Genomic DNA, 66,030 nt, shown 5'->3' on the forward strand with positions numbered 1-66,030 from the left:
TCCTTTGTGATGGATCAGGTTTGAGTTCAGCCAGGATACAAGACCCTGTTTCAACAGAGTAGGGATCCTGTCCTAGTAGCAACAAACCCTTCCTCCTCAGCAACACATAAAACAGGCATGGTGGTTCACATCTCTAATCCCAACACTGGGGAAATGGAAGCAGGATGATCAGGAGTTCAAGGTCGTCGTCTTTAGCTACCTGGGGGCTAGCCTGGGCTATATTAAGATCTTATATCAAAACAATGATCCTATCCCCCGAAGGAGTGGATAGGAAAGTCAGGGTGTGGCCCAGGCTGCCCTGTGAGGGTGCAGGTGTGGGTTTAAGGACTCTCAGGACCTTGAGCATTCCAGGGCTGTGGGAGGACTCCCTAGGGAAGAGGCCACAGCCCGGACCTGTAAGACCAGCAAGGCTTCAAGAGTGGGAAAAGGACATTCCTTAGAGAAGGTGACTGCTATAACGTGGCCTGTGGAAGATAAGCAGGCCAGCCTGTTTGCTCAGAGAAAGGAAGGCCAGAAAGGAAGAGGCAGGGGAATTAGCCCTTGTTGTTCCTGTCATCTGTTGTCCCTCCCAGAGTCCCCCAGCCCCACCCCACCCCACCCCCACCCCCAGTCCTGGGCATACACTGGGCCCTAGATACAGGGTTTCCCCTCTAACAAATGAAGAGATTGTCATCATGGTAATCTCATCAAAACTGAGGCAGGAGAATTGCATTGAGTTTGATGTTAGTCTGGGCTTTATACTGTATCTAAAAAAAAAAAAGCAAATAAAGGTCTCAAAGCCCATGGTCCTCCAGGATAGAGGAAGTTCTCATTTTTACAGTGAGAACTCCTGAATCACTTTCTGAGACAGGGCTTCCTGTAGACCAGGCTAGCCTTGAACCTACAGCTTAGTGTGTGTGGGGGTGGGGGGTGGGGGGTGACCTTCATTTGGGGATGAGTGTGGGACACGGGGCCTCTGGCGTGCCAGGCACACTCTCCACCAACAGCTCCACCACTTCATCTTATTAGAACATCAAGGTCTCCTGTGAACCCTTAGCCGCCCCTCCAGCCCAGTCCCATCCACAGATAGAGAACAGCCCAAACCTTTCCTGTATGCAGGTGCCATTTATTGTAGAAAATAATAATAATTACAGCTGTGAACAGACCTTAAATTACAAAACAAGAAACCACAGAGAAGGCAGGGGAGTCCAGGAGACTCCCTGGTACAATGCCATCACCCCCCCCCCCCCCCCCCGTACCTTCCTTCCGCAGACTGGCCGGTGTCCTTGAAATGGGCAAAGGGAGGGAACTCAGAGGGGCCAACTCAAGAGGCCCAGGGTCCTTCTGAAGAGGGAGGGGGCGCACAGTGATCAGAACATTAGCAAGACAGTGCGGAAAAGGGGTGGGGACACACTGGGCTGCTTCTAGGTCCCCAGCCCTCCCCAAACCAGTTTAATCCACCTCCACCCTTCTTCCCTCAAACCCGTCCATCCACTCTACAGAAATTCATTAGTAGGGTAGGTGGGTGGGTCAAGCACAGTCATTGCTAATCAACGGAAGGGTTCCATGGCAGAGCCCACCGGCTCTCAATGGCCCCTCAGTCAGTCACTCAGCACACCATGACTTGGGGTAGGACCAGCTGTGCTCGGAAACACGGGGCGTAATGGCAAGAGTAGCGCTGGAGTAACGTGTAGGCTGAGTGAGGGGGATAGAGAAAGGACAGTGGACGTTTGCTAACATGAGGACATCCACTCCAGAGTCCAAAGTCACAGCTGAGCTACCCCGGCCAGCAGGACCCAGCTTGCGCCTCTACTGCCCTTCCCAGCTGCTTCTGCCTTCAGCCCCATATCCACCAGCAATTTGGATGTAAGCAGCAAGATATTTTTACATCCATTCTTGCCGGCCGTAAGGAGCCATGTGGAGCAGCCCAAGAGCTACGGGCTAGTAACTTTGCACAGTCCGGGTTTGCCTGTCCCCAGCAAGCAGTTAGTGGCCCATAGCAGGGCAGGTCCTGGAGAATGTGAGGGGCCACAGGCTGTTATGAGCTCAATCCGAAAAAAAGATAACAAAGGCAATGTGGACAGAGTGGCCCACCTTACACATAGTTGCTGGCGGGGACAGAGCGGGCGGCGGAGTACTTGGCCGAGTAGGGCTTGTCGTTGCTACGAGGTGGGCAACTGCAGCAGAGGAGGCCTCCTCCCAGGAGCAGCAGCCCGGAGGCCGCCCAGCCGACGTAAAGCGAGGCCCCCATTTCCCTCTTCTGCCCGGAAGCCACCATAGGGTTGTAGAAGTCGCGGATGACGTTGTGAGCGGTCCAGGACACGGGCACCATAATCAGCATGCTTGCCACGATGAACACGGCTCCGGCGGTGATCATGATCTTGGCCTTGACGGTCTCGTCCTCCATGCAGTTGGTGCACTTGCCCCCTACCACTGAGAGAAGCATCCCCAGAGCACCCACGATGATGCTGATGACCATAAGGGCTCGGGCGGCCTGCAGGTCCTGCGGCAGGGCGAGCATCGAGTCGTACATCTTGCACTGCATCTGACCTGTGCTCTGCACCACGCAGTTCATCCAGAGGCCCTCCCAGCTGGTCTGTGCCGTGACGATGTTGCTGCCGATGAAGGCGGTCACCCGCCACATGGGGAGCGCACAACTCAGGATGATCCCCAGCCAGCCCAGGACTGCCAAGGAGATTCCCAGGACCTGTAGTCCCATAGACGCCATCGCTCAGCCTCTGCAGGGGTCAAAGTCGGTGACCACAAAAAGTACCTCTCTCTCTCTCTCTCTGGAGTCAGAGGGCTGAGAAAGTTTTTTTCGGTGAGCCTCAGGGACACAAAGCCAGCTGAGTCCGATGCACCAGCTACCAAGCGCGAACACTGCAGCTCTTTCCTGCCTGCACCTGCAACAAGAAAGGGCGGCCACAGGTGCTGCAGTTAAAGCTCCTAGAGGAGGGGCGGAGGCAGAGGGAGGGGTTTCAGTCCCGGAGGCCTCCCTCGGGACCAGTTTCTCTGGATTCCTGAGCTTGGGCCAACAAAGGCGTTCAGAGGCCCCTGTCCTGGGCCCCTGAGTCACCCGCCAGTATCACAAGAAACTATCATCTCCCCCAGCCCCCAGGCTCACGCTGAGGTCAGCTGGGACACAGACACTGAGTCACCAGCCTAGAGCACCTGGATGCTCACCGGGTGGGGACAACTTAGACTGAGAAGCAAGCCTCCCCAGGGTTCAGAGCCTATAGGGAAGGTCCCCAAGACTCATTCCGGGCTCCCGTGGGAAGGTCCCCAAGACTCATTCCAGGCTCCCGTGAGACAAGAGAATGAAGACCCTTTACTGGAGAATCTGAACCTAGTGTCTAGGGGTGTCCAAGAGAACCCCTGTCTTAATTAGTGTTGCTTTTACCAAATCAACTTTATCACCACCATCATGGCTATTATTGTCATTAATGGGACAACATCTGTACTTTGCCTCAACAGCAACTTTCCTACTGTTGGCCAGAGGAAGTTGGTGTGGGGAAATGAGGACCTGGGGTGGGGACAGCGGGAGCCAGATCACCTGCTGTCCTAATGTGATTTCCCCACCCAGCCATAGTGCCTCAGGGTGTAGAGGCGAGGCACTTTGGTCCAGAACAAGAAACAGGGAAAGGCAGAAAGGCTGGTGGGATGGTTCAGTGGGTAGAGCTGCTTGCTTCCAAGCCCCAAGGACCTGGGACCTCTGTGACAGGAGACACACATGTCCTCTGATGCACAAATGTCATCAATAAATAAACACAATTTAAAATTGGGGGTGGTGGGGTCGTGACAGAATCCTGTCCTCTCTTCCTTCCTAGGGCTGAGCCTTGCTTGGTGAGAACTGGATGGAGACAAATTCAAAACCCAGCCAGGCCCCAGAGACAGGATGTTTATTCTTCTGAGACACAGGAGCCGTTCCCATAAAGCCAGCCTGGGCACAAAGTCCTTGGTGACATCGAAGAGAAAGGGGGCCCTCCACCAGAGGTCTGTCTGCAGGGAGATGAAGAGAGATGGTGTGCTTCCAGCCACAATTCCAGAGGACTTCTAGGAGTCAATGTATTTTGAGATTATGCTAGGGACACCAGTACGAAGAGACACAAACCCTCTCAGGGTGATTGGGCAATGCAGTGGGCACTGGGTCAAAGAGGACATCTCCTGCAGGGAGGGGACAGCAAGGAGACCCGGGTCAGAGAGATGTTTCACAAGACAAGGAATCTAGTTTGACCAGACACTGGCCTTGGGGGGGTGGGGGAGGGGTAGCCGAGGGAAAGACAGTCTCCTGTGCTCCCTCACCCCCTGCCCCGCTCCCACCCCACCTGGTACAAAGGACAGAGATGAACATGTCCATCCAAGAGAGAGCAGGCTGAGAAGGGACCACATGTATCCCAAAGGCACCTGGGAAAATACAGATAAGGAGAACCACAGGTGCACAGGAGGGGCAGAGGGGAACTAGGAGAAGGGGGTCATTGATGTAGTTCCTGTAATCATAGCCCCATCTGGGATCACCCCTGACTGTCCTTGGCTAGTCTGCCTTTCTTTCTCTCTCTCTTTCTCTCTCTCTCTCTCTTTCTTCCTTCCTTCCTTTTTCTTTCTTTCTTTCTTTCTTTCTTTCTTTCTTTCTTTCTTTGCTTCTTTCTCTCTCTCTCTCTCTCTCTCTCTCTCTCTCTCTCTCTCTCTCTCTCTCTTTCTTTCTTTCTTTCGAGACAGGGTTTCCTATACTGACTCAGACTCCCGAGGTAGCTAAGGATGACCTTGAACATCCAAACCTCCACTTCCCAAATGCTAGGATTACAAGCCACATATGGTGCTAGGCATGGAACCCAGAGCTTTGTGGATGCAGGGCCAGCACGCTACCCAACCGAACCTCATTTCCAACTCCAACCTTAAGTTTCTGTTCCCGGCCCTGCTTCCACTTCCCAGGTGCTCGATTCCTGGTGTGCACAGCGCCAAGTCCAGCTTAGTCTCTGGCTTAGTGGTTGTTGCTCTTGGTTTGGGTTTGTTTGTTTGTTTTGTGGTTTTTGAGACAGGGTTTCTCTGTGTAGCCCTGGCTATCCTGAAACTCACTCTGTAGACCAGGCTGACCTTAAACTCAAAGATCTGCCTGCCTCTGCCTCCCGGATTAAAGGCAAGCACCACCACTATCCCCGGCTTTGTTTTGTTTCTTAAAACAGCATCTTCGTGTATCTAAGCTAGCCTGGAACTCTATGTAACACCGACTGGCCTCAAACCCATGGCAATGCTCCTGCTTCAGTCTCCAATCTGCTAGGGTTACAAGTGTGTACTCCACTCTCTCGTGTTTCTCTTTGTACCACTTTTGGGTGAACACCACAAAGACCACAGCTGCCATAGATCTCTGAACTCCGGTCACTGCCCAGAACCCTATGTGCTGCCCTGGGCTTCCTGCCTGCCAGTCTGTCCAATTCCAACCCCAACAGATGCACAGTCTCTTTAAAATAGTCCTCCCCACCACCACTAATGTAGCCCAAGCTGTCCTCAGACTCTCACATGTTTCTTCTTCATCCTCCTGGGTGCTGGGATTGCAGGTGTGTACATTACTGTATACAACTGGTGCATAATCCCTGACTCTATGGAGCACAATCTGATCTTCCACCATCCCACGTGGTCTGTGAGCACTCAGTACTTGGAGTTTGTTGGAGACTGAATCTGGGCCAATACTGCGCTCCGGGTTAGAAGAACCAATGGAGCAGGGATCCCCTCTCATGTTAAGGCCGTGGAGACACACTTCCATGCCTCCTTCTGAGCTGGAGGCTCAGGAAGCCTAAGGCAATGTCTTATCAAGTTAAATGCTCAAGCTAGGCGTGGAGGCAAACTCCTATAAACTCAGCATTCCCAAGGAGAGGCGGGAGGGCTATCATAAATTCAAGGCCAGCCTGGGCTACTTGTCTAAACAATATTCCAAAAAAATAAAGTTCTCTTGATATGAGGGGTAATTCTAGTCCTGGGTAAGCTGAAGCAAGTTGAGACAGGCTGTTGGGCATAACGCCATCACCATCACCAAGGCGACACATCTCCAGAGTCTCTGTATATTGCCGACACATGCTTCATACCTCCTATAAGGCCTGCACTCAGCCGGGCGGTGGTGGTGCATACCTTTAATCCCAGCACTTGGGAGGCAGAGGCAGGCAGATTTCTGAGTTCGAGGCCAGCCTGGTCTACAAAGTGAGTTCCAGGACAGCCAGGGCTACACTGAGAAACCCTGTCTCAAAAAACCAACCAACCAACAAACAAACAAACAAAAACAAAAAAACAAACAAAAAAAAGGCCTGCCCTCAAGGTTTGGCCACCACAAAGCCCTTTCACCAGACTACAAGTCTGAGACAGCTTGGGCTCATAGCAGGACTCCATATTAATCAATGAATCAATAAATAATAAAAATAAAAATTTTAAAACTTGCCGGGTGTGGTGGCACACGCCTTAATCCCAGCACTAGGGAGGCAGAGGCAGGCGGATTTCTGAGTTCGAGGCCAGCCTGGTCTACAAAGTGAGTTCCAGGACAGCCAGGACTATACAGAGAAACCCTGTCTCGGAAAAACAAAAACAAAAAAACAAAAAAAACTTAAGGGCTAGGGATATACTTCAGTTGGTATCATGCTTACACATCATACATGATCCCTAGGTTCCATCCATGGCCCCACATAGACTAAACATGTGGGGCACAATTGTAACCCCAGAACCCAAAGGTGGAAGCAACAAGATCAGACATTCCAGGACAGTGTGGGGACCACATAAGATAGATGTCTTCAAAATCAACAAGACTGGGCATGATGGCGCATGCCTTTAATCCTAGAACTCAGGAGGAAGAGGTAGAAACAAGAAAAGAAAAGGGGGAAAGGAAAAAGAGAGGAAGAGAGACAGAAACGAGAGGAGAAGAGAAAGAGAAGAAAAGATGGGTGTGTAATCCATCTGTAATCCCAGCACTCAGGAGACAGAGGCGGGAGAGTCATGGAAGGCAGAGAGCAGGTGGGAAGGTCTCCATTAGGGAGTCCTGCACAAGCCAGAGGCAAGACCCTACCTCAAAAACAAACATACAAAAGCAAGTTCAGTGTTCAGGACTTGCACTTAGTAGGTGTGTGGAGGACGTGTGATTCAGGGTGCACTGGGCATCTCCTGTTCTCTAGCCACCTTCCTGCTCCTCCCCCAGGCGGGAACAGCTCAGCAACATAAACAGGGACAGTTTCAGCCTGGACCACGCCTTCCCTGGACTTTCCATACAAGGTTCTGAAGACTCTCAGAAGGCTGCCGACTCAATCCTAACAGATAAGCAGCAGCGCAAACCAGAAGCGCTTTCCTGCCCAAGAATGACCTCATGCCAGACGCCCAGTCACTCCACAAGACCCCAGGGGCACTGGCATTAAAGAGCGAACTGAGGCCCAAGGGGAAGCCAGCGCTTGCCTTGGCCGGGTAGGGTAGCCTTAGGCAGGTTTTCCTTCCCCATTGCCCCTGCCCGAGTTACCTTACAGGAAGCATGTGGCCAGACCCCACCCCCACCCCTACCATCTTGCCCTCCACTTCAGACTTTCGCCAAATGGCACTAAGGGAGCAGGGGTGGAGGAGGGGAAGCACACAAGCCCTAAAACTTTCCACCTGTATCCTAAGTGACTAAGAGGTTCAGCCATCCACACAGGAACAGGAAATAGGAAGGGCTGTGGTGGGGGTGGGGGAACAGGTGTTCGCGGGTCCCACAGGCAGAGGTGGTCAGCCAGGGAAGGGGAGGCTGTGGAGCCAGCCAGAGGTTAGACAAACAAAGCAGAATCCTGGGACAACATCCAGATCTCGACAGACAGGCGGTAGCTGGGCGAGACTGGAGGACATTTGATGGATCGCCGAGTCAGGTAGTGATGTTCCGCACACCCCGCCTGCCCCCGTACCCCGCCTGCCGTAGAGCAAAGCACCTGCTGGCCCAGGAAACCTTCCTGCAGCCTCCATGGCTCCCTGAACAGTAAAGTGGAGAAAACAAAAAATTCACCTCCACCCGCCCCACTCCGTGTGCCTGCCCTGATGCAGATGGCATGCAAGCCTTCCTCATGTGTCTGCAATTTGTGGGATGTGGGATGCAGATTGGTGTGTGTGTGTGTGTGTGTGTGTGTGTGTGTGTGTGTGCATGTTATGCTGTATGTATGTTATGTGTGTGCAGTGTGTGTGTGTATATGTGTGTGGTGTGGTGAATGTGTGATGTGTATGTGGTGTGTATGTGTGTGGTGTGTTTAGTGTGTGTATGTGTGTGGTGTGTATAGTGTGTATGGGTGTTGTGTGCATAGTGTGTATGTGGTGGGTGGGTGGGTTTGGTATGTATATGTGTGTGGTATGTGTGGTGTGTAGGTATGGTGAGAGAGAGAGAAAGAGAGAGAGAGAGAGGCTGACGGACTCTTGCTGACCCTCGAGCTCACCATTTGGCCAGGTTGGCTAAACAACAAGCCCCGAATCCTCTGCCTCCACCTTCCCAGTGCTGGAACTACAGGTCCCCCTAACTCAGCGCCTCTTGTTTGTGCAGCAAGCACTTTACCCCCTGAGCCAGCTCCTCAACCCAAGAGCTACCCTTGGTTCTGAGCCTAGGTACCGGCAGCCCTAACAAGGGGGAGGGGAACGTATCCTCAAAACCCCAAGGAAAGGGACAACAGTGACTAGCAGAGAAAGGAGATGTCCTTAGTGTAGCCACCCTGTGAAGAGTAACAGAGAGATCTGCTGACACCCCTGAAAGTTCACCCTTGGGGTCCAGATAAGAGGTTTAGCTTTGAATACAGGACAAGAGACAGGCAGAGCTGCAAGGGTCCCATACTGTTCAATACAGGGCCAAGCAGTCAGGCTTGGGCCCACCATCACCCACCCATCATCCTCTCAACTGAAAGTTGTCAACACCTTGTGACAACTTTCCAGGGGAGGCAAACTTCCCCTCTGGCTGGCGCCAGGCTTCAGCCTTTTTCTTCCTTCAACATGAGACTCCTGGTGAATTCCAGTGTCTTAGGAGCCATTGTTCTAGCAGAATGATGGGCAAAGGGTGGGACACAGGTGTGTGTTTAGAATGCTCTCATTCCTGCCAGGGCCCTTTACACGTTCACTGTCTTTTTCATAGCAGAGACTACAATGCCTGTGCAGGTGGATACATAGTATCCAAGCTGGCTTTCCTCAGGGGTAGCACGCTCCTCTAACCCCACCACCACCACCACCACAGCCATCCTGGAGCATATGGTGAACCATCGGCTAGCTCACCAACCTCGCTGTATCTGTTTCTATAGATACAGACGTGAGCCTGACAACCAAGAGGAGGAAGGAGGGAGAAAGTGTTCAAATGATTCCAGCCTCCCCAGCCGTGCATCCCAGTGTGTCACGTCGTAAGCAGGTGGGGGAGGGTGAGAAACAGAGAAAAGAGATTTAACCATCGTCAGGTTCATCTTCAGAGCAGTGACCTGAGCATCAACTTTAGAAAATGGAAGAATGGGGTGCTGGTGGTGAGAGTTATGCATAACTAAACAGTCCAGGTGAAAGTGGGGTCTCCTTGATTTACGACAGTGGTTCCCAACCTTCCACACACTGTGACCCTTTAATACAGTTCCTCATGTTGTGCTGACCTCCAACCATAAAATTTTTTTTGTTGCTACTTCATAACTAATTTATACAGGATATCTGATATGCGGACCCCCCCAAAAGGGTCACACACCCCCAGGTGGAGAATGTGAGTGTGTGTGTGTGTGTGTGTGTGTGTGTGTGTGTGTGTGTGTGTGTGTAGAGGTCACAGTACAGCTTGTAAGAGTCAGTTCTCTCTTTCCACCAAGTAGATCCCAGGAGTTGAACTCAAGGTCTCAAGCTTGACCACAAGAGCCTTTAGCCACTGAGCCCTCTTGTCAGCCCCACAAACTGCTTAGAAGGAGATAATTACTTGGCTCCAGAGTGCTGTTTGGATATAGTGTATGCCTTCTTGAGGGGACTGGATTTGTCCAGAGAGGCTCTGTTGTCCCTAGAGTCTAAGGTGACTGCAGGTTCGGGACAATGACTGCACACCTTCAGGTGCTTTGCAGGAAACCTGGAACAGAATATAGTAAAAGCCTGCAGTAGGATGCTTGTTCCTCTAATCTCTGGGCCTTCTGCCTTGAAGATTGATTAGATAGCTTAGGTATCGATGAACTCTAGAAAGGCATTCCTTACGCCGGGCGTGGTGGTACACACCTTTAATCCCAGCACTTGGGAGGCAGAGGCAGGCAGAGTTCTGAGTTCGAGGCCAGCCTGGTCTACAGAGTGAGTTCCAGGACAGCTAGGGCTACACAGAAAAACAAAAACAAAACAAAAAAAACAAAACAAAACAAGAAAGACAGACATTCCTTGAATGATTAACATGGCTACAAGCAGAGGCAGCAGCTGACCCAAAATCAAGGAGACAGACCCAAAATGAAAGCGGAGACCTAAACTTTCCTCAGCTTTTCATCACCTGCTGGGCCCAGGTGAAGAGAGTCAGGATACGGGGAACAAGGATAAGCATTTTCTTCGGTTTGTTTTTGAGACAGAGTCCCATGTAGCCCAGGTTAGACCCAAACTTGCCATTTAGCTGAGAGTGACCTTGAACTCCTGATCTTCTTGGAATTACAGGTATGCAGCACCAACCTGGCTCCAATTATACACAAATACACATAGTGTTAGGTACACATACCCGTGGCCGTGTGTGGCATACATATGTGTTTGTGTAAATTCATGTTCATGCACATGCATGGCACCTAGAAGCCAGGGGTTGGTGTTGGGTGTCCTCTCAATCACTCCCCACCTTACTATTTTAATTATGTCTATTTATTTTGGAGGGGGTTGGTACACATGTGGCGATCAGAGGAAAACCTACAAGAGTTGGTTCTCTGATCACAGGAGTTAAACTCGGGCTGTCCAGCTAGGCAGCAAGCTCCTTTGCCCATCTAGACAGCCCCTCTCCTTTGTTGTTGTTTTGTTTGTTTGTTTGTTTGTTTGTCTTTTTATTTGTTTTCATTTTTGAGATAGTCTCTCATTGAACCAGAAGCTGACCAGTTTAGCTAGGCTAGCTTCAGGAATGCTCCTGGTTCCAGCCTCAGCATGTCTGCTGGTTAAGAATGGAATTTAGACAGTGGTGGCACACACCGTTAGCCCCAGCACTGTGGAGGCAGAGGTAGGCATCTCTCTGAGTTCAAGGTCAGCCTGTCTGGTTTACAGATCAAGTTCCAGGACAGCTAGAGCTACACAGAGAAACTCCGTCTGGAAAGAAAGAAAAAAGGATCAAGCTCAGATCATGTTTCCTCAGCAGTTTTATTTGTTTGTTTTTGTTTTGAAGATGTATTTATGTGTGTGAGCGTTTTACCTGCACATATGTATGGGCACATACGTGCTTGGTGCCCATGGAGCCCCCCAAAACGTATCCAATCACCTAGAACTGGAGTTACAAATGGTTGTCTATCTGAGTGGCCATGTGGGTTCTGGTATCTGAACTTGGGTTCTCTGTAAGAGCAGCCAGTGCTCTTAACCACTGAGCCACCTCTCCAGCTCCCCCCCCCCTTTTTTTTTTGACAGTAACTAGTCTGTCAAAGGTTTTACAAAACCTTAAACGTATTTCCCGTGTAAGTGTATACCTTGCAGATTCACTGCAGAGTCACCGGCATGGAATGCCCTTGAAGGGCAGTCATGTGGCCGGTTACAGGAAACAGGGCACTCCCTCAGACACAGGCCAGTATGGACTGACCACTTTCCATACTGTGGCCCTGGGCTGGGCTCCAAACTCTCTACTACCAGGAAAGGATGCGGGGCAACAGAAATGGCCTCTCAGCCAATCTCCTCATATGAGAATAAACATTTTCTCTCTGTCTCTATGATCCAAAGCCTTGGAAGCCAGGCCTGGGCAGCCCCTTAAATCCTGCATCTCAGATATGTACATTATGATGCATTAGAGTAGCAAAATTAGTTATGAAGTGGCAGTGAAAATAATTTTACGGCTGAGGGGATCACCACACCATGGGGAACGATATTAAAGGTCCTGAGAGTCAGGAAGATTGAGAGCCACTGCCTTAAATTCTTCTGACCAATAGACTGGGCTGTTTGGACTTGCCAAGCCACTAGAAAGCCAAGGGCCTAGATCTCAGATGTGGGAGGAAGATCTGAGCAGGAAGACCTCAAGTTGCAGGTCAGCTAGGACAGCCTGCACCGAATTTGTCTCAGCCTGTGCCCAAGACAGGTTCTGTCACTGGTCTTCAATTAGCTAATTCAAAGAGCCAAATTAATAGTGGGAAGTAGAAAGGGGAGGGCCTTATTCAATGTCCTAAAATGAGATTCAAGTTTAAATGGATGGCCAGGAATATACACACTTTTTTGGTTTTTGTTTTATTTTTCTGAAACAGGGTTTCTCTGTGTATCCCTGGCTGTCCTGGAACTCACTCTGTAGACCAGGCTGGCCTCGAACTCAGATTTCCACCTGCCTCTACCTCCCAAGTGCTGGGATCAAAGGCGTGTGCCACCACTGCCTGGCAGAACATACGCACTTAAGCAGCCATGGTCAAGGTGTGATCCCATCCACACAGGCTCATCCTTGTCTGGGCGGTTTTCAGTGAAGCTGTTAGAGCCGTGTGAAGTGTCCCTCAGGGAGGCCACTTCCTCCTCTGCCTGGACCTCTCCCTCCTCTCAGGATGGGACTCACTCTCATTTCTTTGGGATTCCCCACTCCAGTACTCTGATAATCAGATTGAGAGATGAGGGTGTCTCTTTGAAACATCTTCACTTCTGCTGAGCCTGTAACAGGAGTAAGGGACCATTGATACAGCTGGGTGGGTAAAACAGGAGTTTAATTCCTAGAATCGACATACAAAGTCAAGCACGGTTTAGTCCCAGAGCTGGGGAAGTAGAGACAGATCACTAGCCACGCAGCCTAGCTGAGAAACCTTGTCTCAAAAAGTCTCACCAGGCCTGGTGCACACCTTTGACCCAGGCATGTGAGAAGCAGAGGCAGGTGGATCTTTGAGTTCAAGGCCAGGGTGGTCTACAGAGTGAGTTCCCTGGGCAGCCTGGGCTACACAGAGAAAACCTTGTCTCGAAACACACACACACACACACACACACACACACACACACACACACACACACGGTTCCTGAGAAATGAAATGATACCAGAGGTTGACTTCTGACCTCTCTACATGTGTATCCACATACTTAGACACACATGTACATGAACACGCACAAGAAGAGTAACACCAGGGCTGGGGATGTAGCTAATGATAGAGTACTTAACACTAGCATGGGAATCCCCAGCCCTGCCTTGTCCTGGCAGCCTGAATGGGTAGGCCATCCACCCTATAAGTCCTGAGGCCAGGTAATGACAGACCTGGCTGCCCTGCCTGGCTAGACTAGCCGGGCGGGCGAGTGCTGAGCCCCACGTGGCCTGGGGTGGAGGTGGCCATGTTTCCTAGGAATAGAAAAGACACTTGACTGCCTCGTGGCTGGAGTCCGAAGGCCCAGGAGGATGGCACAGTACGTGGAGGGAGAGAGAGGGGAGGGCTCAGAGAAAGAGTCACTCAGAGAGAGGAAACAGGAACAGGGATGTAGAGGAGACTTAGTCACTCCGAGGACAGCTGATAAGTTACTTTCCCTGAAATTTGTTAATTTCACAGGAATTCCTTCCCTATTAGGTGCTGGGGGTGTGTCTCAGTGGTAGAGCACCAGCCCAGAATACCTCCCCCAGGGGCTAGAGCAGGGTTAAGCAATTCCTAAGACCCTTGGCTCCTCCCCTGACATTACATGACCTCTGCCATAATCTCTTTACCACCATTTCTGTTGCCAGTGACTATCAGCCCACTTCCTCACAGCACTCAGGTTTTTTAAGTAAGGCCACCTCCTCTCATCCACCCCTCTCCTCCTCCGAAGACCTCATTTCAAGTGGCCTGGTTTCTAAAGGCTGTCTGTCTGCCGGTGGCTTAGAGGGACAGCCCGTCAGCCCTACACAGCCCCATAGAGCCCCACACAGCCCCCACAGGCCCTACACAGACCCACACAGACCCCACACAGACCCACAGTCCCCACACAGCCCCCACACAGACCCACACAGCTCACAGCACCACACAGCTCCGGGACCCTCGAAGTCTCTCTAATCTGATGCCCTAACTCGGTTTACCTATCCCTGCAGCCTCCCCAGGCAAAGCAACCCCAGTGTCAGCAAACTTCCCTAAGAACCTGTATAGGCTGGGCACTGGGCTAGGAACCTTTCTAAAACAGGAATTGGACTTATGTCCCAATTAAACTGCCAGATGGTAATAAAAATGAGAAAAACCAAGGTTCTGGGAGCTGATGTGACATCCCAGGCCTCTCCAGTAATGGCTAGAACAAGCTTCATTCTCTGCTGGGAGATGCTCTCTGGTTTTCTGATTCCCAGTTGTCTTCCACGTGCTGAAGGCTGCTAAGAAGTTGTGCCACTGAGCACACTTTCTTTCTTTCTTTCTTTCTTTCTTTCTTTCTTTCTTTCTTTCTTTCTTTCTTTCTTTCTTTCTTTTTTTCTTCCTTCCTTCCTTCCTTCCTTCCTTCCTTCCTTCCTTCCTTCCTTCCTTCCTTCCTTTCTGTCTGTGTGTATTTTCCCGAGACAGGGTTTCTCTGTGTAACCCTGGCTATCTTGGAACTCACTCTGTAGACCAGGCTGGTCAGACAGCCCACAGCTTCCTGTAACTTTGTTTGCGCACACACAAACTCACATGTATATAATTTAAAAATAAATAAAACTCAGATCTTCTGAAAGAGCAGTACGTTTTCTTAACCACTGAGCAATCTTCCAGCCCCACTTATATTTTGAGACAGAGTTCCACTAAATTACCCAGGCTGGTCTTAAATTTACCCTATACCCTAGGAAAACCTTGACCTTTTGTTTCTCCTGCCTCAGTAGCTGGGTTAACATGCCTCCATTACCAGGCCCAATGTGGGTAGTTTTGAACAGATCCTTGCCCTGGCCATCTGCGATTCGCAGGAGTAACTGGGCCAGGCGTTGGGTTAATGGAAGAGCTGTGGGTAGGTAATAGGGCATCCAAACAAAGAGAGACTGGGCTTCATTGGTGGGAAGGAGACAGTATGTCTGTCTGAGCCAGGACCAGCCAGGACCTCGTGAAATCGACTTCCTAGCCCTAGTCTCCAGTGGGCTGAGTACATTTGGGAAGCTGATAGGGCCAGCTCCCTGCACAGTTCACATATCTGGTGACGTCAGTTTGGAGAGAGAGAAGCTCTCTGTCCCTGTGACACATATGGAGCAGCTGAGAGAAACTGGCAGACTGGCCACGAGACTCCCTGGTAGACAGCCAGTGAGTCAGCTGTGACAAGGACAAAACCCAAGGAGTCCAGGGATCATAAGTCTATATGGCTCCAGCCTGAGTGACTCAGCGGTTTCATCGGTTGTATTATTCCTCCCTGCTAACAGGTGCAGAGGTCCAGCCTCTTACGATCCCTCCCCACCCTGGATAATATACTCTCTCTTGCCACCCACAGATTCTCCCTGGGCTCAGGAAGTCCAGCTGTCAGCTTTGGGCCCTTTAGCTTTGTGTGTTTAAATGGGCCTATGGACTTACTATATGTGTCATTGTCCATGTGTATCTGTGTACATATATGTGCTTCAGTGTGTATGTGTGTCTGTGTGTGTGTGTGTGTTATGTATGTGTGTGTCTATGTGTGTGTGTCTATGTGTGTGTGGTATGTATGTGTGTGTGGTATGTATGTGTGTGTGTTTGTGTGTGTATGTGTTTATGTGTGTGTGTTATGTATGTGTTTGTGTTTGTGTGTGTATGTGTTTGTGTGTGGTATGTATGTGTTTGTGTTTGTGTGTGTATGTGTTTGTGTGTGTGTGTGTATGTGTTTGTGTGTGTGTGTATGTGTGTGTGTGGTATGTATGTGTGTGTGTGTGTGTGTGTGTGTGTGTGTGCGCGCACGGGCACGTGCTAGATGCCACTCTCATCTATCTTCCTCACCTGATCCTAGGGACCACACCCAAGTGTTGAGGCTTAGGGGCAAGCTTCTTTGCCTGTTGAGACATCTTGCTGGCTCCTTGTTTTAATATCATATGGGTGCTGGCTCGACACGTGGGTCCTCATGCTTGAAAAGGAATTCTTCTTACCAGCACACCTTGTTGTTGTTTTAAGATTTATTTATTTTATTTTATATGAGTGCACTGTAGCTGTCTTCAGACACACCAGAAGAGGGCATCGGATCCCATTACAGATGGTTGTGAGCTACCATGTGGTTGTGGGAATAGAACTCAGGACCTCTTGGAGAGCAATCAGTGCTCTTAATCGCTGAGCCATCTCTCCAGCCCTACACCTTATTTTTTGAAGCAGGGTCTCTCCCTTTGACCTGGGACTCCCTGATTCAGCTGAGGGAGCCCCGTGGATCTATTTGTCTTGTCTTCCCTGCACATGTTATAAACAGGAGCCATCAAGTCCAGCAGGGGTTCTGGGGATCCCAACTTGGGCCCTCACATTTGTGCAACAAATACCTTATCAGCTGAGCCATCAGCTGAGCCCTCTCCTTTGCCACCTGCACCTCAGGAAGCTCTGGCTTCCTGCTGGCTCTCAGCTCTGCATCAACCCAGGCCCAAGAAAGGGCACAGCCCACTGTGATCTACTGCATCCCCTGGAGACGGAGTGGAGCAGAGCCAAGAGCAGCCAAGCTTGTGGTTAGTTTTGAACTCTTTAATTATTCAATGTTCTTTTTATACCAGGGCTTAAGCAACAGGGCTGGGATGTTTGGAGGCCTCCTAAGTGTTCCACAGTTCCACCTTCCTGCCTTTCCTCACATCCTCCCTTCATTTGCACACGCCCCTGCTTCTTTGCATACAAGACCCACGGAGATGGCCAGCTGCCTTGGAGCTGTCTCTGCCTCGCTGGATCCCACACCTAGGTGGCACTGGGACTTGGCCTCTGCCTTTCTCTCTGTCTTTTTCCCTCCTCCCCCCTTTTGCCTGCCTGCCTTCCTTTCTGTAGGGCCCTGACCCAGGACTTTCTGCATATTAGGCAGGCGCTCTACCACTGAGCCACACTCCCAACTCCTTGTTGAGGGTTTTTTTTTTTTTTCTGTTGTTTGCTAGGGTCTTTAGCTTTTGCTAGTGTTAAGACAAGGTCTCACTGTGTAGCTCCGGCTGACTAACACCTAGCTGCTGGGATGAAAAGTGTGTGCCCCCATACCTAACGCTGGGTTTTTGTTTAGTTAGAGTCTAGCTCACACTCGCCTAGCCGGGACTGACATCCCAGTAGTTCTCATGCCTCTAACTCCTTCCTGTTACTCCCTCACTGTTAGAGTTACTTCTGGCCCCAGGATATCAGGAAATCCTTCTCCAGGCCCAACAGCCATGGCCAAGCCCTGATCACCATAGAAATCTCCAGAGTGATCCAGGTGGCTTCTTTTGGGGCCTCAAGGTCAGCGGCTTTGCAGCCACAAAAATGAAATCTGGAAGGGCTAGAGAGACAGAGGTTAAAAGCACTTGTTGTTCTTCCTCATTCAGTTCTCAACTCCCACATCACAGCTCACAACCAGGTTGGAACTCCAGCTCCACTGGATCCAAGGCCCTCTTCTGGTCCCCAAGGACACACAGCTTACCCAAAGGCACATAAATGAAGCAAAACCTATCCAGGCTTGGCAGTGGATGCCTTTGATCCCAGGGCTTGGGAAATAGAGGCAGGTGGATCTCTGAGTTTGGGATAAGCCTGGTCTACAGAACAAGTTCTAGGACAGCCAGGGCTACACAGAAAAACTCCGTCTTGGAAAAAACAAAACAAGGACAGGCAAGTATGGCCCTGGACAGGAGCCACAGACTATCAATGGGAAGGTATCATAAATTTCAAGCTACTACCTAATTCACTTATTAGTCAGCTGTCTTCTCCTGCCAGCGCATAAGTGCCAGGAGGGCAGAAGCCTGTGTTTATTTCCTGTGCTTCATAACTGGATCTGATAACACACACATTGCATCCTACCTGCTTTGTAGACTGAGGCACTAGGATCAACAAATCACAGCTACCGGGGACAAGAGAGAGCTTTCGATGCCAACCTGTGCAACTTAGACCTGTCCCAAAATGTAAAGCTGGCCAAGGAATGTGGCACAGGGCTATAGCCCCTGCCTAGAATCCCTCAGGGTGGGGCTGGGGACGTGGCTTAGTGGTAGAGCCCCTGCCTAGAATACCCCAGTGAGGGGCTGGGGGCGTGGCTCAGTGGTAGAGCCCCTGCCTAGAATCCCCCAGGGAGGGGCTGGGGGCGTGGCTCAGTGGTAGAGCTCCTGCCTAGAATCCCCCAGGGAGGAGCTGGGGGCGTGGCTCAGTGGTAGAGCTCCTGCCTAGAATCCCCCAGGGAGGGGCTGGGGGCGTGGCTCAGTGGTAGAGCTCCTGCCTAGAATCCCCCAGGGAGGGGCTGGGGGCATGGCTCAGTGGTAGAGCCCCTGCCTAGAATCCTCTAGTGAGGGGCTGGGCCCGTGGCTCAGTGGTAGAGCCCCTGCCTAGAATCCCCCAGGGAGGGGCTGGGGGCGTGGCTCAGTGGTAGAGCACCTGCCTAGCTTTTGCAAAACTCTGTTTCTCTCCTTAACAATAAAAGGGAGAAGGAGAAAGACACCAGAACACAGTAGAGGCACATAGGAGGACTTTACTGATATCCCGTGTTCTCAGATGGCTACAGCCTCCTCTTGCTTGTTCCCTTCCTAGTGGAAAAATCTCCCCCTCATCGGTCCTGTTGGCACTCTTCCTCCCCAGTGCTGGGATTGTTGGCCTGGCCACCACGCTCCAGCTCATTTGATTTTCTTTTTTCTTTTCTTTTCTTTTTGTTTTTTTTGTTTGTTTTGCAATCCTAGGGATTACATTTAGGAGCTTTAGTACAGAAGGAAAGTGTTCTACTACTGAGCTACACCCGGTATTGTAAGTAGTTTATACTGGAAAGTTGTCATTTATTATTTGAGCTCGCTTAGAAGCTGGCTCTGAGCTGGACACAGTGGTTCATAGCTTTAAACCCAGAACTCTGGGGGCGGTGGCAGGGGGGGGGGCGGTGGTGGCGCACGCCTTTAATCCCAGCACTTGGGAGGCAGAGGCAGGCGGATTTCTGAGTTCAAGGCCAGCCTGTTCTACAAAGTGAGTTCTAGGACAGCCAGGGCTATACAGAGAAACCCTGTCTCGGAAAAACAAAACAAAACAAACAAACAAACAAACAGAACTCTGAAGGCAGAGGCAAATGAATCTCTACGAGTTCGAGGTCGACCTGGTCTAAAAGGTAAGCTCAGGACCTTTTCTCAAGCAGCAGCAACAATTTGAAGCTGCCTCTACCAGCAGGCCAACCTACCACTTTTTTGGAGGAGGGATGAGGGAGTTGGAGACAGGGTTTCTCTGTGTAGACCAGGCTGGCCTCAAACTCAGAAATCTGCGGGTCTCTTCCTCCCAAGTGCTGGGATTAAAGGCGTGTGCTATCGCCACGGGACTAGCCCTCACTTTGGACTAAAACAAGTTTATGTCAAGTGGCCTCCAATGTCTGTGCCTTGCCCCTGTCTATCGCTGCCCCTTTAGGGAGAGGGAACAATAGCTAATCATCCCCCAAAGTTGAAACCCAGTATCTTTAACAATGGCTGGAAAGGAAACATTGTTGCCAATGGTTATCCCAAGGTATGAAAAATGCTACAGTGGGAGAGAGAGAAACCTCAAGCTCGGCCCCAGGGGAACTCCAGCTCACTGCCTCAAGCCTCCCTGTCAGTTTCTGCAGAATGCTGTGACTTCCTGATGACGTCACCCCTTTGGGCTGCTAATTTCTTTTTACTTGGAAGTGTTCTCTCCCCGCCCGCCCCCTCCTGCCTACTCAGGGAAATATTGCACTCTGGCTGGGCCTCTAAGGTATCCGGAACTTCAGTTGACTGCCTCAAAGGGACATCCCTGGATTTCTGATGGATGTTTGTAAGCCTCCAGGTTTAATTCTGTTTCGCTACCACACTCCCCGTTAAACATGCCCAATCCCAATGCTTAGAACATTTTATTTTTAAGATTTACTTTATATATATATATGAGTACACTGTCTCTGTCTTCATACACACCAGAAGAGGGCATTAGATCCCATTACAGATGGTTGTGAGCCACCATGTGGTTGCTGGGATTTGAATTCAGGACCTTCGGAAGAGCAGTCGGTCCTCTTAACCGCTGAGCCATCTCTCCAGCCCTGAATATTTTTTATTTTATATGAGTGAGTGTTTTGCCTGCATGCATGTCTAGGCACCAAGAGTATACAACACCTGCGGAAGATGGTGTTGCTGGGCTAGGGAATTTCTAGTAAAGTAGAAATACAAGGCCCCAAGGAAAGACCTCAGGGGACTGAAGACATGGCTCAGCAGTTAAGACCACACAGTGCTCTTACAGGGGACCTGAATTTGTTCCCAGCACTCATGTCAGACAGCTTACAACCACCTGCAATTTGAGCTTTAGGGAATCCAATGATCTTGTCTCATCTCTGTAGGTCCTGCACCCACCCTCGGACACACAAATGTACATACATTTTAAAAACTGAGCCAGGCGGTGGTGGCACATACCTTTAGTCCCAGCAATCGAGAGGCAGAAGCAGACCAAGCTCTGGGAATTAGAGACCAGCCTGGTCTCCGTAGTGAGATCCAGGATAGCCAGAGCTATGTAATAAGATGGGTCTTATAAATAGATGAATGGATGGATAGATAGATAGATAGATAGATAGATAGATAGATAGAGGGGCCATAGAAATGGTTTAGTGATTAAGAGCACCAGATACTCTTTCAGAAAACTTGGGTTCAAGTGTCAGCACCCACATGGAGGCTCACAATTCTGTTTAACTCCAGTTGCAAGGGATCTAGTGCCCTCTTCTGTCCTCCAAGGGCCCTTGGCACACACCACCTGGTGCAAGACATAAATGCAAGCAAAGAGGCAGAGGGATTTCTCAGTTAGAGGCCAGCCTGGTCTACAAAGTGAGTTCCAGGACAGCCAGGGCTATACAGAGAAACCCTGTCTTGAAAAACCAATAAATACATACATACATACATACATACATACATACATACATACATACATAAATGCAAGCAAAACATCTATACCTATAAAATTGAAAATACAACAAAAGTACATTTAAATGTAGGTTATGTCTTTTAAAAATAGGGATGGAACTGGGCAGTGATCACACATGCCTTTAATCCCCACACTCAGGAGACAGGTGGATATCTGAGTTTAAGGACAGCCTGGTCTACAGAGTGAGTTCTCAGACAGCCAAGGCTACACAGAGAAATGTCTCAAAAAGGGGCAAGGCAGGTATTGGGATATGCCTCAGCAATAGAATGCCTACCTAGCTCTCATGAGACCCTTGCTTTAGTCACCACTACCACCAAACAAATAAAAAATTTTGAGACAGCATCTCACTATTTAGACCTGGATGATCTGGAACTCACTATGTAGACCAAACTGGACTTGAACTCTTAGAGACCCAGAGTCAGGGTGTGTGTGGTGGTGGTGGGATGGCGGGGCTTTAAAGGTGTGTGCCACTACTCCAGGCAAATTTAAAATCTTAAAACAAAGAAACTCCAGTCGGGGCATCACTACCTCCTGTCCCAGGCCACTCTTTTCACATCAGCCTCAACTCTCTGTCCAGCAGCAATCTCTAGCTCCGCGGCTAGATTAGCCCTGAGCCTGCAATAGCTCTTGCTAGCGTCGCCCTCTTCTGTTTGCTAGTGGGAACTGCATCCATAAAGTGTCCAACAAGGTTTGATAGAAAATTTGAAAATCTCAAACAACACTGGAAGGAGAGGCACCGGGCGTTAGAACAGGTTGCTAAGGCACCTACAAATTGACTGCGCATGTAGAGAACTACGGGTGGGTTTCTTTTTACATTTGCAAAATATTAACAGTTGTGGAATACTGGAGATCTGAATCTGTCCTGCCCCGGGTTCGCGCTGACCGGCAGGATAACTAGACGAGGTCCAGTGCACCTTAGGAGCCTGCGGAGAGAGCAGCAAGTGTAGCCGAGTTGTGACATAGTCTGAGAAGGCCACTCTGGGGCAGGAGTATGAGGTCCCAGGAGACTGAATGGCAAGAAGGGCCTGTCCATTCCTGGTGGGGAGCTGTGGACCTAGGCTCAAGAACACCCCTTAGTGGAGGTGAGCGTTCCTGCAGCTTGGCCCACTTGCGCGCGCGCGAGCGCGCGTGCGTGTGTGTGTGTGTGTGTGTGTGTGTGTGTGTGTGTGTGTGTGTGGTGTGCATGCCATGACACGCATGTAGAGGTCAGAAAACAACCTACTGCAGTTTTCTTCTTTCACCTTGTGATTTCTGGGAACTGAACCCGGTCTTAGCTGCAAGCCCCTTCACGTGCGGAGGCACTTCACTGCTCCCCGGCACACAACGACACCACCTCTGCTTGGTCTTGTGGAAATACTGCCACCCTGAGGACCTAGCTTCAAAGAGTCCTCCCAGGCCGGTCCTGATGTAGTCTGTCTGAGGATAAGTGTGCGCCTTAGTGGCGGAAAGGAAAGAGGAACTGTTTGAGCCACTAGGAGGGCTGTAAAATTACGTATCGGCCCAGCAGCTCCACCCCTTAAAAGACGGAGACCCTGCCCACATGCTGGAGATGGATGGAGAGCCCCACCTATAGATTCACTTCAGGACCCGAAGCTCCGCCCACACTCTCACCTTTGCCTCATCTAGACACTAGATGGCCTTGCCAACATTCTCCTAATGGATTTGATAGGCCTGCTTGCAATATTGTCAAAAACATGGCTTACTTACATACAGGGAAACTCCGCCCACAGGGATACTTTGGCATGGATGGCCCCGCCCACATGCTCACCTAGGAAAAGCCACTGAAAGCAAACTGGGCCAGCTAACCTTACTCTGAAACACCAGCACCCATAAAGTTCTTGACTACAGTTCCTGAAGATGTGAAGTCCACGTTCTGACCTCTGCCAGCACACCAGGCACGCACGCTATGCACATCACATATATACAGGCAACACTCACATAAATGAAACCAAATTAATCTTTTAAAAAAGGGAGAAAACCCTGGCCTCACACGAGGCCCATTCACCAAGCCCCCTGCTTCTTCACCCCTTCAAGCCATCTCCCCGAAATTCCCCAGGGAGAATGAAAGCTCCGCAGCGAAAGAGACTGCGATTTCGCTAGGGGAAAAAGGAGCCCAGGGGGACGAAGAAGGGGGTTAGAGTGGGCCAAGGAATTCAGGGATCTAGTCTGGGACCAGGACGTTCCCTTGACTAGGCAACCAGGCAGCCCCCAGGCTGGGTTACACTGGATCTGGCCGAGACCGGAAGAAAGATCTCTTGGGCAGGGCCTGTTTACGACTTAGTGAAACCTAGCCCTGGGGAGAGAGAAGTTTCTCCCGAGGGGGAGGGGGAGGCAGGTGTGACTCACCCCTCCCTCACCTGATCTATGACACCTAAGAGCCTACCTGGGAATTACCCCAGAGTAGCGCACCAACCAGGTTTGACTGAGAGAAAAACCGATTCCACCCTGACCTGGCCGCTCTCACCTCGCACCTTCCCAATGTACCCCCCCACGGGAGAGTCAGGTCACACCCAGAACTATGGACTTTCTGGGTGAGAATACAACACCCTGTCACGCAAGAACAAGGCCCATCTGCTTTAGACTCAGTTTGCACAGGGCACAAGCAGGAGGAAGGCAACATACAGTAGGCACACGCAGTGTAAGCACACAGTGGGGCAGGCAGCATGCAGGAGGTTCAGTATTCAGAAGACACGCGCAAGGGTCAGGGAATGTGCAGGAAGTGCAAGGGTCAGGGAATGTGCAGGAAGTGCAATCGGCGGGAGGTCTAGGTGCTCACTACCCTGCTGTAAAGGACAGACACCAGGAAACTTAACAAAAACCCGGCTTCCACACTAGGCCCACTCACTAACTCACGCCCGTCTGCCCCAACCTGTTTTACTTCTCAAATAGCCCTAAGAGGTCCAGGAAGCTGGAAGGAGAAACCTGAGCCCTAGGGCAGCAGAGAGAGAGGGAACCATCAACTGATTAGAGCCAGGTAGACCCTCTCCAAGAACCCTAAGAGGAAAGCCACGGCCGACCGCAGAAGTCTCCGTGACACCCGTGATAATCCAGAGGGTGAAATATCACACGATGCCCCTGGATCTGCCCTCGGGCTTTGCCCTTTGCTGATGGTTGGGGTCCTTTGAGTTTTGTTGCCGGTTTAGTTTGGTTTGGGTTTTTTCATGGCAGGTGTGTAACCCTGGCCATCCTGGAACTTGCTCTGTAGACCAGGCTGGCCTCAAACTTAGAGACTGGCCTGTCTCTGCTGGGATTAAAAAACTAAGTCACCACTGCCCAGCCGTTTGTTGTTTGTTTGTTTGTTTGTTTGTTTGTTAATGCTGGGGTTTGAACCCTGAACCCAGAGCTTCTCACCTGTTGGCCAAGAGCTCTAACTCTCAGCTCCACTCCAGCAACGTGCACAACTTGTGTGTGTGTGTGTGGTCAGATTCAAAAGTAATAATAAAAAATAAGAATCAGCCAAGCTTAATGGCACACACCTTTGATCCCAGCACTTGGGAGGTGGATCTCTGTGCTCCTAAGCCAGTGTGGTCTACATAGAGTGTTCCAAGACAGCCAGGGCTATGTAGAGAGGCTCTGCTTCAAAAACCAAACCAAACCAAAATGGAATAGTAAAAATGAAGGGGGCTAAGGATGTGTCTGCACACAGGAGACCCTGGCTCTCACTCCCAGCAGTGCTGACTGTGGTGTGGCACACCTGCAATCCCAGCAGCCAACAGATAGGGTCAAGAGGATTAGAACTCCAGATTGCGCCAGGCAGAGGTGGTAGTTGATGTGATTTTTATAAAATTCGGTATGATATGGCGGGAGGGGTGCCTTAGTGGGCCAGTGATGAGGCATTCCCCTGAGGTCAGCCCTAGGATAGGTCTAGTATAAAAGGAAGTTTATTTGGGACCTGGGAAGGGGGTCTGGAAGAGGGAGTAGAGGCAGAGAAAGAAAGGGACAGAGAAGGACAGAAAGAGAGAGGAGAGAGAGAGAAGGGAAGAGGCTGGCCAGGAACATATGGGGGGAGAGAAAAGAAAAAGATAGGGAGGGAGAGGGGAAGAGAAAGAGAGGAACAAGAGAGAGAGAGAGAGAGAGAGAGAGGGAGAGAGAGGGAGAGAGAGAGAGAGAGAGAGAGAGAGAGAGAAAAGGAAGCCCAAACAGTCCTTATAGTCCTTATACACCTGTCTCTTACCTGGCCATTGCTAGGTAACTGTTGGGTGGAGCCTAGAGGAAATGCTAACAGTGGTGGTGCTGGTGGCGCCCATCTTTCATCCCAGCACTCAGGAGCAGGTAGATCTCTGAATTTGAGGCCTGCCTGGTCTACAGAGCAAGTACTAGGCTGTCCCTAGGACAGCCAGGGCTACACAGAGAAATGCTGTCTTGAAACACAACAACACAAAGAAGTTCCAGGTTCATAGCTAGTTTGAGACAGGGCCTCAGTGCTGCCCAGGCTGGCCTCTAACTCACTGCACTGCTAAGTATGACCTTGATGTCCTTATGTCTGATCCTGCCTCCTAAGTGCTGGGGTTACACGCTTGCTCCATGCTAGCACAGGTCATTTTCTTTGAGCATCTGCCTATCCAGCTGCAAATTAAGGCTCTCTTTGTCTTCTCCTATTTGTTTGTTCACCTCTGGAAGCTGTTCCTAGTTCTCAGAAAGACAATAACAACATTTACTAGCTTTTGATAAAGAATATTACACAGGTACAGGTGTAATGGCTCACGCCTATAATCACCAGCTACTTGGGAAGACGAGCCAGGGAGATCAAAAGTTCAAGGCTTATCTGGGAGACGTAGTCAGGTCCTGTCTCCAAATGAAAAACTCTAAAGGGTTAGGAATATAGGCTAGTGGTAGAGCGTTTGTCTAGCATGCAAGGGGCCTAGACTCAACCGTTATTTTTTTCTTGAGACTGGTGAGGGTCTCACATAGTCCTGGCTGACCTCAAACCCATTATGTAAACTGGAACTCTATTTAGATTTGGCTTGCTTGCTTCGAGACAGGGTTTCTCTGTGTAGCCCTGGCTGTCCTAGAACTCACTCTGTAGACCAGGCTGGCCTCGAACTCAGAAATCTGCCTGCCTCTGCCTCCCAAGTGCTGGGATTAAAGGCGTGCGCCACCACACCAGGCTTCATTTAGATTTTTTTAATTATTTTACTTTACATATAAATATGCACCAAGTACATACATATCTGTTAGATCCCCCGAAACTGGGTTAAGCACCAAGTACATACATGTCTGTTAGATTCCCCCGAAACTGGGTTAAAGATGGTTGTGAACTATCTTGTAGATGCTGGAAATCGAACCTGGGTCCCACAAATCCTTTTTTTTTCCCAAAGATTTATTTATTTATTAAATGTAAGTACACTGTAGCTGTCTTCAGACACACCAGAAAAGGGCATTAGATCTCATTACAGATGGTTGTGAGCCACCATGTGGTTGCTGGGAATTGAACGCAGGACCTCCGGAAGAGCACTCAGTGCTCTTAACTGCTGAGCCATCTCTCCAGCCCCGTAACAAGTACTCTTAACCTGGAAGGTATCTCTCCAGTCTCTCTGCTTCCATGAGCCGAGTGCTGGAGTAGCAGGTATGTACCACCCTGTCCAGGTTTAATACAGTGCTGGGAATCAAACCCAGGGCCTTATGCATGCTAGTTGAGCGCCTCACACAATGGAGCCATGCTTCTAGCCCCACCTTTGCGTCCCTAGCAAAGCATCATTGCAGAGGTGAGACTGTAGCCCTATGCAAGGTCACAACTAGACAAAGAGGACATTCTGAGGCTGATGGATGGAGCAGGAGGCAGCCGGCCAGGCCCGTCGGTTCACATTCCTTCCCTCAAGTGGTGAATTGCACAGTGGTCGGAAATGAGGGGTTCACGGTGTATTTCCAGATGCAGGAGATAAGAGGACTGCCCACGCTTTTCAGGATGTTTGTTTCTTGCTTTTGAGACAGGGTCTCCAGTAACACAATCTGTCACCAGACTCAATCTATGACTCAACCTAGCCTTAAATTTATAGCAATCCTCCTGCCTCACCTTCCCTAGTGTGGGGATTACAGGTGTATATCACTATATTCTGCTTGCTTTTTTTTTTAAGGGTTTTTTTTTGTTTTGTTTTTTGTTTTTTTTTTTTTAGGTTTTTGAGACAGGGTTTTCTCTGTGTAGCCCTGGGTGTCCTTGAACTCGCTCTGTAAACCAGGCTGGCCCCGAACTCCGGATCCTCCTGCCTCAGTGTCCACATTGTTGAGATTACAGATATAAGTAACTAAGCCTGACTATTTATCTATCTGCCTGTCTATCTTGTTTTTCATTCATGTATCTTATCCAAGAACGCCCTTCTCTAGGCAGGCCACAGAAACCAGACCTTCAGTTCTCCAAGGCAGGTGATAGACATTTATCTTTCCTCCGGTTTCAATCTAGGAGCCAGTAAAAAAAAAAAAATTCTCTGGCTGAGTGTAAGCGGTCTGAGGCAGAAGAATCTTGAGTTTGAGGCCAGCCTGGGCTACATAGTAAATCTGAGGCCAGCCAGAGTTATATAGCGAGAATTTACCTATAACTAATCAATTATATATTTATTTATATATATTCAATATATAGTTTAAATTATATATAAAATAACTATTTTAATTAATTAATTAATTAATTATAAAATGTAGGGCCTGGAGAGCTGGCCCAGCAGTTGAGAGCACTGGCTGCCCTTCCAGAAGATCTGGACTCAGTTCCTTACATCCACATGGCAGACTTAGAACTCGGTTCAATTCAGGAGATCCAACATCCTCTTCCATCCTCCATGGGCACAAGGCATGAAAATGGTGCACAGACATACATGTAGGCAAAACGGTCACATACTAAAAACAATAGAAAACGAATTTTAAATGTTTAAGAAAATAAAATTTTGCCGGGTGTGGTAGTACACACCTTTAATCCCAGCACTCGGGAGGCAGAGGCAGGTGGATTTCTGAGTCTGAGGCCAGCCTGGTCTACAGAGTGAGCTCCAGGACAGCCAGAGCTACACAGAGAAACCTTGTCTCAAAAAAACAAACAAAAAAAATTAATTAAAAATAAATTCAAATTAAAATTCTAATTCAGTGTTACAGACTATTTGGAAGAAGAAGAAGAAGAAGAAGAAGAAGAAGAAGAAGAAGAAGAAGAAGAAGAAGAAGAAGAAGAAGAAGAAGAAGAAGAAGAAGAAGAAGAAGAAGAAGAGGAAAAAGGAGGAGGAGGAGGAAGAGGAGGAGGAGGAGGAGGAGGAGGAGGAGAAGTAGTTAAATGCGATAAATAGCTCCATACCTTATGAGTGGCTATATACCCAAGGAGAAAAAAATATGTGTATCTCTCACTTCTAGGGAGACTGAGGAAGAAAGATAAAAAGCTTGAGGCAAACTCGGCTGCACAGTGAATCTTGTCTTAAAATAAGTAAACAGAGCCAGGATGCATCATGGTGGCTCAGAGGGAGAGGACACTTGATTCTAAACTGGCCTTCATACATTTCATCCCTGAAACTCACACACTGCAAGAAGAGAACTGACTCCTGAAAGCTGTCCTCTGACCTCTGACCTCTGACCTCTGACTTCCACACACACCAGGATATACATGTGTATATGAGCATGCACACACACTCTTACATGCAAATAAATAAATTAAAAACAAAAAACAAAAACAGACTTAGGTATGGTGGCTCGCATCTATAATTCCAGCACTTGGAAATGTGGAAAGCTGAGGCAAGAGGGTTGCTTTGGGTTTGAGGCCAGCCTGGATAGAGTGAGATCTTTAAAAATCAGTCAAACAAACAAACAAATAACTAGCCCAGGGCAAGGTGGTACAAGCCTTTAATTCTAGCATTTAGGAGGTAGGCAGATCTCTGTGAGTTCAAGACCTGGCAGGGCTATAGAGTGTCTCAGAATAACAGCAATAACAAAATGAAACTAAAAATATTGGTCTAATAGTAATAAAAAGATAAGAGAAAAAGAGGCTAGGGGACGGACACACACAGTGCCACATGAGGCTGATTGAAGGACAGCTTGAAGGAGTAGCTTCCCGGGAGTGGCTTCCCTGCTCCAGCAGTATGAGTTTAGAGAATCAAACTCAGGTCACCAGGCTGAGCTTCAATCCCCATTACCCAATGAACCATCTTGCTGGCCCACCCTGCACACTCTTGCTATAGGAGACCTGGTACATCAGTAGCTGTTGCAAAATATATCCCACAGCCTGGGAGGCTTGGATGGATTTGTAAATGTCAGAAGACACTGATGAGACAGACAGGAAGTGAGCAATCCACTGGAGCATTAACATAGTGCTTGTCCCCCACCCCAAACAAGTAGGATGGCATATTTGATATGGTTTGGTTGGGAATTGCTTGCATCCTCACTGGGGGATTCTAAGATTCTTGTGTGTTTGTTTTTCTTGTCTTTCTCCTCACTGTGTAGCCCTAGCTGGGGTAGAACTCACTATATAGACCAGACTGGCTTTGAACTCACCGAGAGATCCAGTTTACTCTGCTTTCTAAGTGCTAATGTGCTGGGATTGAAGGTATGTGCCCCAAAGCCGGCCTTTTCTTTTCTTTGTTTCTTTTAATTGTGCATGCTTGTGTGCCCGCTTAGGTTTATGCACATCATTTGTGCGCAGGTGTGCTTGGAGTCCAGGGGGCAATCCCCGGAACTCCAGTTACAAGCCTTGCGAGCTGCCTGACATTGTGAGCAGCAAGTGCTTAGCCACTGCACAGTCTCACCAGTCTTGTTCTCTTGAAAGAGGCACTCACAGCCTAACCCAGGCTGCCCTTGAACTCCACATCCTCCTGCTTCTTTCTCCTGAGTGCTGAGATACCAGATACAACCACTTCACCTGGTTTGTGGCTAAGTTGAACCCAATCTCTCTTTCCCACTCCCAGACACCGTCACGATGGTCTGTTACCAACTCAGATGGCCGTGAATGGACTCTACCTTGCTGTGCTTTGAAGTGTCCTTGAGTTTGTTTTGCAGCAGTGAGAGTGGGACCAAGGTCTCATGCATGCCACCCAAATGCTCTACCACTGAGCCACACCCCCAGCCCCTTACTGGGGGATTCTAGGCAGGGGCTCTACCACTGAGCCACGCCCCCAACCCCTCACTGGGGGATTCTAGGCAGGGGCTCTACTGCTGGGCTACAGCCCAGGCTTAAATAATTTTTTCTTTAATGATTTTGCCTTGTCACCATGGTCACTGTGGTTTCATGCCCCTAGGACCAGTGCTGGTGAATTGGGACAGAAGCAATTCCTCAATACCCAGAGAGTGAGCTGCTTGGGAGCTTCAGCAGCAAGATTTCCCTTCAGTCCTTAGCTCAGAGCCAGCTGGGGGAACGGAAGTGCTGGCCTGGCACTGAGCGTGCCTTTGCCAGCGATAAGCTGGATCCTTACTTAAGGTTGAGTAACCACAGATAGAGCCCTATCTTAAATCAACTTCTCATCGCTGGTCTTGAAACCTGCTTTGTTTAACTTCATGCTGTTTGGACGAAGATGTGATAAGGGCCCCTGGAGTTTAAATAAACTTAGAAATCAACAGAGTGCATTAGTCTCCATTCCGTGGGGAATGAGGCTTACAGGCTGGTGCTCAACTGGCCTTGCCGAGACCACTCAAGGCCCTCCCTCTGCTATCTCCTCCTTCCTGTCCTCTTGCCCATCCCAGCCTCTACCCAAACATCCAAACAGGGTTTCATTTCTTCCTCCTCCTCTCTCTCCTCCCCCGTCTTCTCCTCCCTTGTTTCCTCCTTTTTTCTTCCTCTTTTCCTCCTCCCTTCTCCTCTCTCTCCTCCCCCTCCTCCCCTCCCCTCTTCTCCCCCTTCTCTCCCCCCTCCCTTGCTTCCTCCTCTTTTTCTTCCTCCTTCCCTTTTCTCCCTCCCTGCCCTCTCCCTCCTCCTCACTCCTCCTTCCCCTCCTTTCTTCCTTCTTTCTTCTTCCTTCTCCTCCACCTCTTCTCCCCTTCCCCCTTTCCCTCTTTATCATTTTTCTCTTTCCCTCTCTACCTTCTCTTTCTTCTCTTCTTATTTTGGCTCCTCCCCCTCCTTTGTATCTGAGACAAAGTCTCATATATGCCTCATACTCACTACACGGCCAAGGATAACCTTGAAACCCTCCTGCCTCCTCCCCTGCAGTGCTAGGATTACGAGTGTGAACCACCATGGCCAATGTGCATGGTCCTAGAGATGAAACCAAGGGCTTCCTATGTAGACAAGAACCTAGGCAGGAAGCCCTCTACTAGCTGAGCTACATTCAAAACACCCTTTCCTTCCTTCCTTCCTTCCTTCCTTCCTTCCTTCCTTCCTTCCTTCCTTCCTTCCTTCCTTCCTTCCTTCCTCTCTTTCTTTCTTTCTTTCTTTCTTTCTTTCTTTCTTTCTAAGATTTATTATTTTATGTATATGAGTACACTGTAGCTGTACAGATGGGTGTGAGCCTTCATGTGGTTGTTGGGAATAGAATTTTAGGACCTCTGCTTGCTCCGGTCATCCCTGCTTGTTCTGGCCCAAAGATTTATTTATTATTATAAATAGCTACACTGTAGCTGTCTTTAGACACAGCTGAAGAGGGCATCAGATCTCATTAAGGGTGGTTGTGAGCCACCATGTGGTTGCTCAGGACCTTTGGAAGAGCAGTCAGCGCTCTTACCTGCTGAGCCATCTCGCCAGCCCCCAAAACACCCTTTCTACACTTGCCTTTTTTTCTTTTTGAACAGTACCTACTGTAGCCCAGTCTAGCCTCCAACTCTAGATCTTCCTGACTCACTCCCAGAGTGTTGGGATTATGGAAATTCATTTTTCTTTTCCCTTCAGGTACCCCTCATATAGAGCTGAAAAAGCAGACGACTGGTGGGGGCACCCAATAGGATGCAATTAAAGCCCTAAGCACAGCTTGTTTTTAGTCTAGGGATCAGGAAGAGAATGAAGACCCGGGCACGAATTGATTCTAACTACAATTGTTAATCCTCTCTGTCAGTGTGACTAGCTTTTTAATCAACCAGGAGATGATCTTGTGACAGATGTGTATACACGAACATTTGTAGGAGTTTTTGCTGAGGAGGGAAGACCTACCCTGAATGTGGGCATCTTCTGCTCTCATAACATGGAACACAGTATCCCAACACATCCAACAAGATGGTGTCCTGTCCTTTGCTCTCCTACTGCCCCATGCATGGACAGCGAGTCTCCTCCAATCAGGAGGTATTGATAAGATGCCCTCACCCCATCCAACCACAGCGTTTATATCCTAGGAGATGACCCTTACTGAACTAGCAATAGAAACCTCTCCAGGGAGCTGGCACTCCCAACTCCACCTGGCAGTCATGAGAAGTCACCCACTTCTGCTTCTGCTGATCACTGATAAGGAAATAGCCTGCCTTCCTCCTGCCAGCATGATGTCATAAGAAAGCTAAGACAGAGGGTTAAAGGGATATCCAAAGTTCCAGGTCATAAAAAAGTTCCAGAATTCAGTTGAAAATCACCCCTTGAAGGCTAGGGGTACATCTTTCTATAATCCTTCAATGAGGGATCAAGGTATGGCTCAATGGTAGAGCCGTTGCCTAGAATCCCCCAGTGAGGGGTTGGGGGCTTGGCTCAGTGGTAGAGCCCCTGCCTAGAATCCCCCAGGGAGGGGCTGGGGGCGTGGCTCAGTGGTAGAGCACCTGCCTAGAATCCCCCAGTGAGGGGCTGGGGGCGTGGTCCTGTAGTAGAACCTACGTTTCAGATCATCTTGGTCTACCGAATGAAATCCTGACTCATAAAACCACAACAGCCTTGGAAGTGTTGCTCAGTTGGGAGAGCGCTGGCCTAGTGTGCACAAAACCCTGGGATCAGTTCCCAGAACTGCATAAAACTGAGTGTGATGGTGCACATTTATAACCCCAGCTCTCTAGAGGTGCGGGCAGGAGAATGAAAAGTTCACAGTCATCCTTAGCTAATTCGGAAGTTGAAAAGTAGACTCCAGAAGGGGCGTGGGACCAAATCTCCATCGCTCCAGAAGGGAGGTTAGGACAAGCTCTCCACCTTGTCGACACTTGTCACTGTCAACTTTTTAAACGGTAACCGTCCTTGTGGGTGTATAGTGATACCACTTTTGTGGTTTTTCTGTTTTATTCCTTGATGACTATTGATAATAAGCATCTTTTTGTGTGCTTAATCTTCGTAGAAGTTTTAAATCCCAATCTGGGGTTTCTACTCCGCCTTTGGCCATTTAGTTCCCAGATAAAAGACACACAACTTTTATTATTTACAATAAGCCTTAGTCAGCACAAGAGCTGGGCAGCTGCCTATCGTCCATGTTGTTAGAGTATACTTTCCTATCAATAACCCCGAGTCATTACTTACTATGTTTCATCTGGGCTGCTCTGAACTCCAATTGGGCAGCCCTCAGGGCCACATTCTCTTGGCTCCTAACCCACCTGGCACCTTTCTGTTCTTCCTTCACCTCCTTCTCATCATGGTTGTTCTCTGACCCCCAAGTCCAGTAATATGCGTACACACACACACACACACACACACACACACACACACACACACACACGTGTATTTTGCCCAGCTGTTAGCAGCTGGCATCTTTATTTACCAATCAGAAATAACTTGGGGGCAAACTCACATAGCATTATTTGGGTCTAGATGCAGATTCTCTTGTCTCAGGGGCAATCAGGTCTTGGGGTCCACATTTAAGCATTACAATACACAGCAACAGACCAAACCTCAACACCTAACTTATTGTCCTATTCTGAATGGCTGTTCACATCCTCTCCCTCTCCCTCTCTCTCTCTCTCTCTCTCTCTCTCTCTCTCTCTCTCTCTCTTTCTCTCTCTCTCTCTCCCTCCCTCCCTCCCCACCCCCTGCACTGTAGGATGCTCATACCCCCCTTTCGGTTTGGTCACTTTTTGAGACAGGGTCTCACATAGCTCAGGCTACTCTTAAACTGTCTGTGTAATCAAGAATGAATGACCTTGACCTTGATTCTCCTGTCTCCACCTTCTGACTGCTGAGATAGCAAGGCCTCACCACATCCAGTTAACGGTTTATGTGTTGCTAGAGATAGACCTCGGGGCCTCGTGTGTGCTAAACAAGCATTTCCCCCACTTCCACCACCCACCCACATCTCAGCCCCTCTGTTCCTATTGACCCTGCCTCCCATCCTCTGGTCCACCTTTGATAGATACTGCTCTGTTGTTTTTCAGGACAGTATCTCACTACATAGCCCTGGCTGGCCTGGAACTCACTCTGTAGACCAGGCTAGCCTCACACTCTGCCTCTGCCTCCTGATGGCTGGGATTAGAAGCATGTGTCACCACTATCTGGCAATAGCTACTAGTCTACTCTAACTTCTATGACACCACCTTTTTCAGATTCCACATATGAGTGAAATCACTCATTTAACCTGATTCCCCTGAACTGGTGTCCTCCAGTGCTATCAGTGTTGTTGAAATGGACAAGCCTTTATCTGATTAGTACTCCAAGGTGTGTTTCTTAATTCCTCCTCCTCCTTCTCCTCCATCTCTTTCTCCTCCTCCGACTCTTCCTCTCTCTTTTTGCTAGTTTGTTTGTTTTGAGGTAGAGTATCATGTAGCCCAGGCTGGACTGGGATTCACTATGTAGCCAAGGCTAGCCCGGTCTTGAACTCTCTGCCTTCTTCCTGCTTCTACTACTACCTCCCAGTGCCACGATAACAGGTGTTCACCACCTTGCCCCAGGTTTCTTTGTCCATTCACTTGTAGTCTCCACACCCTAGCTATTACGTAAATGGCCACAGGGAGCCTGAAGCCTAGGTGCCTCTTCCGTGTCCTGCCTGTGTTTCCTGTGTTTATGTACCCGAAGCAAGATGAAAAGGTGGGAAGGTCTGAGGACAGGAGAAAGGAAAGGGACCTTTCGCTCCTGTGTCTCACTGGAGCCTCTGGCCATCTGAGGCATAAGCATTGCAGCACATGGTCAAGGCTTCTCTCCCTTCCCAGTTGTAAACCGACCCTAGAGAGCCCATAGTGTTACCAGATTATAAACCCATGCAAGGCATCTCTTTCTATTCCATCTGCCCTCTCATGTAGGAAACATAAAAACAAAGGGCTTTCCTAGAAATCTTTTGAGAGCCTCTAATGTTGTATATGTGGGGACTGTAGAGAGAGAGCTTGGCAGTTAAGAGCACATACTGTCCTTCCAGACGAGTTAGGTTCCCCACACCCGTAACAGGCATCTCACAGCTCCCTCCCGGGGATCTGACATCCTCTTCTGGCTTTCGTGGGCCTGCACGAATGTGGCATAGAGTCACACACAGACATACATGCACATATACATAAGTAAAAATAATTTTAAAATGGTATTTACATCTAATGCTAATTGATCGTGACTTTCGCTGGAGATGCAAATACCCATACCTGGGTGTGTCTTTCTTTCTGAATGCTCCTTTTTCTCCTAACCTTCATGCTTAAAGCCTATATTAAAATATCTTATTTACTTGTTTATTTGTTTGTTTATTCATTTATTTATTCAAGACAAGGTCTCTCTGCCAGTGGTTTTGTTTATTAGTTGGTTGTTGGTTTGGTTTGGTCTTTGGAGACTGTATGCCAAGTCGACCTTAAACTCTAAGCAGTTCTCTTGCCTCTGTCTTTTATTGTTGTTGCTGTTGTTTTTGAGATAGGGTCTGTCTATGCAGCCTTGGCTGTCCTGGAACTCACTATGTACACCAGGCCTCATAGAGATCTCCCTGCCTCTCCCTTCCAGGACTGGCATGAAAGGTGCCACTATGGCTGCCCGGCTATGTTAAGATATTTGTAATTAATTAATTTTTATTTCATGTGCATTGGTGTTTTGTCTGTATGAGGGTGTCAGATTCCCTAAAACTGGAGTTATAGACAATTGTGAACTGTCACGTGAGTACTGGGAATTGAACCCTGGTCTTCTGGAACAGTAGCCAGTGCTTTTTTGTTGTTGTTGTTGTTGTTGTTGTTGTTGTTGTTTTGTTTGTTTGTTTTTGAGACAGGGTTTCTCTGTATAGCTCTGGCTGTCCTGGAAATCACTTTGTAGATCAGGCTGGCCTCAAACTCAGAAATCCGCCTGCCTCTGCCTCCTGAGTGCTGGGATTAAAGGCTTGCACCACCACGCCCAGCTTTTTTTTTTTTTTTAAGATTTTAATTTATTTTTTTTTATTTTATACATGATGAGTGCAGATTGAGATCTGCATATATGCCTGCATGCCAAAAGATCCTATTGCAGATGGTTGTGAGCCACCATGCGATTGCTGGGAATCAAACTCAGGACATCAGAAGAGCAGTCAGTGCTCTTAACCACTGAGCCATCTCTCCAGCCCCTTAAATTATCTTTAATAAAATCTCCATCTGTGGGCTGGGTGTCCGGGTGAATACCTTTAATCTTAGTGCTCTGGAGGCACAGGCAGGGGTATTTATCTCTGTGGTTCAAGGCAGCCTGGTCTATCTCTCGAGTTCCAGGCTAACCAGGACGACCACGCGGTGAGACTCTGAAGTTGTTGTTGTTGTTGTCGTCTATTTGTTTGTTTTCGTCTCTGATTCTGCTTCATGCTGGCTCATCTTGAAATTCTTTTCTGCATCAAACCCACAGACCCCTGTATAGCCTGAGTCGAGGTTCCTGAAAGAGTAAGGGTGTTAAAGCTTAGGCCCCAGAGAGTGGCCCTGTAGACTCTCAGTCCACTCACCAGTAACATACCCTGTAGTGAAACAGTTATCTCCTTTGATAATTTTATGGTTTTCTTTACTTTCCTTTATTCAAGCACCCTGTAGGGACAGGCTGCGTGTGCAAGTGTGCGTGTGCGTGTGTGTGTGTGCGCGCATGTGTGTGGAAGTGTGGAAGTCAGAGAACAACTTTATGAGAGTTGGTTCTTTCCTTCCCCTGTGTGGGTCCAGGAGACTGAACTCAGTTGGCTCCGGGCACGGAGGCAAGCCCTGCAAACCACTAAACCATCTTACCGGTTCTTCTTCTGAATTGTTCTTCATAACAGCCATAATAAATAACACACATTGTCACCAACAAGACACAAGGCTTCCGTCTTCTCCACTTCCCCACCCCCACCCCCAGCCCCCAGCAACCACTATCTCCTGCCTTTCTGATACAGTCATTCTATCTGCAATGAGGCAATAGCTCATGGTTTTGATTTCCCTTCGCCCATTTTCCAACTGGGCTGTTTGCCTTTCATTACTGAGTTATAAGACCTGTGGCAGATACTGAGCTCAGGGCGGATTGGAGGTGTTTACTAGGAGCCAAAGTCTTATTTGTGGAGTCCCTGAAGTTTGGCCCTTGGGCACGGATACTATCCTGCTTGCCTCTATTCAGCCCTGCCCAACAGATCCACCTAAAAAAAACAAGCCGACTCTTCCTGCCCATCCCCCACCACCCGGCCCAAAGTCTCGGACCAGATCCTTTCTCCCGGATGAGGAAACCAGGCTAGAGAATCGAGCACGGGGCTCACCCAAGGTCTCCAGGGTTGACTAGCACAGATCATTTCTCTGTGCCCTGCCCTGGTGGTTTCTATTTTCACAGACAGGTACGTGGCTGTCCATCTCTTTACAGTCCTAAGACATGACTCACCGGAACATAGTTCCCCCCGCTTTTTACAAGGGTAGAAACTGAGGTTGGAAAAGTAAGCACACTTTTTCCTCAGCCTCAGAGACAAACAGGAACCAGTCCATCGTCTCCAACCCCAGTACAACCAGCCGGGGCCGCTTACCCTGCCTCTAAGTCCCTGTGGCCTCAGCACAGCGCTGGGATGACGGCCTCCCATCCATGATTCCTTTCCTTTTCCTCCTTCTTTTTTATGTTTTAAATGGGAGAACGAGTTTATTTTGGCTTACAATTCCAGAGGGAGAGAGAGAGAGGGTCCATAATGGCAGAGGCAGCTTGTCAACAGGCAGAGGTGACAATAAGAGGCAGGAACAGGAAACAGGTCACATCTGGAAGGTTTGATTGGTTGGGATTAAAGGCCTGTGCCACCACCTTCCTTAAACAAAACAAGTGAATGCCTTTAATCTCAGCACTTGGGAGGCAGAGGCAGGCGGATTTCTGAGTTTGAGGTCAGCCTGGTCTACAAAGTGAGTTCCAGGACAACCAGGGCTATACAGAGAAACCCTGTCTCGAAAAACCAAAAAAAAAAAACAAAAAAAAACAAAGAAAAGAAAGAAAGAGCGGGCCTCACTATGCAGTTCTAGCTGGCCTGGAGCTTTCTATGTAGACCAGGTTGGCCGTGAGTTCACAAATATCTCTTGCTTCTACCACCCAATTACTGTGATTAAAGGTGACTATCACCACTCCAGGTTTTCCCCACCCCTTTTATTTATAGTATGTGTGTGTGCCTGTGTGTTCAAGAGTGCACACACACACATTTGGAAATATGTGGAAGCCAGAGACACTCTGGCTGTCTCCTCAATCATTTCCCATGTTATTGTCGAGGCAGGACCTCTCACTAAACCTGGAACTCACCTATCTGGCCATTCCACCCCAAGGACCCTTCTGTCTCTGCCTCCTGGGTCTTGGGACTACAAGTGGGAACCGGTGTACTCGGTTTTATTATTTTATTTTCTGATTTGTTTGTTTTGTTTTTCCGAGACAGGGTTTTTCTCTGTGTAACCCTGGATGTCTTGGACCTCAATTTGTAGACCAGTCTGGCCTCAAACTCTGGGATTCACCTGCCTCTGCCTTCCGAGTGTTGAGATTAAGGCTTCTGACAGCTGGGTTACTCTTGCCTTTAATCCCAGCACTTGGGAGGCAGAGGCAGGCAGATGGATCTCTGAGTTTGAGGCCAGCCAGGGCTACACAGAGAAACCCTGTCTCTATAAATAAATAAATAAATAAATAAGGGAAGGCTTCTGACATCACCTCAGTTTTTTTTTTATTGTATTTGTAATTTGGGGTTCAGGGCACAGGACCCAGGTCCTCATAAAGAGAAACCCTGTCTCTATAAATAAATAAATAAATAAATAAATAAATAAGTGGAGGAAGGCTTCTGACCTCAGCTCAGATTTTTTATTGTATTTTTAATTTGGGGTTCAGGGCACAGGACCCAGGTCCTCATTCTTATGTGGCAAGCCCTTTATAGACAGAGCCATATTCCCAGCTCCACCCCCCTCCACCTCCCCCCCCCACCCCCGCACTCCTCCATCCAATCCAAGTCCCACCACCCAGCACTCTATTAAAGACTTGCATCTTTATTTCATTTATTAAGTACCTTGGGCTTAAACTCCTTCCAGAAGAGCCCTGACCCTGCACCAGCTGGGCTTTGTGGCCTGGCACTCCCAGCCCTGCCCATCAGGACCAGCCCAAGACCTTTGCACTGAGAAGAAACAGAGCCCTGGTTTCCATGTGGACTGTTTATTGGAATCTTCTGTCACCCCAGGGTCTGAACTCTGAAGGAAGAGGGTGGAGTCTGAGTATTTGTGATCTGAGAGTTGGGGCTGTACCAGGAAAAAAATATAGGTCCAACTCAATGAAGTTTATACTTTTATTTTATTTAGTTATTCAGTGCATGCGTGTATGTTTGAGTACCTGTGTGAGTAAGTGAGTATATGTGTGTGTGTGTATGAATATGTGTGAGTGTATGTGTATGAGTGTGTGTGGGTGTGTGTATGAGTGTAGGTGTGAGTGTGTATGAGTATATGTGAGTGTATGTATGTAAATGTGAGAGTGTTTATCAGTGTGTGTGTATGTGTGTGTGTGTGTGTGTGTGTGTAAGAGTGTATGTCAGTGTGTGTGTCTGTGTATGTATAAGAGTGTATGTCAGTGTGGGTGTCTGTTCCTCTGTGTGTGTGTGTGTGTGTGTGTACTGCAGCAAGCACGGGGAGGTCAAAGAACTACTTTGGAGAATGGGCTTTTTTTCATCTTTGAAGTAACAGGGATCAAATTCAGGTTGTCAAGCTTGAAAACAAGGGCTTTTGTCCTCTGGACCATCTGCCTCCAGAAAGCCTTCATCTAGCTGGATGGATCTCAGCTTCCTAGCTAATTGCAAAGCCCCTGGGGCCCTCACAACACGAGGTCATCCCTGGACATAGAGCCCTGGCAGGACAGGTTGCTGAAACAAGGGAAAGTGCTAAGTCAATTACCTCTCAGAGCACCCAGCCCTGTTCTAGGCATCGGGAGTGTCACATAATAAAACAGGCAAAAATGTTTGTCCTTGGAACATTCTGAATGTCCTGGTGGTGGTAACAGACCGGAGCAGAGACAAAGAAACAAATAAATGAGAAACCAAGCGTGGCCTCTCTCACAAAGAAGCTTGCCACTTGTGCAGGGGAGGCAAAACAACCTGGAGTTTAAGGCCACCCTGGGGCGGGGAGGAGTGGAGGGGGCGGGGTGGGGGGGACCGGGAGGAGGGAGCGGGAGGGAGAGAAAAAAGGAAAGCAGGGAGAGAAAAGGAGGGAGGGGGGAAGAAAGGAAAGCCAGAGGCCACTTTAGATAATGTCAAATATGAAAGAAAACAAAGGTATCAAAGTGGCAAAGAGAACAGTGCTTCCAGCACATGGGAAGCAGAGGCAGGTGGATCTGTGAGTTCCGGGCCAGCCTGGTCTACAGCACAAGTTCCAGGACAGCCAGGGCTACAACAGAGAAACCCTGTCTCGAAAACAAAACAAAACAAAACAAAACAGAAAAAGAACGTGGCATTGTGGGTAAGAAGCTGGGACGATTTTGTTGTCCTGTTTCTATTTGGGTGCAGGGTTCCAAGCCACCCACACTGACCTCCAAATCAGCTGGGGAGGATCTCGGTGTGGTGCTTGCTGAAGTGCCATCCATCTATTAGGGTTTATTCCGTGCCAGGGACAGACCAGAGGCTTCGTGCAGGCTGGCCAAGCACTCTAGCCACTGAGCTCCATCTCCAGCCTCTGAAACTATGAAGCGAGGTCAGTGAGCTATGCGGAGAGCTGTAGGAGTGTCTCATGGAGAAAGGACCCCAAGCACGGGTCCTCGAAGAGGATGTATAGGAAACTAAACCAAAAGAGCTGTATCCTAGCTGAGGTGAAGGGAAGAGGCAACGGGAGAAGTCGGAGCATGCGCCACCCCAAGGTGTGCGGCAGGGGAGTCAGTGTCCGGAGGCAAAAGGAATTGGTGTTTTGGGGGCTTTTTTGGTGTTACTTTGTAGCTTGTTTGAGCCAGGGTCTCATGTAGCCCATCTGGCTTTGAATTCTCCGTGTCGCCAAGATGGTCTTGAACTCCTGCCTGCCTCCACTTTCCCAAGCTCTGGGACTACAGGCATGGCATGCTGCACAGGGCTTCTGCACAGGAGTTGTGAGACACAGTTTCGCTGTATCTGGCCTTGAACTCACAGCTGTCTGCTTGCCTCAGCCTCAGGCAGGAGCCAACACACCTGGCTAGACGTCTTTTTTTTTTCTCATGTGTATCAAATCTCTTTCCCACTGTTCACTCACCCTGGTACTCACTCTGCCCCGCCCCCACCCCCAAAGGAAAGAAAACAAGACTCCATCTAGAGAACCTCCGTGGGGGAAAGCAGCTTCTAGGTGGGCGGGCATTTGAGCTAAGCCATGTAGGCTTGCCACCAGCCCAGGTCACATGAGGGTGCTGGACAAGAATTTGAACTCAACACCGGTCCCTGAGGTGCAGAGTGGGCTCTGCAGGTGGTCGTTGTCCCTGGTTTCAGAGTTCTGTATATCAGGTTGCACTTGGACAAGGCCAGAGTGCTTGTGTCAAAGCCTGAGGGACTTGGAGCAGGTGCTACAATTCCATCCACCTACGGCGACAAACAGCCTCAGCCACGCCCCCACCTAGGTCCTCCCAGTCCGGGTTGTCCAGAGGAATTGGCCGCGCCTCCATCCTACGCCTCCCGCGCTAAAGAAGACGGAGGTGGGGGACAAGAGAGTCAAGCAGTTTACAATTGGTGATTTGCACTTCAAATCCTTGAAGCGCCCCTCCCACTCTGTATAGCTCTAGAGAATTCGTTATGCTTAAGGAGCTTGGGGAGGTTGGGAAGGGAGGGAGCTTAGACGACCCCGCCCTCCTTCGATACACACTCTCCCACCCCACCCCCACCCCCGCCACACACAACACATACACTTCAGCATTGAGGTTCTAGCCAAATCCTTTCTCCTATGGTGAAGGGGGTTGGGGAGGACGGACCGGACTGGACGGGACACACGTCACTGTCCCCTGGGCCAGAAGAGCGAGCTCCACCCTCCTCCTCTAGGCACCAAGCTAAGTCCAACCCACCCCATCCCAGAGCCAACCCAGTCTCAGAAGCCAGTCTCCAAAGCCACAGGCAGGTGCAGGGGCAGTCTCTGTGCGAGCCCCAGGAGAGGAGCCGTTAAGCGCGCTCCGTCCTTTGCCACCCACCCGTCGTTCCCGGCGACAGACGTCCGTCAGTTTTCGAAGGGCAGTTGATTCCCAGGTCCAGCGGCCGCGATCCCTGGTCTCCCAGTCCCCTGAGCTGCCCGGCCGAGCCGGTTCAAGTCCAGCAGCCATGTCCATGGGCCTGGAGATCACCGGCACGTCGCTGGCCGTGCTGGGCTGGCTGTGCACCATCGTGTGCTGCGCCCTTCCCATGTGGCGCGTTTCGGCCTTCATCGGCAGCAGCATCATCACGGCGCAGATCACCTGGGAGGGCCTGTGGATGAACTGCGTGGTGCAGAGCACCGGTCAGATGCAGTGCAAAATGTACGACTCGCTGCTGGCCCTGCCGCAGGACCTGCAGGCCGCCCGAGCCCTCATCGTGGTGTCCATCCTGCTGGCCGCCTTCGGGCTCCTCGTGGCGCTCGTGGGCGCCCAGTGTACCAACTGCGTACAAGACGAGACGGCCAAGGCCAAGATCACCATCGTGGCGGGAGTGCTTTTCCTGTTGGCGGCTCTGCTCACCTTAGTACCGGTGTCCTGGTCGGCCAACACCATCATCAGGGATTTCTATAACCCGTTGGTGCCCGAGGCCCAGAAGCGGGAGATGGGAGCTGGGTTGTACGTGGGCTGGGCTGCCGCCGCGCTGCAGTTGCTAGGGGGCGCCTTGCTGTGTTGCTCCTGCCCACCGCGCGACAAGTATGCACCCACCAAGATCCTCTATTCTGCGCCGCGATCCACCGGCCCTGGCACCGGTACCGGCACCGCCTACGACCGCAAGGACTACGTCTGAGGGGCCGGGTGCACGCAGACCGTACCGTCACCACTACCAGCAGTCGATGAACCCCACCCGTCCAGCGTGCAGCCTCGCGTCTGAGACCACCCCACCTTCCAGATGGTGACAGACGACACACAGTCTGCTTGCTAGGCTGGAAGAGGACAGACAGGCTGGCATCTCCCCTTCTCCGGCTGCCACCTGACTACCGGGCCTAGGAACTGTCCAAGCCGAATGGACAAAGAAACCTCGCCCTTCCCAAGAACTGGGCTGGGGTGGCCACTGCAGCTACTTGCCAGCCCCGCAGAAGCTCACAGTGGGCAGAGACAGGCAAACCATGAAACGGGCCATTTCATATTTTTCAATAAAAGTCTTTCGTTTTTTGCAGTCGCTGGAGCTTCCTTATCCTGAACGCCACCGCACAGGCTACCACCTCCCCTACGGGGCACCTGCTGGGGACTGTCCCTCGAATAGCCCTCATCACGGGCAGCGAGCTTTAAACAGCTTCACAGGTTGAGTAAGGAGAAAGTGGGGGTACACATGAGTTTTTGTGCTCACTAGGTGGGTAACACTTGGGAGATATCCCAGCACTGATCTCCACAGACCCTATGGCGAGCGAGGTTTATCTAGCAATCCAGCCAGAGGGCGTATGAGGAACTCTGCTGGAGAGGGGCAAGGGGAAGAACACAGGGACTCTTCTCTGGGACAGCCTAGTTGGTTTGTGCTTGTATCCACAGCCTTGCTCCGGGCATTTGGGGTAGCTGATGTGCAAGCTAAAGAATTACATTCTCTACCGAGATTTCATATTTGGAGACGTGGAACAAAAAGACCTATTGTTCAGACCAAATGCCTCACCTAAAGGACTGCCATTCAGACAGACGGTGGGGATGTGGCTCAGTGGTAGGACACTTGTGTAGCATGCATGGGGCTTGGGTTCCATTCCCAGCACTGGGAGTGTTGGGGGACACCTAAAAGGGACATTTGGCAAAGTCTTCTGACTTGGAGGTGGAGAGATGAGGGGAAAGGCCACCCCACCTTCTTCCCAGTGCCCTCAAGGGAGGGAGGGACCCAGCTTTAAACAATATTGAGACTGGAGGCACCTCTTGGACAAGGTAAAGGGAACTGAGGCGGGGCTCTTGGAGGGGGACAGGTCCCTGGCTTCCTAGGCTTTAAAAGGGTGACATCGTCTGGAAAGTGTAGGTGGAAATGTAGTTCAAGGTTGGCCTCTCTAACACTTAGAAATTTCTTTTCTCTTTCCTTTCCTTTTTTCTTTTCTTTCCTTTCCCTTTTTCTTTCCTTTCCTTTCCTTTTTCCTTTCCTTTCCTTTCCTTTCTTCTTTTCCTCTTCTTTTCTTTTCTTTTCTTTTCTTTTCTTTTCTTTTCTTTTCTCCTTTGAGACAGGGTTTCTCTGTGTAGCCCTGGCTGTCCTGGAACTCACTCTGTAGACCAGGCTGGCCTCAAACTTTCAGAGATCCGCCTGCCTCTCTGCCTCCCTAGTGCTAGGGTTAAGGGTGTGTGTCACCACTGACCAACTTCATTTTTCTTTATTTTCCTTTTCTTTTCTCTCTTTCTCTTTCGTTTGTTTGTTTGTTTGTTTGTTGACAGAGTCTCTCTACAGAGCCCTGGCTGTTTTGGAACTCATGTAGACCAGACTGACTACCATGCCTGCTTCACATATCAATTTCAAAGCTAGCCTGGACTACGTGAGCTGTCTCAAAAAGCGGGGAGGGGGCATGTTGGAGCATGGCTTTAATCCCAGCACAGTGGAGGCAGGAAGATCTCTGTGAGTTGGAGACCACCCTGGTCTATGTAGTAAGTTCCAGTTTAGCCAGGACTGCATAAGGAGACTTTGTCTCAAACAAACAAAAAAAAAAACCGGGGGTGGGGGTGGGGGAGTAAAAGAAACTTGAAGGAGACATTCAAAGATGATAGCAGGACCCCTTTCTGAGGCAGAACTGACAGGGTTAAGGGAGCCTGATTCTTAGCACTCCAGGCCGTTAGGGTGTCAGAGTTTGGGAGAGAGAAGGAACTAAAGAAGCTTTAGCTTTCCCCAGGCAGGGGTGGTGCTCACCTTTATCCCTAGCACGGGGCAGAGGCAGAGGCAGGCAGGTCTGCCTCTGTCTACAGAGTGAGGCCAGTCTCAGGTCTACAGAGAGAGTTCCAGGACAGCCAGGACTCCACAGAGAAACCCTGTCTTGAAAAACCACCATAAGATAAAGTAAAATCGCCTAAACTGTCTGCCTTCGGTTATTGGTTCTGGGGCGGCTGAAGAGTTTCATTTTGAGTGTAGGAGTTGGTCTGACTAGAAACGTCCATGTGAGATGACCCAGGAGACAGGAAAGAGACCTCGTAAACCCGGGAGTTGTTAACACAGAGATGGCAGCCGAAAGCAGGGTAACAAATGAGCTCAGCTGAGAAAGCAAAAGAAGCAAGAGTTTCGAGGACGTGGGGACGGACAAGGGTGTTTGGAATGGAAAGGACTTGGAAGAACGGGACTGGGAAGGAGTCTTGGGTTCGGAAACAGGGTGACTATGAGTGGCCTTAGCAAGAATGTTGGGGGGGGGGGGAAGTGAGTGGGTGGCAAGCCTTTCAAGACGGGCACTTAGACAACCTGTGTGAGTGTCCTGCCTAAAACAGGAACCCCGGGGAGGCTGGAGCAGGAGGCTACTGAGCAACAGTGGCTGGGAGGGAAAGAGGGTCACATGGACATTTGATCAAACGAACTTGATGCTGGGTTTGGTTTGACACGAGGTCTCAGTCTGTAGCCCCGGGCTAGCCTATGATCATCTTACCTCAACATCTGGTATTAGAAGCAGGTTCCAGTGTGCTCCGTGCCAAAAGATTGCTTAATGTTTCTCCTCTTCTTAAGGAATGCCAGTGTGCTGTCGTCAGGATGACCTAAGGAAGAGGAAATGGGTTGCTATTAATAGTGAGTGCCCCAGTCCTTAGTTCATTCCTGACATCCTAGGAGAGGAGTGGAGATGGCGATACCAGCAACTTCCCTAGGAAACCAGTCTTCTCTTATCCAGGAGGTGATAGTGCCAGAAGGAGAAAGTGTCTGATGTGCTTTGGAGAGAAGAGACTTTGGGCCAAGTGTGTGCTATGACTGTAATCTGAGCTCATAGGCGGGTGAGCGGGAGGATCGTGAGTTCAAAGCCAGCCTAGACCACACAGTGTGTTTCAGGACAGCCTGGGTAGGCTACACAAAGCCCTATCTCAAAAGAAAAAACAGATATTGGCTCAGTGAAAGGGAGGGGATCTAAGAAGCAGGGTTTTGGGGGTTTTTTATTACTTAAATTTATTTTTATTGTGTGTGTAGATGTCTACAGAGATCCGCCTGTCTGTCACTTCAGTGCTGGGATCAATGGTTTGTGCCACCACTGTCCAGCAGTTCTGTCCTTTCTTTGTAGGGGTTTTCAGGATTAAATTCAGGTCTTCTAGCTTACTGGGTAAGCATGCAACCCACTGAGCTTTCTTTGATTTAGGCATGGGAGGGTCTTGGTTTGTAGCCTGGGGCTAGCCTCACTCTCATCTTCCTTCAGCATCTGGCATTGGAGGCAGGTTCCAGCGTTCCCAGTGCCAAAAGATTCCAAGGCACTCCATGAAACGCAGGATGAAGGGGACCCTAGATAATGAGAGGGCTTAGGTGGACGAAGGGACGAGGAAGGTGAAGACCGAGGAAGGTGGAGACGAGAATTTGGGGCTGTGGGCAGAGAGCCAGCTCGCAGTGTCTCTATGCAGCTTTAGTACTCTCTGCCCAGGGAACCAACTTGGGTCAAGGCACATCTGAGAGGTAGTTCTGACCTCACTGTTCCAGAGAGCCCCGAAGGTGGGCGTGGCGTTTCTCACTGACAACCCAGCTTCCAGAAGGCACAGTAAAGCCAACTGTGCTGATGTACACCAGTGGTCCCCCTTACTCTGGAGGCTGAAGCTAGGAGCATCTTGAGTTTGCGACCAATGTGGGCTACAGAGTGAGTTCAAGGCCAGCCTGGGTAGTTTGGTGAGACCGTTTTTAACTAGAAAGTGAAATGGGGTCTGGAGAGATGACTTAATGGACTAGAAGCACATACCGCTCTCACAGAGGACCTGAGTTCAGTGTCCTCCACCCATGTGAGGCAGTTCTCACAGACCCCTGTCACTCAGGGGGACCTGCTGTCCCTTGTCTCCTTAGACACCCCCATGCATATGCAATACCCCTCATAACACAAAATAATAATAATAAAATAATACTCATCGGTGGTGGCTCGTGCCTTTAATTCCAGGACTTCAGAGGCAGAGGCAGGCAGACCTCTGAAAGTGCAAGGCCAGCCTAGTCTACATTGTAAGTTACAAGACAGCCAAAGCCACACAAAGAAACCCTGAAGAAACCAAAACCAACAACCAAAACCAATAGCAGTGAGACAAATCCTTAATAAGAGAAGTGGAGCCGGGCGTGGTGGCACACGCCTTTAACCCCAGCACTCGGGAGGCAGAGGCAGGCAGATTTTGAGTTTGAGGCCAGTCTGGTCTACAAAGTGAGTTCCAGGACAGCCAGGGCTATACAGAGAAACCCTGTCTCGAAAAGAGAGAGAGAGAGAGAGAGAGAGAGAGAGAGAGAGAGAGAGAGAGAGAGAGAGAGAGAGAAGTGGAAGTACACAATTCTTTAAACTTAAAGAGGAAAAAAAAAAGTAAAAAGAAAAAAATTTGGCAGTGGTGGTGCAGGCCTTTAATCCCAGCACAGGCAGAGGCAGGTGGATCTCTGAATTTGAGGGCAGCCTGGTCTACATAGAGGGTTAGTGGAGCGGAGCTCAGGGTTAGAGGGACTGGGGCTTAGCAGGAGAACCCTTGCCTAGCATGCATGAGTGGGGCCTTAAGTTCAGTTCCTAACACAGGACAAGGACAATAACAGAGAGAGAGAGAGAGAGAGAGAGAGAGAGAGAGAGAGAGGCAAAGGCCTATTGACACACATCTGTCATCCCCTTACTTGTGAGGCAGAAGTAACACAGGAGGATCCTCACAGCTTCAAGGACAGCCTGCTCTACAAAGGGACAGCCTGCTGTCTCAAATTAAAGAAAGGAAAAGAAAAAGTAAGAAAACAAAACAAAACAAAGTACAACTAATCCCAGCACACTAGAGACAGAGGCTGGTAAATCTTAGTGAGTTCAAGGCCTGCCTGGGCTGCAGAGTGAGACTTTGTTTCAAAACAAACACATTAAAAACAACAACAACAACAAGGGCTGGGGAGATGGCTCAGTGGTTAAGAGCACTGGCTGCCCTTCCAGAGGTCCTGAGTTCAACTCCCAGAAACCATATGGTGGCTCACAACCATCTGTAATGGGATCAATGTTTTCTTCTGGTGCATCTGAAGACAGCAACAGTGTACTCGTATGCCTAAAATAAATAAATCTAAAAAATAAAATAAATAAAAACAACAACAAAGCCATGGTAACACAGCTGGGTATTGAGGGGATTAATTAATTTTCATTCTTATCATTAATATGTTACTACCTCCAGCCAAGCAGGAGCTTAGAGATACAAAGAAGGTGGGTAGCTGCTTTGGGAGAGAAGGCTCCGGGTTCCTTTTGAGTGCACAGTCTCAGAGTTCCTTCCCAGGCCCTGCAGCCAAGCTATGGCCTCAGGCCTGCCTGCCCTTGCCAAGCCAGTTTGAGCTCTTCCTGCTAGCAGGACCCAAAGCCAAGTTCTTCATCAAACACAGTTGCAATGTTTACTGTGGCTCCCTCAAGGTCTTCAGTAGGCTTCACACAGTAGCCTTGCTTGTCCTCACTCCGCCAGCGGTCCAGGAAAGGTCACCGAAGCCAACAGGGTTGGGTTTTGCCAAGCTGGAGAAGAAGCAAGCCAGGGTTGGGGCCCCTGCTGCCCGCTGAGGGATCTTCTGCAGGGTCTATGTACCTGGAGGTCGGACATACCTGTAAGACAGGCGATATTGTTCCCGTTGTAGGTGTATCTGCCTTTGTTTCTTTCTTTGTTTTTGTCTTTTCTACCTGCACTTAAATTTTTTTTTTAAAGCCAGGCAGTGGCAGCACACACCTTTAATCCCAGCATACGGGAGGAAGAGGGCAGGTGGATCTCTGTGAGTTTGAGGTCAGCCTGGTCTACAGAGCAAGTTCTAGGGCAGCCAGGGCTACACAGTGAAATCCTACTCTGGAAATCAAAAACAACAAAACAATGGTTTTATATGAGTGTTTTGCCTGCATGTAGGTATGTGCACCACATGCGTGCCTAGTGCTCTCAGAGTCCAGAAGACTGGATCCCCCGGAAGTGGAGTTGCAGGTGGTGAGCTACCATGTGGGTGCTTAGGAACTGGACCTGGGTCCTTGTCAGAGCAGCAAGTGCTCTTAACTGCTGAGCCATCTCTCCAGCCCCTTTTGTTCAATTTTAAATCTCTGTGTATGCATGTAGGGGGGTATGCTGCAGTATGTATAGACACCAGTAGAGGCCAAAGAGGGTGCCACATGTCTTGGGGGTGAGGTTACAGGTGGTTGTGCAATGCCCAGTGTGGGTGCTGGGAATTGAACTCAGGTCCTCGCCAAGAGCAGCACAATCTGTAAACTGCCGAGTTCCCATCCCAGCATCACATAGGGGCTTTAACTCAACAAGAGTGATGCTGGAAGGCCACTGAACTTCACGGAGTGACGAGATTAGCTTTTCCCCTTCTTGACCTCAGTTTCTCCATAAATCCAACAAAGTAGTTAGACCAGATGATCCCTTCTAATTTAATTTTCCCATTCTTTGTCAGTGATGAGCCTGAACCCATTCATTTTCTTGTTCTAGAGTGCCAGAACCTACAATAGGGCCTTGCATGTGCAAGGGCAGAGGTTAGGCAGGGGCTCTACCACTAGCCACGCCCCCAGCCCCTCCCTGGGGGATTCTAGGCAGGGGCTCTACTTTTGGACTACAGCCGCAGCCTAAATCATTTTTCTTTAATGATTCCCTCATGGCCACCATGGCTACTGTGGTCCCAAGTCTTTAGACTGAATGCTGGTGAAAAAGAAATGACTTCCTGAAACCCAGAGAGGGCCATGGCAAGTGTGTGACAATCAGAGGATAACTTATCAAAACAGTTCTTTCCTTCCACCATGTGGGTCCCTGGAATCAAACTCAGGTCCTCAGGCTTGGCAGCAAGCACTAATTCTATCTATCTATCTATCTATCTATCTATCTATCTATCTATCTATCTATCCATCCATCCATCTGTCATCTATCATCTATCCACTGTCTATATTTTATTTATATCCTATCATCTTCTATCCACTATCAATCTACTATCTGTTTTCTATCTTCTATCATCATCTATCATCTATCAATCTATCATCTAGATATGTATCATCTAAATATCATCTACCTATCTGTCTGTCTGTCAACCTGCCTATCTATCTGTCTGTCTGTCTGTCTATCTATCTATCTATCTATCTATCTATCTATCTATCTATCTGGATACCACCTATATATCACCTATTTAGATATATCAATCCAGATATCATTTATCTGGATAGCATCTGGATATCTATTTTTATGCATATGGGTTGTTCTGTCTACATGTATGTCTGTGCACTATGTGACTGCCTGGTGCTATTGGGGGTCAGAAGAGGGGATTAGACCCCCTTGAACTAGAGTTATATACAGATGGTTGTGAGCTGCAAGGTAAGTACTGGGAATTGAACTCAGGTCCTCTGGGAGAGCAGTCAGTGTTCTTTACCACTGAGCTATCTATCTCTCCAGCCCGTGTACTGAGCCATCTTAAAAGCCCTCATAAATAAGGTTTTTAAAAGGGTATTATATTTGCATTGATAAAATACATATATGTTTCAGAATCCTTTTTCTCCATGTTGTCAAAGTCTATCCCCTCTCTAGTGTATCCTTTAATCAAATACAGTACTCAGTGATTGGAGGTGTGGCTTATTTGTAGAGCACCTGCCTAGAATCCCCCAGTGAGGGGCTAGGACCATAAATCAGTAACACAATGCTTTCCTAGTATTCTCCAGTGAAGAACTGAGTACAAGCCTAGATGCCACAGTACTTGTACATTAATCAAGCTCTGGATCCCGCCCGCCCCTTGTACCACAGCAAAATGTCTGCCTAAAGCAGACCTAAACAGTGACAAAGTCAGTTGACACCGACAGGCCAACATGCCACGGAATACATGAAAAACATTCCTAGTTAAAGAGGTACAAGCAAGCAACATCTTCTGAGGGAGGAAGACTTAGTGTTCTAGTCTTCTCCGGGGTTGTGCCCCTCACTGGTTATTCAATACCAAGTGCTTAGCCCTAAACACATATGCAACAATAAGCAGGTAGATGCCAAACACTAAACTTCAGCAGCTTGTATTTATATATTTATATGTGTGTTATTACATATGCATACACATATATCTCAAAAATCATATACATCACATATATACTTATACATCATATACATATATATACAAATACACCTCAAACATCATATACATCATATACATATACATCATATATACACATATATATCATATAAATCAGAAATTATATACATATACATATATATCATATACATACACATGCACACATATACATCATACACACACACATAGAGGGGAGTCATGAATTTGATTTGGGAGGAATTGGGGTTAGGGATGGGACATGAGGGGTTAAGGGAGGAAAGAGGGGAGGAAATGGCATAAATACAGAACCCATATTTGAAATAATTTTTTCATTGAGTGTGTGTGTGTTGAAGGGCATATACATGACACAGCACTCACATGGAGGTAGGGGACAACTTACGGAACTGATTTCATGCTTCTACTCTGTGGGTTCCAGGGATTGAACTCAAGTCCTCAGGCTTAGCAGCAAGCACCTTTACCTGCTGAGTCGTCCCCTGGCCCTGGTTTTATTTCTAAGCACATGGCTGCCTTGCCTGCATGTGCACCCACACCCCACGCTTTCCTGCTCTCTTTCACGGCAGGCTCTGGCTCTCCACCATGGCTGCCAGTCACTTACCCACTGAGCCATCTCCCCAGCCCCAGGCTTGGATTTCTATGTTCCATAAGAAACGGGGTCTTGCCATTGGTGCAGACCAAGCTCTGAAAGTCACACCTGTGTACTGGAGATGTAGCCCAGTGGTAGAGGACTTGCCTTGCCACGTGTGACAGCCCCTGCGGCCATTCCCATTATTATTAAATAATAAAATAAAGTAAAATAAAATAATGGCCAACATTAGTGGCATAAAACTATAGCCTAGGTACTTGGGAGGCTAAGGCAGGAGGATTGGCAGTTTAAGGCCAACCTGATCCACACAGACCAGAGTGAGTTCAATGCCCGTCTGGAGAACTTTGTGAGACCCTGTCTCAAAGAAAATGTTTAAATTGGGTGGTAGTGACAAATGCCTTTGATCCCAGCCCTCCAGAGAGTCTCACAGATCCTCTGAGGCCAGCCTGGCATACAGAGGAAGTTCCATGACAGAGAAACAACAAGAACAACAATGAACTTAAAAACAAAGACCTGAGGTCACCATTCAGTAGTCTAGCTAGCTGGTTCCCAATTCCCAGGGAGGGGCTCAGCCGTTACAGTATTTGCCCGGCATGTCTTGAGACCCAGGTTCAATCCCCAGTCCTGCAAAAGAAAATAAACGAAGTAAAATGAAGGCCATGTTTGAACTTAGCAGGCACTTAGTAAATATTTGTCAAATGAATGATCAGCGTCTTGTTGACTTAGAAGACATCAGTGAAGGGAACAATACGTGCTCAGGGCGCCGCAGCACTTACAAATGACAGTCCACAGGCTTAGGTGTGTGATGACCTTTTCTGTAATTCTTCGTGAAGAGCCCCTGGATGCTTCATTCTGCAGAGGCAGCTACAAACAGTGTGACTTCAGTCCTCCCCAGTGTGGACCTCAAATTCAACGAGGTCAAGGGGACTAAGCAGCATGATGGAGGTTTATGCCTACCCTCCAGGAAGCAGAGGTGGGAGGATCCCTAAAAGGATAAGGCTAGTCTTATCTATCATCTATCTACCTATCTATCTATCCATACACGTATGTATGCAGTATGTATGTATGTATGTATGTATGTATGTATGTATGTATGTATGGAGTCCCAGGCTAGCCAGGGCTGTGCAGCAAGACCCTGTCTCTAAAAACTAAAAACCAAAGAACAAAAAACTAACAGCTGGGCATGGTGGTGCAAGCCATAACCCCAGCATTTAGAAGGCAGAGCAAGAGGATCAGAGTCATCCTTGGCTTCAAAGTCCCTCCTTCAAAGTCATCTTTGACTACATAGTGTAAGTTTAAGGTTAACCTGGGCTACATGAGATCCCATCTCAAAAAACCATCAGCAGAGGGCTGGTGAGATAGAGGCCTCAGTGCTTAAGGGCACTTGTCCTACAAGCCGAACAACCTGAGTTCAATCCCCGGAACCCATATAAATACACAAGAGAATCCATTCACACACACACACACACACACACACACACACACACACACGGGGCAGGGGAGAATAACACATAAAAATAATTTTAAAGAATTTTATAAACGGCCTGACTGTGGTGGCATACGCCTTAATCCCAGTACTCGGCAGGAAACAGAGAGAGGTGGATCTCTGAGTTCGAGGCCAGCCTGGTCTACAGACTGAATTCCTGGACAGCCGGAGCTACACAGAGAGACCCTGTCTGGGAAACCCTAAAGAGGAAAACAAACAAACAAACAAACAAACAAAAGCTTTCAAAACAAATCAAAAAGGATAAGAGGTGGGGGGGAGACTAGTTTGGGAATGGCTAAGCGTTTGGAGAGTCTAACAAATCTCACAGGTCCCTTGATTCTTGTCTGTCTGTCTTTCCCCCAAAGGGCTTCAGCTTTGGGAACACAAAGCCAACTTTCTGCTCCAAGAGCAGTCCCACGAGCCCCGAGGGCCATGAGCACAGAGCCAGAGGGCAGAAAATACAGCCCAGTGTGGGACGGAACAGAACAGACCACCAGAGAAATATGTTCTGAGTATGGGACAGATGGTGCTGATAACTGCAGAGAAATGACTCCAGGCAAGCAGACAGGGAACAGTCAGAGCCATGGGGGACATATAAAATCAACGGAGCTAGGAGGAGTGGGTTGGAGAAGGAGGCATGAAGAAGGGGGAAATAACTCTAATGGCCTCTGTTTGTATGTGAGTGTATGAGAGTGTGTGAGAGTGTGTGAGAGTGTGTGTGAGTGTGTGTAAGTGGCCTCTATGTGTGTGAGTGTATGAGAGTGTGTGTGTGTGTGTGTGTGTGTGTGTGTGTGTGTGTGTGTGTATGTGTGGATGTTGTATGTGGAAGTCGGAGGTCAATGCCAGACAGCTTCCTCAATTGCTAGCCACCTAATTCTTAGTTTTAGTTTGTAATCTCTTTCTCTCTCTCCTCTAGAAAAGCAGCAAGTGCCCTTAGCCTCTGAGCCACCTTATTTGGTGAGGCAGCATTCATTTTTTTTTCAATGAACCTGGAATGCATCAATTCTGCTATCCTGGCTGGCTGGCCAGCCGGCCAATTGGATCCTGATGTCTGCCTGTCTCTGGCTTCCTTCCCAGGACTGGATTTAGAGAGGTGCTCCACAGCGCCCTGATTTTACGTGGGTGATAGGGACTTGAACCCAGGCCCTCATACTTCAAACACCAACACTTTACCCGGAGAATCAATCCCTGGCTCCTCTAGAATGACTTTAAAAGCCGGACAGGGTCTGCACATTTGTAATCCCAACACTCAGAAAACAGAGGAGGATCAAGGGCTAGCAGGAGGAGCTGAGTTCAACTCCCAGCACCCACATGGTAGCTTGCAATGTCTCCTTTTGATGTCCATGGGTACCAGGCTCACACATACACACATGTAAGCAAAACACCCATACACATAAAAACAAAATAAATACAGCAAACAAACAAACAAACGAACAAACAAACAGTTCCAGACCACATGCCTGTAATCCCAGCATTAGAGAGGTTGAGGATCCAGAGTCCAAGATCATGCTAGGCTGCATAGCGAGTTCAAGGTCAATCTTGGCTATTTGTGAGCCTGTCTTTAACAAGGGTCTGAGGTGGCGCAGACTGATGGAGATGAGCTAAGCGTGTTTTACATATGGAGGCAGGCATAAACTTTTAAGGGCCTAGGAGAGGACTGTTGCTGATGAGTGCAATGCATTGTGGGTTGGCATCATCTTGGAGACACGTTGTGTCTGCGAAGATGTTTCCAGAGTTTTAACCCAGTTGGACCACCCTGAATCCACCCTGAATGTGGATGGTACCATCTCATGGGCTGGGGTCTTGCAGACCCCAGGAGACAAGGAGACAGTGAGCTGGTTACCAGCATCCATCTCTCTCTGCTTCCTGACTGTGGATCCTGACAGTGGAACCAGCTCCTGTGGCCATGCTTTTCCTGTCGAGATGAACCCTTAAATCCTGAGTCAAAATAAACTGTTCCTGCCTATTTTGTTTGTTTGTTTTCTGAGACAACCTGGCTTGGCGTCTTTTTTTTTTTTTTTTTTTTTTTTTTTTTTTTTTTTTTGAGACAGGGTTTCTCTGTGTAGCCCTGGCTGTCCTGGAACTCATTCTGTAGACCTGGCTGGCCTCAAACTCAGAAATCTGCCTGCCTCTGCCACCCCGGCCCCCCCCCTCGAGTGCTGGTATTAAAGGCGTGTGCCACCATGCCCAGCTCTGGCTTGGTGTCCTATGCCTTTAATCCCAGCACTCAAGAGGCAGGAGAAACTCTGAGTTCAAGGCCAGCCTGGTCTACAAAGTGAGTTCCAGGACAGCTTGGGCTACACAGAGAAACCCTGTCTCAAACAAACAAAACAAATCTAAACAAACAAAAAACCCCAAAGAGTTTAAGTCAGCCTAAGGCATGTATGGAAATCTCAAAAATAATTAGATGGTTTCACCATTGTACATGGTGTTCTGGCTTCTAGAACATTCTCCACTTGATCTTAGCCAAAAGGCCGAGAAGCAATTAGAACATTCTCTTCCACCGCAACCCCACTCATGTAGTCAAATCCTTCTCACCTCAGCCTCCAGGTCTTTCACTCAACCGTCTCTTTCAGATATGCCATCTTAGAAGATCCAGGATTGGGTCCGCTTCTATGCTTTGAAGTTTTGTTTTTTTTTTTTTTTTTTTTTTTTTAAGTATTGGTATTTGCTCCATCTGGAGCAGAACTGGCAAGGATTCTTGCACCTCGGACCTTTGCATACAGTAGATCCTCAATTAACAAAGGCTCGAGCTTGCAGGCAGAGAAGATAGGATTATAACCTTCAGAAAGGCTTTTCCCAAGCAGAGCAGATTGCTACTACCTTAAAGCAAGTGTAGACGCAGCGTGGACTTGGCTGGTTGTGTCTGGTGCGCCGTGCCAGCTGCGCTGTGCCTGTTGAGTGGTGCCGGGTGTGCTGTGGCTTGTGTGTTGTGCCTGGTGTGTTGTGTTTGGTGTCCTGTGCCTTGTGTGGCAAGCCTGGCATTCTGTGCCTGGCATGCTGTGGCTTGTGTGTTGTGCCTGGTGTGTTGTGTTTGGTGTCCTGTGCCTTGTGTGGCAAGCTTGGCATGCTGTGCCTGGCTTGATGTGCCTGGTGTGCTGTGCTTGAAGTGCTGGGCCTGCTATGGTGTCTCTGGTTTGCTGTGCCTGAGGTGCTGTGCCTGGCATGGTGTGACTGGCGTGGTGTGGCTGGTGTGGTTTGCCTGGTGTGGTGTCTCTGGCGTGCTTCGCCTGGCTTGGATTGCCTGGTATGCTGTGCCTGGTACGGTTTGCCTGGCTTGGTGTGTCCGGTGTGTTGTGCCTGGTGTGTTGTGCTGGGCGTGATGTGCCGGGTGTGCTGTGACTGGCGTGATGTAGTTGACAAGCTGTGACTACCGTGCTGAGCCTGGCGTGGTTTGGCTGCTGTACCGCGCCTGCGGTAGTGTGCCTGGCCCGCTGTGGCTGATGAGCTGTGCCTGGCCTGGAATGGCTGGCGTGTCATGGCTGCCTCCTTCCTTTGAAGTTGTTTCCTTTTGTTCCTCATCTGTTTTTTTTGTAGAATTTTTTTGAGGGGTAATAGTATGTCTTCCATCTGGAGTTGTTGCGCCTGGGGTGCCATGCCTGCCAATGTATACGGAAAGCATCAACAGATTAATCCGCTTAGGTTCAAAATTTGGGAAGACACCAGGCAGATGGAGAAACAGGACTTCAGGTGGCAAGGTGGGAAGCCACACTGGGGGGGCCCCTGGGAGGCTGAGCCCCAGCGGGAACCTCCAGGGGCCCTCGGGAATCTCCTAAACAAGCTACAATCCAGCTGATGCCCCTGCCACACCCGGACCAGCAGGCAGGAATTTGCCCCTGTGACCTCCCCAGGCACACTCCTGTCACCATGGCGACCGGCTTAGGGAACAAGCGGCCTGATTGTCCCTGCCCAGCAGGGCAGGTGAAACCCTGGCCACGTGACCGATACTGAGCCAGGTGCGGTTAGGAAGACACTCGCTGCCTCCAGCCTTAACCCGTTCGACTCCCGGTCGCCGCCAGGGTGCAGTGTCTCTACCTCCCAGCCTGCCATGCACACGCATACCACACACACACACACACACACACACACACACACCACACTTCTTTGGGTCTAGAGGGCCCTAAATGAAATCTGGGAAGGAATCCAACCTGAGCCACACTAGTGACTGGAGCTGGGTAACTTCCGCCTTTCTCCATTTCTTTGTTTCCTTCAGTGTAAAATAAGAATGGACTGAGAGAGATGGTTCAGCGGATGCCTTGAATTCGGTCCTTGGGACCTACACGGAAGGAGAGAACTGATCCCCACTTGTCCTCTGACTCCACACTGCCGGCTACACATATACAGACACACAATAAGTCAAAATATTTTTAAAAAGAAAGAAAAGAAAAGAAAAGAAAAGAAAAGAAAAAAGAAGGAAGGAAGGAAGGAAGGAAGGAAGGAAGGAAGGAAGGAAGAAAGAAAGAAAGAAAGAAAGAAAGAAAGAAAGAAAGAAAGAAAGAAAGAAAGAAAGAAAGAAAAAGGAAATAAGGATTAGGCTCATCTCAGTATAATCCCGGGGTCTAGGAGCTCTGGCTCAGTAGCCCATCTGAGTTGCGAAGCCAACCAATGCAAACTCCCTGGTTTGGCCCACAAGCTGGGAAAGGGTGGGCAGCTCTGGAATGACCTTTCCCCAACATGCCACCCCCAGAGTCCTGCCACGGAGCTTGACCCCCTTCTTTGCCCCGCCCACAACTTTCTCTGGAATGTTCACTTGGGACCTTCAAACCAACAGGTTTTTCAGCTTGCCAGGCTCAGCCTTGAGCGAGCCATGTGACCACAATGCTTTGAGGGCCAGGACTATGTATGTCCTCAACGCCACTCCTGACACCAGATCTGGGCTATTTGGCTTTTGGGCATGTGGTCAAAGGTCGTGTGCCAGGCTGGGGTGAGCTGGCTAGACAGAAGGTTGACTGGTCAGAAACTCTTTAACAACACTACCTTTTCCCAACAGAACTATGAACCCTTTCACTCTGTGGACTGGTGAGATGGCTCAGTGGATAAAGGCACTTGCTGCCAAGTTTATTGATGTGAGTTCAATTCCTGGAACCCACATAGAGACAGAGAACAGACTCCCTCAAGTTGTCTTCTGACCTCTACATGCATGCTGTGACACCTGTACAACCACACAAATGGACAGACACAGAGGACACACACAGGAGGGGGAGAGAAATACAGAGATACACAGAGACATAATAAATATATAAAATAAATAATAAATAATATTTATTTATAATAAATAAATAAAAAGGAAGTTTAGGTGGGTGGGGTGGTACATGCCTTTAATCCTAGCATTCAGGAAACAAACAGATCTCTGTGAGTTGGAGGCCAGCCTGGTCTACAGAGCAAGTTCCAGGACAGCCAAGGCTATGAAACAAAACAAAACAAAAACCTGTCTCAAAAACCAAAAATTCCTATAAAAATATCTCTAAGGATCCTTCCCAGAACTTGGTCTGAAATCTCAGCATTCAGGAGGCTTGAGGCAGGAGAACTGCTGTGAGATCGAGGCCAGCATGGATTATATAATGAGTTTCAGGGCAGCCTGGGCTACAGGACCAGACTCTATCTTTAAAAAAAAAAAAAAAGGAAAAGAAAAAAGAAAAAAAGGAGTTACAGAGACAAAGTTTGGAGCTGTGACGAAAGGATGGACCATCTAGAGACTGCCATATCCAGGGATCCATCCCATAATCAGCTTCCAAACGCTGACACCATTGCACACACTAGCAAGATTTTGCTGAAAGGACCCAGATAGAGCTCTCTCTTGTGAGACTATGCCGGGGCCTAGCAAACACAGAAGTGAATGCTCACAGTCAGCTATTGGATGGATCATAGGGCCCCCAATGGAGGAGCTAGAGAAAGTACCCAAGGAGCTAAAGGGATCTGTAACCCTATAGGTGGAACAACAATATGAACTATCCAGTACCCCGGAGCTCTTGACTCTAGCTGCATATGTATCAGAAAATGGCCTAGTTGGCCATCAGTGGAAAGAGAGGCCCATTGGACTTGCAAACTTTATCTGCCTCAGTACAGGGGAACACCAGGGCCAAAAAGTGGGAGTGGGTGGGTAGGGGAGTGGGGGTGGAGGGTATGGGGGACTTTTGGGATAGCATTGGAAATGTAAATGAGGAAAATACCTAATTAAAAAAATATATATATATATAAAGGAAAAGGAGGAGGAGGAGAAGAATGGAAGAAGAAGAAGAAGAAGAAGAAGAAGAAGAAGAAGAAGAAGAAGAAGAAGAAGAAGAAGAAGAGGCGGCAGCAGCTGGGAGGTGGTGATATATGTCTCTTTAATCCCAACATGAAAGGCAGAGGCAGGTGGATGTCTCTGAGTTTGAGGCCAACCCAGGCTACACAGAGTTCCAGGACAGCCAGCTCTGTTAAAGAGAGAAACCCCTTTCTCAAAAACACAAACAAACCAAAAAAAAAAAAAGTTTGGGTTTAAGAGGGGAGCTGGGAATGTAGCTCCGTTGGTGAGTTCCTACTAAGCACGAGGGAAGTCTTGGTCCCTCCCCAGCTCTGCATAAAGCAGGTATGGCAGCACACACTTATGAACTTGTGATCCCAGCACTGTAGAAGGGGAGGCTGGAGGATCAAGAGTTCAAGGCAATCCACCCTATATGAAAGAAGAAAGAAAGAAAGAAAGAAAGAAAGAAAGAAAGAGAGAGAGAGAGAGAGAGGGAGGGAGGGAGGGAGGGAGGGAGGGAGGGAGGGAAGGAAGGAAGGAAGGAAGGAAGGAAGGAAGGAGGGAAGGAGGGAAGGAGGGAAGGAAGGGAGGAAGGAGGGAAGGAAGGAAGGAAGGGAAGGGAAGGGAGGGAGGGAGGGAGGGAGGGAGGGAGGGAGGGAGAGTCTGAAGATTTGTTGCCCTTTCAGAGGAATCAGGTTCAATTCCCAGCACCCACATGGTGGTTCACAATCATCTGTCCATACACCAAGGATCCACTGTCTTCTGGCCTCCCTGGGCACTGGACATGCACATGGTACACAGACATATATGCAGGCAAAGTACCCATACAATACAATAAAAAAAAATGAGGGGCTGGGGAGATGGTTCAGCAGTTAAGAGCTCCGACTGCTCTTCTGAAGGTCGTGAGTTCAAATCCCAGCAACCATATGGTGGCTCACAACCATCCATAATGAAATCTGATGCCCTCTTCTGGGGTGTCTGAAGACAGCTACAGTGTACTTACATATAATAAATAAATAGATCTTTTTTAAAAAATGAGATAAAGTAAAATGAAAATAGAGAAACCTACAAGCAAATTCAAGGAAAGGAAAGAAAAAGACCAACCTCTCCCAGCTTTTGGATCATACAGAGCTTAGGTGTCCCTGTTAAGCATCTAATAACTCTCCATGGCCAACACATCAAGCATACTCAGCCCAGTGCGGATTCTTTGTGAGCTCGGAATAGAAGGAAGTAGCTCCCCTTCCCTGGAGGGAAGCCTGGGAGTTAGAACATGGTCTGTTTCAGCCTTGTCCTGAAGGGTGGAGGAAAGATGGGCCCGCGTATCCCTGGTCAGTCTCCTGTTAGTTGGTACTTGACTGGACACCTAAGGAAATTTTGCCTAAGTATTTCTTCAGCCCTCTTCAGTACGCCACATTTTTTGTGTAGGGGGCTAGAGTTTGAACTCAGGAAATCATGAATTAACAGGGCAAGGACTCCACCACTGAGCTGTATTCTTTTGTTTTTGTTTGCTTGATTGATTGTTCGAGACAGGGTCTCTATAAGCCTGACTATCCAGGAATTTCCTTTGTAGACCCGAGACCCGATGTGCACTGTGCACATTCAGTACCCCTGGAAGCCAGAAGAGAGCATTGGATCCCTGGAACTGGAGTTAGTGACAGTTGTGAGCTGCTATGTGGGTGCTTAGAAATGAAGCCAGTTCCTCTGGAAGAGCAGTCAGAACTTGCATCTGCTGGGCCATCGCCCCAGCCCCTTGGAGGTCCTTTAGTAGACTTAAATTATAGTCAAATCCTTTGTGAATGTGGGCTAGAAATGAGTAGTGTCAGGCTGAGTATGGTGGCACATGCCTTTTGTCTCAGGGATGCAGAGGCAGGAGGATCTCTGAGTTGGAGGCCAACCTAGTCTATGGAGCTAGTTCCAGGGCAGCCAGGGCTACACAGAGAAACCCTGTCTGGAAAATAAAAGTTAAAGTGTGGATGCTTGGTGAGAGAGACAGCAGTTAACATTGTATCCTAAAACAGGGCGAGGCTTGGTGGCTCAGGTCTATAATTCCTGTTATCCATGGGGCTAAGTGAGAGGGCCAGATGTTCAAGGCCAGTATGGGTTGATTAGTAAGACTCTGTCTCAAAGTCAAAGGTAAAAAGAGGGCTAGGAGGCCCTAAGTTCAATCCTTGGTACCATTCAAAAATAAAGGATATGATTTAGTGGCTGCACTTGCAGAGGACCTAGGTTTGATTCTTAGCACCAACATGGTGGCTCACGGTCATAATTCCAGTCCCAGGAGATCTGATGTCCTATTCTGGTACATTCAGGCACCAGACAGGCATGTGGTACACAGACATGCATGTAGGCCAAACACATATACACATCCCATAAAATACAGCAAAATATATTTAAAGGGCACAGGATCGCAGGAGGAAGAAAAGCCACATGCTCTCTGTCATACGCAAATCTAGCCAATAAAATATGTAGATATGCAACATATGTACACGTGAGAACCAGAGGAACATAAATGGGAGTGGGGTGGGGTGGTGGTGGCATACGCTTTTAATCCCAAAACACAGGAGGCAGGTGGATCTCTGAGTTTGAAGCCAGCATGGTCTACAGAGTGAGTTCTAGGACAGCCAGGGCTACACAGAGAAATCCTATCTCAAAAAACCAAAAAGAAGAAGAAGGAGAAGAAAGAAAGAAAGAAAGAAAGAAAGAAAGAAAGAAAGAAGGGAGGGAGGGAGGGAGGGAGGGAGGGAGGGAGGGAGGGAGGGAGGGAGGGAGGGAGGGAGGGAGGGAGGGCATGCCTTTTCCCTCCTTGGGCGTCTGAAGGCAAGGTGGGTCACCAGCAGCTCTACCTGGAGTCACCCACGGAAGGTCAGCCAGGGTTCCCGCTCTTGCTGTATCTGCTCTAACCACCACGGTCTGATCCACAAATACGGGCTGAACATGTGCCGCCAGTGCTTCTGTCAGTACTCAAAGGACATAGGCGTCATTAAGTTGGACTAAGCGACCTTGAATGGATTGTTCGACTAACTACCAAGTGGAACCGATCATGCTAGTCTTTGTGCACAAAGAATAAAAATGTGAAGAACTTAAGAAAGAAAGAAAGAAAGAAAGAAAGAAAGAAAGAAAGAAAGAAAGAAAGAAAGAAAGAGCATGCAAATATAGGTCACAAGAAAGGACTGAATGCAGGCACTGGACACAAAAACTGGAAGAGGATACAAAGATAACTGTTTTCTAGTTCTAACTCTGTCACGGATCTTTAGGTTTTGATAGTGAATAAGTGCAGAAAGCATATTTTTTGATACTGAAAGTATAAAATGTATTGTGTGAGAGGGATTTGCTTATTTATAAATCACTTTATAACACAGCGTTTATTCAATAGATAACCATAGAAAGATAATCTAAGGCAGGCAGGTGTGGTGATGCAGGCTTGGACACTCAGTGTGGATCATGCAACAGGATCATGCATAAGCTCTGGACCGACACACACATGTGAGGGCACCTTGGGTTGCATACTGATATCCTGTCTCAAAACAGAACAAAAACAATCAAAAAGGAACATCTGGGGTTCCAGAATCTGGGAGATGGAGGCAGGAGGATCAGGAGTTCAAGGCCAGCCTAGGATACATAAGATCTTGTCTAAAATCAAGCAAAACAAACAAACAACAACCATAAACCAGTTGTCAGGTGTAGGCACGTATCTTTGATCTCAGCACTCTGGAGACAGAGGCAAATGAATCTCTGTGAGCTTGAGGCCAGCCTGGTCTACATAGTGAGTTCCAGGGCAGTCAGAGCTGTATAATAAAGAGACCCTGTCTCAAAACCAAGACAGGTTGGAGACTCAGGAATTAAGAGCACATGATGTTCTTGCTGGAGTATGGTCCCCAGGACCCACAGGGTGGCTCACAACCACCTGCAATTCCAGTTCCAGGAGATCCTATGCCCTCCTCTCAACTCTGAAGGCACAAGGTACAGGCGTGGTACACAGACATACATTCAAGCAAACACTCAGACACATAAAGCAAAATAAATAAATCTGTGTGTGTGTGTGTGTGTGTGTGTGTGTGTGTGTCTAGGCAACTAGTGGCACCGAAGGCCACCAGCGCTGACAAAGAACAAAAGGGACCTAAGAGCCAGAGGCTTGGTGCCCGGCTGAGGATGCTGGGAAGGACTCTGGAGGGTTTGAAGTGCTACTTCAGTAACAAGGAGTCCTGAAGGCGCCCCAGCAGATGTGTTTGCTATGACCAAACCAGCTCCGGAACTGCTAAAGGATGGACCGCAGCAGAAGAGGGCTGCGGGGACTTTCCCTAGACTATGAGGGGAGACAGCAGGGGGCAGGCTTTCTGGGGGAAATGGGTGCAGAATGCGGTGCAGTCTGGGCAGAGGGTTGCCACTCTCTGCTAATGGCGGGTTGTTAATGAGGGCTCTTTCTTCCTTCCTTTTTTCTTTTTTGAGACAGAGTTTTTCTATGCATTTCTAGATGTTCTTGGACTCTTATATACAAGGCTGGCCTTGAACTCATAGAGAACCGCTTGCCTCTGCCACCAATGTGTGGGATTAAAATTGTAGCCACTACACCTGGCCCGGAGCCATCTCTATTCAGTGCAGGTAACTACAGTACAAATCCCTGGCTAAGGGTTTAATCCTGGTTTTTCAAATTGACCTGGACCAGGAACGGAAGACTGGACTAAGACTCTGGTTCTGCCTGTTGGCCCAATCCTTTGCCCTTTCTGCACCTCAGTTAATCGATTAAGTGAGGAGATCGAGCGAAAGCCCCTTCCTCCTAGGTGTTTCCTGTGAGGAGACAGAGAGACAAAGCACTCGTGCTCTGGGGAGCCTGACAGGGCTCCCAACTACGGAGCAAGGCGCCAGAGAGCTGGCGGGAGCTGGAACAAGAATCACTCCTGGCGCCTCCTGACCATGCCGGAGGCACAGAGAGCATGGTACCCACCCAGGGCGGTGCCTGAGGACAGAGGAGCAGGCCAGGTGGGGTCCGCTCGCCAGCCGAGAAAGGACTTCTCAGTTTGCTAGGGACACGCCCCACACTTGCGCCTCGAACTGAGGACCTCTGATCGCCAGTAGGGAAACACTAGAAGACTAAGAAGCTCTTAAAAGAAGAGGCGTGGCCTACGACGTTGTCAAGGGGTTCAGGGAAGTGTGCACAGAACCCGGCAGGATTACGTAATGGCGCAAAAGCCGGTGCCACAATCGGGTAGCTCCGCCCAAGGCGTGGTCAAGGAGTCCAATTCCGGGAGCTAGAGCAGTTTAAAATGTTGCGAAACCGTGCAAGGGCCTCTTACAGCCCCGCCTACGATAGGGCGTGGCCAAGGAACTGAACTCGCAGATGCATGCAAAGTGGGAATTACGTAATGATGCAGGAGGCGGTCCCAGAGTCCCCGGTGGCTCCGCAAGGTGTGGCTAAGAAGCCTACGTCCGGGTGCCTGGCAGTGGCTACGACGGTTGAGTGACGGTGCGAAGAACAAGCCAGTTGGTGACCCCGTCCAGGGCGTGGCAGGGGCTCACAGATCTAAAGGGGATTGTATATTGTCCCAGAGGAGGGACCAGTCCCACGTAGCGCTTCCCTGGTCCTGGTCGGGAACTGGTCTCTAAGCGGCTCACAGCGTCTGTAGGAATTGCGTAGTGGCGCAAGGGGGCAGGGCTAGCGCTGTATGGCTACGCCCAGCCTGTTACCAAGCCAGCTAGTCCTACAGACCAGGCTCAAAGTGGCTGCAGGAAATGTGTAACGTGCAAGGGCTGGGGTCGTCTAGCGGCTGCGTCCAAGAAGCTTCTGCTTTGGGAGGGGGCTGAACTGACTCCGGGAATACATTAGACCACGTGGCCTAAAGTGGCGCCTCGATGGGGGGGGGGCGGGGGAAAAGGCGGAGCCCTAGTTGGAATAGACAGGGCTCTGAAAGGCGGAGCGTGCGCAGGACAGCCCTAGGAAGCACACTTTGCGGGCTGTGGGCATGCTCCGCTGGGCGCGAGCGTGGAGGGTCCCCCGTGGGGTACTCGGTGCCTCCTCTCCCAGGCGTTTGGCGGTTCCTGTCACGTTCTGTAGCAGCCGCAGTAGTGGCCAAGAAAACGCCGATCTGAGGTCAGCCAAGGGCACTGGGAGGGTTGTTCTCCACTGGTCCACTTCGCACGCGGCTTAGCTGGCCCCGCCTCTCCTTTGGCCTCGCCCCTTTTTTCTTTCACTCTCTCCTCCCCCTTACTCCATGGTGGCCCCCACCTTCCAGGCCGCTGCCGCTGTCTTATAATCTTCTAGATGGAGACGCGACACTCCCAGCCATCGTCTTTTTGCATGGGCTCTTCGGCAGCAAAAC

General features: G+C 49.1%; 3 protein-coding genes, 1 long non-coding RNA gene, 1 other non-coding gene and 1 pseudogene across 9 annotated transcripts in view; 3 read left to right on the plus strand and 3 right to left on the minus strand.

Moving 5' to 3' along the window:
* Window positions 1–1,084: 1,084 nt before the first annotated feature.
* Cldn4 (claudin 4) lies at window positions 1,085–2,896 on the minus strand. The gene has a single exon (NM_009903.2). It carries the CDS (start codon window positions 2,705–2,707, stop codon window positions 2,075–2,077), a length of 633 nt encoding a protein of 210 aa, NP_034033.1. The 5' UTR covers window positions 2,708–2,896; the 3' UTR covers window positions 1,085–2,074.
* A 39,279-nt stretch (window positions 2,897–42,175) lies between these two features.
* On the plus strand, window positions 42,176–43,438 carry Cldn3 (claudin 3). Its single transcript, NM_009902.4, has one exon. It carries the CDS (start codon window positions 42,407–42,409, stop codon window positions 43,064–43,066), a length of 660 nt encoding a protein of 219 aa, NP_034032.1. The 5' UTR covers window positions 42,176–42,406; the 3' UTR covers window positions 43,067–43,438.
* On the minus strand, window positions 43,395–57,312 carry Wbscr25 (Williams Beuren syndrome chromosome region 25 (human)). Its single transcript, NR_026907.1, has 5 exons — window positions 56,032–57,312; window positions 52,521–52,631; window positions 48,535–48,953; window positions 45,840–45,945; window positions 43,395–43,552 (listed from the first exon to the last, which is right to left on the minus strand). It is a non-coding gene; the product is annotated as a Williams Beuren syndrome chromosome region 25 (human) (long non-coding RNA).
* On the minus strand, window positions 55,797–55,979 carry LOC115490310. Its single transcript, XR_003956123.1, has one exon. It is a non-coding gene; the product is annotated as a U2 spliceosomal RNA (small nuclear RNA).
* A 5,214-nt stretch (window positions 57,313–62,526) lies between the features above and the next one.
* Window positions 62,527–62,774, plus strand: Rps29-ps (annotated as a pseudogene).
* A 2,339-nt stretch (window positions 62,775–65,113) lies between these two features.
* The window catches only part of Abhd11 (abhydrolase domain containing 11), a 3,024-nt gene continuing 2,107 nt past the window's right edge, over window positions 65,114–66,030 (plus strand). The window contains exons 1-2 of one of the 5 annotated variants that reach the window (NM_001190437.1): window positions 65,114–65,177; window positions 65,944–66,030. The exon at window positions 65,944–66,030 is cut by the window's right edge and continues 49 nt beyond it. Coding sequence is in view for 2 of the 5 variants with exons in the window: in XM_006504492.4 (XP_006504555.1) it covers window positions 65,674–65,801; window positions 65,944–66,030 (215 nt within the window). In the remaining 3 variants the exon portion in view is untranslated. Of the gene's footprint in view, window positions 65,178–65,213 lie in introns of those variants that run through there. The other 4 variants (XR_003955705.1, XM_006504492.4, NM_145215.2 and 1 more) reach the window with 4 other exon arrangements.

Source organism: Mus musculus, chromosome 5 (genome assembly GCF_000001635.26).
Source record: "Mus musculus strain C57BL/6J chromosome 5, GRCm38.p6 C57BL/6J".
NCBI classification, from domain to species: Eukaryota; Metazoa; Chordata; class Mammalia; order Rodentia; family Muridae; genus Mus; species Mus musculus.

Bases quoted from the DNA above. Each gene is read 5' to 3' on its own strand.
- Cldn4 (NM_009903.2), bottom strand. From the start codon at position 2,707: ATGGCGTCTATGGGACTACAGGTCCTGGGAATCTCCTTGGCAGTCCTG.
- Cldn3 (NM_009902.4), top strand. From the start codon at position 42,407: ATGTCCATGGGCCTGGAGATCACCGGCACGTCGCTGGCCGTGCTGGGC.